We start from the raw sequence: 72,089 nt of genomic DNA on the forward strand, positions 1-72,089 counted from the left end.
AAGACACATTTGCATTTGAGTGGTCTTTTTCCCTTTGGAAGTTCAACCAGCTTGTACGTGCCATTTTTTTGCAGTGATTCCATCTCTTCTTGCATGACTTTCATCCACTTGTTCTTTTCTGGATGGGACAACACCTCCTTAAAACTTTTTGGCTCCCCTTCATCACTGGTGAGGACATACTCTGTGGAAGGGTACCTACATGACTCTACCCTTGGCCTCTCTGATCTCCTCAGAGGTTAAGGTTGTTTTTCTTCCTGAGTGGGGTGCTCCACTTGCTTGACACCATCATCAAGTTGCTCCCCCTGCTCAATAACCTCACCAGGTTGCTCCCACTGCTCGACAACCTCGTCGGTCCTACTTTCTGCACTTGTGGGATTGTTAGAAGTAGAAAGAATAGTAACAAGGTTAGGAATTATACCATTCTTGTCCTTCTCTGGCATATCATCAGCAGTTCCAACTTCACTTTCTCGGAAGACTACATCTCTGCTTCAGATGACCTTCGTCTTTATAGGATCCCACAATATGTATCCGAACACTTCATCTCCAAATCCTATGAATATGCAGGGAACAAATTTATCATCCAGCTTTGTTCTCTGCTCCTTTGGTACATGTGCAAAAGCTCTGCAACCGAACACCTTCAGATGCGAGTAGGACACCTCCTTGTTAGTCCAAACTCTCTCTGGGATGTCAAACGCCAACAGAACTGATGGACTCTTATTGATCAGGTAACATGCCGTCTGAACTGCTTCACCCTAGAATGAGTTAGGCAGTTTAGCCATTATGAGCATGCTTCTCACCTTCTCCACAATGGTGCGGTTCATTCTTTCGGCTACGCCATTATGTTGTGGAGTTCCAGGAACTGTCTTTTCATGTCTGATACCATGGCTCGAACAGTACTCTTCAAATTCCCTTGAAGTGTACTCACTTCCATTGTCACTTCAGAGACGCTTTAGCTTTTGGCATGTCTCCATTTCCACCATAGCATGAAACTTCCGGAAAACTTGAAACACCTGATCTTTGATTTTCAAAATATAAATTCATAATTTTCATGAAGCATCATCAATAAAAGTAACAAAATATTTGTTACCGCCCATCGATTCAATTTTCATTGGACCACAAACATCAGAATATACCAAATCAAGTATATTCAATTTTCTTTCAGCCGATATCTGAAATGAGACTCTATGCTACTTTTCAAATAAACAGTAGTCACAAGGTTTTACTGTTGTACCTTTGGCATAAGAAATAAGTGATTTATTGGCAAGAATCTACAATCCCTCCTCGCTCATATGGCCCATTCTTTTGTGCTACAAATCTATAAAAATCTCATCTTGCGCCGCGTTCAATTCACCTTGGCATATTTCTGCATTTGTCCTGTACAACATGCCACGAGCAACTCTCTTTACAATCACCAATAATCCCTTGGTGAGTCTCCACTTTTGATTTGCAAAATAGTTCTTGTATCTATCTCAGTCTAAAGCAATTCCCGAGAGCAAGTTCATCCGTAAATCAGGTACATGTCGCACGTCCTTCAGAACCAATGTGCATCCGACATTTGTCTTGATACAAATGTCACCAATCCCCGCAATCTTTGAGTAACTTGTGTTACCCATTCTCACAGTACCGAAATCACCTGCTACATATCTGCAAAAAAGATCTCTAACCGGTGTGGCATGGTAAGATGATGCTGTATCAACCACTCATTCTGACTATGGACCTAATAAGTGCATGCATTCCTCTTCCTCATTTATAAAGAGGACAACATTATCATTATTTTGCACCATGGCGGTTGTGTTGTCGTCATTCTTCTGGCCACTAGTTTCACCTTTTCCCTTCCTTGGATTTGAGCAATCTCTTTTGAAGTGACCTAGTTGATCATAATTGTAGCAATTTCTAGCTCTTGATTTGGATCGGTTCTTAGACTTCCTACGAGCTCCGGATCTACCATAGTTGCTCGAACTCTTTTGAAAACTACTGCCTCTACCTTCTGTGATGAGAGCATGTCCTTGATTTTCAGGCTTCTTTCTCATCTTCTCATTGAGTAGAAGAGCCGATGTGACGTCTTTTAACTCAATAGTAGTCTTACCGTACAGGATAGTTGTTGCCAAATTATCGTACGAAGATGGCAACGAGTTCAATAGCAAGATGGCTTTATCTTCTTCCTCGATTTTCACTCCGAAGTTGGCGAGCTATGTGATTAGTCCGTTAAACACATTTAAATGTAACAAAAAATTCGTACCTTCATTCATGTGTAGGGCATATAACTGCTTCTTCAAGTATAATTTATTTGTCAGCATTTTGGACATGTATAGTCTTTCCAACCTTGTCCAAACTCCACGTGCGGTGTCTTCATCAATGATATTATTTACCACATCATCTGATAAGTGCAACCTGATTGCACTAGCAGCCCTTTCATCCAAGTCAGCCCAATCCTCAGCTTTCATTGTATCAGGCTTTTTGTCATCAGCATCAAGTACCTTGTGTAATCCTTATTGAATGAGCAGATCCTTCATCCTTCTTTGTTATGTTGAGAAACCGTTATCTCCGTTGAATTTTTCTACCTCGTACTTTACTCCAGATATTTTTTTTCACCGAGTATAGTATTACCGATAGTGAATAGTGCTTCTGTGAACGAGCAGAACATGTGCTCTGATACCAGTTATTGAGAATAAACCCCCACATAAAATAATATTCACGGTAATAAAAGCGGAATAATAACGTAGCACTGAGATACAGTAATTAACAAGATTAAATAGTGACAACGATACCAAGATTTTTACGTGGAAAACCCTTTTGAATAAGGGAAAAAACCACGTCCCGAGACGAGCAACTGATATCACTATAGCAAGAAATTTTACTCTTTGTAGGTCCGAGTAAAATACTCCAAAGACCACTACAGCACTCAAAAAAATTATCATCTTTTGATATTCCCAACTTACTACAATATCGCTCGTTGTCTATTTTTCTCACAGACTATTTTCTTATACCCTGTCTGTGAAATATCACTCTTTCTTTCTCTCTTTGTTGGTGTGTAGAAATGAGAGCTGAAGGTCTCTTTTATAGCCGAAGTCTCACTCTCTAAAGCCTATACTATATTTGACAATTTGCACACTTTTCCTTCTTTTTTTTTTCAATGTTGACAATTCAACAAAGGTGGCTACCAAACCAAAGAAATTCAACAAAGTTGGCTACCAACCCAAAGAAATGTTTCTTAGGCACATGCCTATTACTTTGGCTTTTGAATGGGATGGACCCTATCATGGAGCTCTCCCATTTCCTCTTGAAAACCGCCGCATTATAACCAAAATTTCTCAAATATGCCATTACATTCCTCTGGAGTATCGATTTATTCGATTTTGCACATGAAAACACTTCCAATGCCTTAGCAATGCAAGACGCCAATACATTACGGTACAAATCGAGATCGCTTTGAAGTTATGGTCTTTCTAAGTGGGTGTAGCCAGTAGTTCTTTGTTCCCTATATATAATGACCTAAGTGTAATTTGTAGGAGAATAGGCCCACTATTATCTTGGTCTTGCATTGCTTCAAAAGGAACAGTATGCTGAAGGTGTGAGAGAATTGGAAAAGGTATAAACATCATCTCTTACAGATGTTTAAATACTGTCTTGCGACTGTCCATGCTTCACATTGTTACTTAACACTTCTTTGGCAGTGCCATTCTGAGGTGTCTACTCTGTATACAAACAGCCTCTGTTTGTTTGAAAGTTTAGGCTTCAGTCCTAATTGTTATGAAAATGTCAACGTGACAAAGTAGGTATATTTCTCCTTATAATTTTGTCATTTCTTATACATTCTTACTTTTGCTATTATTGTTTCCTTTTCATGCTCTTAGTATATTAATCCAAATGCAATTCTGTAATTAGGGATGTAGCGCGGTTGCTATTGTCACTGCTCATTCTCAATAGTTTTAACATATGAAAGTTAGCAGGCCTGATTGTCATAAATCAAGTTTTGTGAACCTTTTATCATTTCATTGGTTTATTTTCTGAGTCTCCATTTTCCATAAAACTGCCTTAAGTTCAAACTTAACTAAACTTGATCTAATTTCACCCTTATGCGTTTAGCTAAGTGATCTGATAGAAACCAGAAGTAGATAACAGAATAAATAGAACAAAGAAGTTAATATTATTGGCAATAGTTTGTGCAAGAATCTTAAATACAACTACACCAATAAAGTTGTCCGTATGGAAAGGACAATGTTCCAGAATAAAGTAGTTTTGGTTCTGATAATGATACCTACACATTACAGGATCTATTACTTATATAATAGGCTGATCATAACTACTACATAACCTATTAGGATAAAGATAAAATAACTTCTAATAACCATAATAAAACTGCTAAACAGATAATAACTGAAAGCTTTAGGAATTATTTTCTCCTAAATCTTTGCTTCTTCTGGAAGATACATGGCTTATCAGTACACCCCTCCTGGAAAGACGACTTGTCCTCAAGGCAAAATTCGAGAAATTGTGCCCACATCAGTAGGAAACATGTCATTTTTGTCTTATCCTTCACAATCAGTGTGTCATTCTCTTCTTGCATCAACTCCAGATGAGAAAAAGTCCCAGGTTTGCAGCAATGACTAGGGCTAAACCTTTCTCCACAACCATAGCAAAGGCCTTTGTCTCGTCGAATTTATTGTTCATGAGTTAACGGGCGAGTGTTGGGAAGTGATGGTGGTTGAAAAGGACGTGTAACTGGTTGGCGGGATGGCAGAAAAGCGAAGGATTCTCGGGCCACTAGAGATGATGTCCTAACCAAAGGAGGTCGTGATACAGAAGGCAAAGTGGGTGCCTTATTGGACCGATTAGGTCCCTGTTTTCCTTCATATTCTAAAGCCAGGCTCACTGTCTTGTACACAGATCGAGTTTTGTTAATCCTAACGTCCACGTAAAGGTCTTCTTTCAGCCCACTGAGGAAAACTCCAAGCAAACAGTGTTCTGGCCAATTTTGCACATGCGCTGCTCGTTTTGCAAATTCTTGCCTATACTCAAACATTGTTCCAGTTTGTTGGATATCACAGAGATGTTCATCAGGGTTTTAAAACTCAGTAGGTCCGTAATTTTCTTGCATTACTTTCACCAATTCGTCCCAATAGTAAATGGTTTGCTCGCTGTTGATCCAAGTGAAAAGATCCAATGCATCTCCTTCTAAGTACATCGAAGCCATATCGACCTTGCATTCCTCATAAGTTTGATAGTACTGGAAATACTTCTCTGCTTTTAAAATCCAGCCTCTAAGATCTTCTCCCTCATAATTTGAAAATTCCATCTTTGTCTGTGAGCACCACAAAATTTCTCATTGCCAAGTGCTATTAACCTCACCCTCTTCTGGTATGGCTTTAGCTTTCCTTTTATTATTGTGATCTCCACCGTGGTGTGCTTTTAATGTGGCCACATCAGCGGCTAAAGCATCTATGGCTTCCAATTTCGTTGTTATAGTCGTCAATTGTTGGGAAATCGGGTCAAGAGTAGGAATGGTGGGTTCACTTTGGGAAGCGTTGGTCTGTGTGTTCACCGTGGCAGATCTTACTGCTCTGATACCAAACTGATGGAAACCAGAAGTAGATAACAGAATAAATAGAATAAAAAAGTTAATATTATTGGCAATAGTTTGTACAAGAATCTTAAACACAACTACACCAATAAAGTTGTCCGTATTGAGAGGACAATGCTCCTAAATAAAGTAGTTTTGATTCTGATAATGATACCTACACATTACAGGATCTATTACTTATATAATAGGTTGACCGTAACTACTACATAACCTATTAAGATAAAGATAAAATAACTTCTAATAACCATAATAAAACTGCTAAACAGATAATAACTAATAAACGTCTAATAACTGAAAGCTTCAGGAATTATCATCTCCTAAATCTTTGCTTCTTCTGGAATATACGTGGCTTATCAGTACACCCCTCCTGGAAAGATGACTTGTCCTCAAGGTGAAGTTCGAGAAATTATGCCCACATCAGTAGGAAACTGATCTTGCCGAAATCACACCTCAGTTTGGGGTTGTGAAGCGGCCAATTGCAATAATAATATCCAACTAGGAGTCAGGATCGAATCCACAGGGAGCGTAGATGGGATTAGGTATATATTTGGACTAAGCACGTAAAGTGTCTAAGATGCACTTCCAAAAATTGTGTTTTGATTCTACTTCTAAATTAAGCTACGGTTTGCAAATGTAAAGCTAGAGAATAATATTTTTTGTGTTGTTTTTCAAGTATGTAAAAGATCTAGGGTTGTGACTTCCACTTAGGTATTTTCCTAACGGGTTGTGGGCTTTAGGGCAGGTTTGGTAGGCTGGGGTGTAATATAACAATCAACACGTAATTACCCACTCAATACCTTTCGGTAATAGAGTGGTTTTGACCCAATTTGGCTTTCTCAAGTCCAAATGGGTAATTCGCAAAATAGTTGATAGATGCTCAAGTCGGGTTTTACTATCTCTAGATTCAACCCTTTAATTGGGACTATCAATTTCTTGAGTTCACCCAAATTTCTTGTTAGCCAAGTTTTTCTAGACTCGGTCTCTCTTTCTCAAGTAGAGACTAAGTCAAATAGGCTCAAATCAATATTTGCAACCATTAATTCTATAATTAAAGCAAGAACTAGGCTAAATATTACACACCCAACCATAAACAAGCCCTCAATCAAACACCCATTAGGTACCCACACTAGGATTGGGTCACAATCTTAGCTAGAAATTTAGCTACTCATAGATGAAAATGAAGAAATTAAAGAAGAATAGAAGATTAAACTCATATTCAATGATAAAGAGATAAATATCCAATGTAAAATAGACAAACTATCATAAAATTTCCTAAAGCAGTAAATAAAAACGGCTCCCAACTTTCAGATGTTCAAACTTAACCTAAATTTGACATAAAGAATTATTTATACACATCTGAAATTATCGGACAAAATTACCCCTGCGGAGGTTCTGCAGCCGCACAATTCTATGTGCGGTCCACACTTTGAAGTTGGTCTTGACAGGATGGACTTCTGCGGCCGCACAATTCTGGGTTGCGGCCGCAGGTCTTCAGATTCTGCGGACCGCATATTTTTGAGTGTGGCCGCACTCTTGAATTTGAGCTTGACATGAGGGACTTCTATGGACTGCACATTTTTGAGTACAGCCACACTCTTGAATTCTGCAGCCACACAATAATAGTTTGGTCCGCATTTCTTCATGGACTCAGAACTCCATCTCTCTGAACCTCATCTTTTGCGGCCGCACAATAATTGTGCGGTCCGCACTTTGCAAAAGAATTCTGTCAGAGGTCCTTCATAGTCTGCGGCCGCACTCAATATTGTGCGGTCTGCACTTTGCTCTTTTTGCTTGGTTTTAGTCCTTGTCCAAAAATACTCCTTCTTGAGTTGAATTTCATCATTTTGGCTCTTTTTCCAATGCTCATGCAAGTAAGCACATTTTATCATTTTTTGGAAATACCTTTAAGCATTTTTGAGCTAAAACTAAAGTAAAAGAGTGCAAATAAGTAGTCAAAATCCCTACTTATCAACTCCCCCAAACTTAAGCTTTTTCTTGTCCTCAAGCAAATAAGGTAATTCTCACCTCCACAAGAAAAGATCTATTTCAGTTGGCCTAAGTTGTATCAAACACACATCAATTGGGACCAACAATTACCCACACACTCATGAATTATCAACAAGGCCATGTTTTGAATGTTAAAGCACAAATAGCTCTAATGTGACACTTGAGCATTAAGAGTTGACTTTACTCATCAAGGAAGTTTTCACTTTCATGTAGGTCATTGTGGATCCCAAACTCCTCCTCCTATACTCTCTGTAAGCTCATCTCACTCAAGAATGTAGCACTCAGTTCAATGATTCGTGAATGGTTCGCTCATCACTCTCAAAAGAATGTTACAAGTACGGCTCTAAGTACCATATGTTTGCCCCTCATGTAGATCACCACTAATGTAAGCTTACTCGGCTTGAAATCACGTAGGGCTTTTTCGGCATGTAATGAAGGCTTTTGGACTAAGGAGGTAAATGTTGGAATGGAACGGGTTCATCTTTCCATTAGAACTCCATTTTCTCTTTTTGGCTCATACTTTGCCGACTCTTTGAGTCATTTTCTTTTTCCTTAGGGGAACTAGAGAGAACATCACTCTTTCTTGGTCATGATATCCATATTCTCCTTCTTTGTTTTCTCCATGCTTTGCACTTTTGCTTTCTTTTGAATCCTTTCAACCCTTCAAATTATTCATTTTCTTTTTGTGTTTTTCTTTATTTCTTTTTCTTTGCCTTTCCTTTTCTTTATTTCTTTTCTCTTCTTGTTCCTTGATACCACTTTCAAACTATTCATCTCTCCCCCAAACTTATGTTTTCGTCATTTGTTTCTCATGAGTGCTAAGGAAAGCTCGGGTGCCAAGAAAGGGTCACTATAAAACGGGTAAAGGCTTGTAACATGGTTATCGAATGAAAAAGGCTTTAGGCTCAAAAGGGTTTACAAGGATAACATCATTGGTGGGCCATGAAAGTTTGAAAACGGGTCAAGGAGAGCCTACAATTACTTCTCAAGCTAAGCAAACTTAGAATTTCGCCTAGAAACACATTCGGGGCAAGTTCTAGACCATTCACATGGGTACTTGGACTTGTAACAAAATATCTCACTTCTCACACAACCGGATTGTTAAAGAGGATAGAGTCGAGGTCCCACAACAATCGTATTCAAGATTGAAGATCGCTAATGGTTCAACTAAACCACCCGATGATTGCCTAAGTCAACAGAAGAGTCACAAGGTCACTAACTAGAGCCATTTCTTTCCAAAAGCTTGTTTTTAACCATAAGCGTGTAGTTAAGTGTGTTGGTACCCAGTGAAGCATGCTTGACCCTTTTTTTTATTCATTAACACTATTGTTTCTACCTAAACATCAAAAATGGACTCAATCCCTTAAGAAGGTTGTCACGCCATCTGTCATTGGGAAGAGCCACCCGGTTCACACAAAACCCACCTTTGGAAAGAACTGTGGCATTAAGAAAAACCAAAGGCTTATTACTCACTTAAACATAAAAAGAAGCTACCGAATCAAAAAAAATCTATTAACATAAATAAGAAGCTAACCAACTAAGAAAATAAAATAAAGAAGCTATGAAATAAGCTACTGAAAGTAAGACAATTGAATATACAAACTGAGGGGAATAAAATATATACATCAAAAGAGAGGGAGGAATATATACATAATGAAAGAGAAAATAAAGATAAAAGAAAAATAGCATTAAAGTTATTACAGGCCAATGTCATCAAATCAAACCAACCAAAATAGACCACCCCCTGAATAAAAAAAGCATTATCCCCAATGCTTAGCAAAATCAAAATAAGAGAGGGTAGATACTAAAGAAAACTCCATACGTGGTCTCAGGGTGCATGGCAGCATCACCACCCTCGGGCTCCTCCAACTGGATCTCATCATCCTCTGCTCGGGGAACAACGGGGTTGGTGAACATCTGAAGCACCTCCTCGGTAGTATAAGCAGCAAGGTCTGGCTCGTCAGACTAGGCAGCTGGTGCCTCTGCTGATGGTGCTGCTGGGTCTGCTGGTACTGATGGATCTGTCTCCATCAGTAGGTCAAATGGTAAATCACAAGCTGCTGCAATCTTTGTCACCTCCTTTCTCAATCTCTCCACTGATTTCTTCGAGGCTTGGTATTTCCTCATCTTCTTCACCTGTTTGTCCAACTCCTCAATAGCTCCCTCATGTGCCACCAATGTATCCATAATGGTCTTCTGTATGTCCAGGATCTTATTCAATGTTTCCTCCACTAACGGAGGAACTTGTGGTGCTGCTGGTGTAGAATACTGTGCTGCAACAGCACTGGATATGTCAAACAGCTTTGAAGTAGCTGTCTGCATCCAGTTGTTGAGACTCGCCAATGTCTGAGAGACTTTCAGCGCAGTGAGTGGATATGTGGATGAAGTAGGCACTGGTACTGATGGTCTAAAAGATGAAGGTGGTGGCATGTCAGTTGTCTCTATGGAAGGACCGGTTGTTGTAGAAGGCATAGGAGTTGTAGAAGGCTCAGTAGCTAACTCTGTAACCACCACCGATGGCTCATCAAATTGACCAACGGTGGTAGTTTCCTTACCCCTGAACTTTGGGTTTTCCGTACCTTGCAAGGAGTACCATGGGAAGGGCTTCTTGGCCTGCACTTTTGTATCAAAACTCCTCGGCTCCACTTTTGCATCTGTGATATATTCTGTGAGGGTGTTGAGATATGGGTAGGAGCTTTCACCTTTTTGGACAACCACTGACATGTTGGCCGACATGATGGCACCCACATTGATTGGGTACCAGGCCATAATAGATGCCACCAAAACTGCTCGGGGGATTGAAAGATTGTTCTCATTCCGGCTTGGGTCAATATGGCTGCACACAAAGGTTTGCCACCCTTTTGCTTCAAAATTAAGGGTGGCCCGTGCAATAGGAACCCCTGTTGTGATCCACGGTGGTGGTGGTCCTGGAGGAGCCAAAATCTCTGCTAACCAAGGGCGAGCTGCATCACCCATAGCAAGCTTCTCCAAGTACTAGATTGCCTTTACCTCCTCGAATCCAGGTAAGTGTTCAGAGTGCTTGGGTCGAATCTGACTTTCAAATTTCTCACTTTGGTACCCTTCTTGATGTGTGCCACATTGGCATAAAACTCCCGTACCAAGTGCTCTTTGGCATCCATAACACTCTGGGTGAACCACATCCACCCCTTGCGCTCCCTGAACTGCTTAAGGATATTTGGATTGTATTTATCCAAATCCTTCAGCAAGAATTGTCGCTCAAGTGTGAGCGATCTCTAGGGCCACCACTCTCTAAACTTTGTGAAGGCAGTCAAACTCACGAATCTATCTTCCCATACTTCCTTCTTCTTCGACCTCTCTAGGTCGCCCACTCTAGTGTCACCTCCCCTACTATCATCAGGAACATCATCATCATCTACTGCGGTATCGGAACCCTGGCTCTGAACCCTGGCTACCGGTATCGGAACCATCAGAAGAACTTGATGTGGTGGAGGGTTCGTTGCGCAGTTGGTATCTCCCAGTGAATTGTGGTGGTTGGGACTGAGCCTCAGGTTGTACCTCCACTGAGTGACCCTCGGAGGCTTCCTAGACGGGACATATGAGCTTGATTATGAGGGATATATGGCCCTACCTCTCCCAGTGGTCGGGTTTTTGGCTATAGCTTTTGATTACACTCCCAGAGGTTGAGTGCCCTTTCCTCGGCCTCGAGAGGGTTTAACCCTCCCTTTAGATATATCACATCTGCCTCGTGATCGAACCATTGTATGCAATACGAAGCACATAAGTCAGTTAAAGTTGAGAAGCATGTTAACAGTTGCAGGAAATCAGTGTACAAAAGAGACAGTCCGGACCACATAATATTGAGTGCGGCCGCAGACTACATTGTGCGGTCGCACATGCTGAAGTGATGACCGCACAATTTTGAGTGCGGCCGTACAAAACCAGGTTCATACTACTGGTTCTCTGAAGTTCCAAAGTGTGGTCGCACACATTTTTCCGCGGACCGCACAATTTTTATGCGGACCACATAATTTTGAGTGAGGTTCGCACTTTTCCTGTATCACATTTAGCCCTAACTCAAGATCTGTGGACCGCACAATTTTGTGTGCAGCCGCACAATTCAAAAATAAAATGGCACTGACTTAGGTTTTGTAATTTTTGCACAATTTAAACATTGTATATGATTAAACATGATGAATGATCTACCCAGTCCCCAACGAGCACACATGAAATTACCCACACAATTTCAAGCACACATGAAGAACATTTGATATTTTAGGCCTAAAAATAACTATACTAATTAAGAACAAAAACTAAAAAATTGAAAAATCTAAACATGAATTGAACATACCAGTGATGAAGGATGCAAGTAAGAATCTACACTGATGAAATGAATGTGGAGTGTGAGGTACTTTGTGTGCATTGTGCTTGCTTAGGTCTCAAAGTTCAGAGTGTGTAAAGTTGTGAATAGTGCAATGAGGTCCTATTTAAAGGTTGACCAAAGTCGGTCAAAATTGAAGCTGAGTGCCGCCGCAGAATGGCCTTTTCTCTGCAATTCAAAACTTTAGAGAGTTGGATTTTTGGGTCTCCAGTTGTGTGGCCGCACAAAGAATTGTGCGGCCGCAGATTCTTCTCTGATGTGGCATACAAAATTGTGCGGTCCGCATAATAAATGTGCGGTCCATATTTTTTCAACACTTGGCCAATTTTTTTCGAACACAGTACCTGCAATGCACACTCATTCATGCAATTCAGTTCAAAACCAGTTAGCTTAATACAAAACCTATCTAAAAAAGAATAAAATAAAAAATAAAAAGAAACATGGGTTGCCTCCCAAGAAGCGTTTGATTTAACATCGAGGCACGACGCAGATTACCATCAATCACTTGAAATGAATTAACGCAATGACGTGGCCATCGTCAATTTTGCCAAGATAATGCTTTACCCGGTGACCATTGACTCTAAACACTTCATCATTTTTGTTCTTCAAGTCTAATGCACCAAAGGGTGTCACATTCACAAACTCAAATGGACTACTCCACTTAGACTTCAACTTTCCCGGAAACATTCGTAACCGATAATTGAATAATAACACAAGATCACCTTCTTTGAACTCCTTGTTCCGGATGTACTTGTCATGGAGGTACTTCATCTTGTACTTATATAAGGACGAACTTGTATAAGCATGGTACCGGAATTCATCAAGCTCATTCAATTGTGCCACCCTTAAGTTGGCGGCGACATCCCATTCAAGATTAAGGTTTTTCAATGCCCACATAGCCTTGTGCTCAAGTTCCACCGAAAGGTGACAAGCTTTCCCAAACACTAACCGGTATGGAGACATACCAATTGGTGTTTTGTAAGTCGTCCTATAAGCCCAAAGAGCATCATCAAGTTTCTTTGACCAATATGTCTGGTTGGCATTCACTGTCTTTGACAAAATACTCTTGATCTCCCGGTTGGAGACTTTCACTTGCCCGCTTGCTTGAGGATGATAGGGGGTCGAGACTTTGTGAGTGACACCATACTTGGTGAGTAAGATATCAAAAGCTTTGTTGCAAAAGTGCGATCCCCCATCACTAATAATGGCCCTTGGAGTACCGAATCTTGTGAAGATGTTCTTTTTCAAAAATACCACCACACTTTGAGCTTCATTGTTGGGTAAAGCCATGGCTTCAACCCACTTTGACACATAATCTACAGCTACTAAAATGTAATTGTTCCCACAAGAGCTCACGAACGGACCCATGAAATCAATGCCCCACACATCAAAAATGTCAATCTCCAAGATGGTGGTGAGGGGCATCTCATTTTTCTTAGAAATCCCACCGTCCCTTTGACATTCATCACAACGCTTAACGAGATCGCTAGCATCCTTATAAAGAGTAGGCCAATAGAATCCACAACTCAACACTTTTGTTGCCGTTCTAGCTCCACCATGGTGAGCACCATATGGTGAAGAGTGGAAAGCCTCAAGAATTTCCACTTGTTCTTCCTCCGGTACACATCGTCGAATCACATCATCGGTACAAATCCGAAAGAGATACGGCTCATCACAATAATAGTCAAGCCAATCCTGTTTGATCTTCTTCTTTTGGTTTGAAGAGAACTCATTCGGTACAATACCAATCACAAGATAATTTGCTAAGTCGGCAAACCATGGCATCCCGGTCATTGAAATGGCTAGAAGTTACTCGTCGGGGAAGGAATCATTTATCTCAAGGCCGTCACGTGGCCTCCCCTCCTCCTCCAAACGAGACAAGTGGTCCGCCACTTGGTTTTCACTACCCTTACGGTCTTGAATCTCTTGATCAAACTCTTGCAATAGAAGAACCCACCGCATTAACCTTGCCTTTGAATCCTTTTTGCTCATTAAGTACCGAAGCATCGCATGATCAGTGTGGACAATCAACTTTGTACCCATCAAGTACGGGCGAAACTTCTTCATAGCAAAGACAATAGCAAGTAGCTCTTTTTCGGTCACTATGTAGTTTATTTGGGCATCATTCATGGTCTTGCTAGCATAGTAGAGCGGATGGAAGATTTTGTTGATACGTTGCCCCAAAATCGCTCCAACCGCCACATCACTTGCATCACACATGAGCTCGAAAGGCAAGCTCTAATCTGGTGCGGTGATAATAGGAGTAGTAGTCAATTTGAACTTGAGCAATTCGAATGCCTTCATACATTCCTCGTTGAAATGGAACTTGGCATCCTTCTCCAACAGTTTACACAAGGGGTTCACCACTTTGGAAAAATCCTTGATGAATCAATGATAGAACCCAGCATGAACTAAGAAGCTCCTCACTCCCTTCACGGATGTAGGGGTGGGAGTTTAGAGATCATCTCTATTTTGGCCTTGTCGACCTCAATACCATGCTTTGAAATTTTGTTGCGGAGGATAATGCCTTCCTCGACCATGAAGTGACATTTCTCCCAATTCAAAACCAAGTTTGTCTCCTCACATCTTGCCAAGAACTTATCCAAGTTGTTCAAGCAATCATCAAAAGAATTTCCGACCACGAAAAAGTCATCCATGAAGACCTCAAGAAAATCTTCCACCATGTCGGTGAAGATGGCCATCATACACCGTTGAAAAGTCATTGGTGCATTGCATAACCCAAATGGAATTCGCGAGAATGCGAAAGTACTATAGGGACAAGTGAAAGTAGTCTTCTCTTGGTCCTCCGGAGCAATAAGAATTTCATTATAGCCGGAATATCCATCAAGGAAATAATATAAAGCTCAACCGGCCAACCTATCAAGAATTTGATCAACGAATGGGAGTGGGAAATGATCTTTCCAAGTGACTTTGTTGAGCTTTCGATAGTCCATACACACTCTCCACCTGGTCATCGTTCTTGTAGGGATCAACTCGTTCTTGTCATTTATTACCATAGTCATGCCCCCTTGCTTTGGGACACATTGCATCGGAGAGGTCCACGAGCTATCGGGAATGGAGTAAAAAACCCCAGCATCCAACCAATTTATGATCTCCTTCTTCACCACCTATTGCATTGCTTCATTTAATCTTCTTTGATGTTCAACGGAGGGTTTGGCATCCTCCTCCAAAATATTCTTGTGCATGCAAAAGGCGGGGCTTATACCCCGAATGTCCGCCAATGTCCATCCTACAGGTTTCTTCCTCTTTTGCAGCACCGCCAAAGTAGAGTCTATATGCACGTTTGTCAAACAAGAAAAAAGAATAACCGGTAAAGTAGAACATTTCCCAAGGAATTCATACCTGAGATGTGGCGGCAATGGCTTTAACTCCAAAGTGGGAGGCTCCTCGATTGAGGGCTTTGTTGGAGGAGTCTTCCGTTTCTCAAGATCTAAGGATAACTTTCGAGGTTCATAAGTGTACTACCACATTCCTTGCAATGCATTTACATATTCCACATAAGCTTCCTTCTCATTATCATCATGATTAAGCAATACGGCCTCCAAAGTATCGTCAACATTCATCATGGCACTAGCATCATCAACAATCACATTGGTCACTAAGTCCACAAACGAACAAACTTCATTGCTATTGGGTTACCTCATAGATTTGCATACATGGAAAACCACCTTTTCATCGCCCACCCGGAAGGTGAGCTCATCGGCTTCCACATCAACAAGAGCCTTCCCCGTAGCAAGGAAAGGTCTACCCAAGATAATAGACACCTCATAGTCCACTTCGCAATCAAGAATCAAAAAGTCTGTCGGGAAGATGAACTTATCAACACGAACCAACACATCATCAATAATACCCAATGGTCTCTGAGTACGATCTGCCATTTGTAACCCCGTAGATGTGGGTCTTGGTTGCCCAATTCCCGAAGGTTTGAACACCGAGTAGGGCATCAAGTTGATACTCACTCCTAGATCACATAGAGCTTTGGAAAAGTCGGCGCTCCCAATAGTACAAGGGATTGTGAAAGCGTCGGGATCTTCCAATTTCGGAGACATTGAGTGCATAATAGCACTCACTTGATGTGTCATCTTGATAGTCTCACAGTTCATTAATCTTTTCTTTGTCACCAAATCCTTCATGAACTTTTCATAGCCATGCATTTGTTCCAACGCCTCAACCAATGGCACATTAATGGATAATCTCTTCATCATGTCAATAAACTTCTTGAATTGGTTCTCTCTATTTTGCTTGGGGAGCCTTTGAGGGTATGGAGGGGGAGGCCTTGGCATTGGTGCCTTGGCCTTTGGCACTACCGGTTCTGGTATGTCAATCATGTGTTTCCTAGAAGGGTTCACTTCTTCTTGAGTCTCCTCCATATTTTCATCAATATCAATTCTCACTTCTTCATTAGCTTGAACCACATTGCTTGAAATTTCATCTTCTTGAATCACTGCATCATCATCCACAATTCTTCTTTGGTTTGAGTTTGTTGCCTCCCCACCTTTTCCACTCCTTGTGGTTACGGCCATGGTATGTCCGGTGTTATTCCCACCCTTCGGGTTCACCACCGTGTCACTAGGCAGTGCCCCCTTAGGATGAGTGTTTAAAGCTTGCGAGATTTGCCCTAATTGAACCTCCAAATTGCGGATTGAAGTGTTGTGAAAGGCTAGTTGAGCATCTGAGTCGGCATTTTTCTCCATCATTTGTTTGAACATATTTTCAATTCATCCCATCTCATTATTGGAAAATCTAGAACCATGAAACGGATAAGGAGGCAGGTTTCTTGGTTGTTGATACATCGGGGGCCTTTGAAAGCCCGACCCCCGATTCCCTTGGTTATTATTCCAACCCCTTTGGTTGTTGCCTCCCCAATATCATTGATTGTTTCCACCCCTATTGTCTTTGTTGCCTTGATTATTGTTATTTTTCCAATTACTGTGATTGTTGTTCCTACCACTCCAATTGCCTTGGTGGTTTTAATTGTTCCAATTTCCTTGATTTCCTTGAGATCGCCATTGTTGTTGATTCGGGCCTTGAGAGTTGTTTCTTTGACCTTGGTAGTTGTTCACATATTTCACTTCTTCCTCTTGCTCATTGTATGATTCGTCTTGGTCAAACCCACTATCATCTTGCACAAATTGTTTCACACGATTTTGCACTTGTTGACCCTTTTGCCTTCGCTTGTTCACCATCATGTTGACACCTTCCATTGCATTTACTTGCTTAGGACCTTGAACTTGTTGAAGTTGAGCTTTGGCTAATTGATTCATTGTTGTGGTCAACTCGCCAATTGCTTGCCCATGATCATGCAATTCTTTGTGTAGGTGAATCACATTTGGATCACCTTGAGGAACATTAGCTCTACTTTGCCATGCCGATGAAGTATCTGCCATTTCATCTAAGATCTCACAAGCTTCGGCATATGGTGTTGTCATGAAATTTCCACCGGTAAATTGGTTGACCACGCATTGATTGGTAGTATTGATCCCTCTATAGAAAGTTTGTTGAATCATAGCCTCAGTCATGTCATTGTCCAGGCACTCTTTCACCATAGTTCGGTACCTCTCCCATATCTCACGCAAAGTCTCATTGGATTCTTATTTAAATGCTAGAATCTCGTCTCTAAGAGTAGCCATATGCTTGGGAGAAAAGAACTTGGCAATGAATTTCTCCGCCAATTCATCTCATGTATGGACGGAATGGTTTGGCAACCTTTCTAACAAATCCAAGGCTTTCCCCCATAGTAAAAAAGGAAGTAGCCTCAACCTTAAAGCATCCTCGGAGACGTTTGTTTGTTTACTCCCCCAGCAAGTGTCCAAAAATCCTTTCAAGTGTTTGTATGCATTTTGATACGTACCTCCGGTGAAGAATCCTCATTGCTCTAGCAATGTGAGCATAACATTTGTGATTTGAAAGTTGCCCGCCCTAATGCGGAGTGGGACTATGGCACTTGCATACCCTTCATTCGGCAACACCCGGTGTGGATCCGCTCTTGGTGGATTTGGGGGTGGAACGGTAACGTTGTCTTGAGGCGGTCGGCCTCATCTATTTGCTTAAAGTTCAAGAGGAACCTCTTCAACTTGGTTATCTTCCACGTCCACATCCCTCAAAGGCATGTTTCCGAGAGGATCATTGTTGTTGAGAGCCATTGTTTCACCTACAATTGTTTCACCAAAAATATTAGTAACACGGAAGGAAAAGAAGACAATTCACACACAAAACCAAATATATAGCTAAATCCATTTTTAGCTCCCCGACAACGGCGCAAAAAATTGATCTCGCCGAAATCACACCTCAGTTTGGAGTTGTAAAGTGGTCGATTGCAATAATAATACCCAACTAGGAGTTGGGATCGAATTCACAGGGAGCGTATATGGGATTAGGTATATAATTGGACTAAGAACGTAAAGTGTCTAAGATGCACTTCCAAAAACTGTGTTTTGATTCTACTTCTAAATTATGCTACGGTTTGAAAATGTAAAGCAAGAGAATAATATTTTTGGTGTTGTTTTTCAAGTATGTAAAAGATCTAGGTTTGTGACTTCCACCTAGGTGTTTGCCTAACGGATTGTGGGTTTTAGGGAAGGTTTGGTAGGTCGGGGTGTAATATAACAATTAACACGCAATTACCCACTCAATACCTCTCGGTAATTGAGTGGTTTTTGCCCAATTTGGCTTTCTCAAGTCCAAATGGATAATTCACAAAATAGTTGATAGATGCTCAAGTCGGGTTTTACTATCTCTAGATTCAACCCTTTAATTGGGACTATCAATTTCTGGAGTTCACCCCAATTTCTTGTTAGCCAAGTTTTTCTAGACTCGGTCTCTCTTTCTCAAATAGAGACTAAGTAAAATAGGCTTGAATCAATATTTGCAACCATTAATTCTACAATTAACGCAAGAACTAGGCTAAATATTACACACCCAACCATAAACAAGCCCTAAATCAAACACCTATTAGGTACCCACACTAGGGTTGGGTCACAACCCTAGCTAGAAATTTAGCTACTCATAGATGAAAATGAAGAAATTAAAGAAGAATAGAAGATTAAACTCATATTCAATGACAAAGAAATAAATATCCAATGTCAAATAGACAAACTATCATAAAATTTCCTAAAGCAGTAAATAAAAATGGCTCCCAACTTTCAGATGTTCAAACTTAACCTAAATTTGAAAAAAAGAACTATTTATACACAGCTGAAATTATCGGACAAAATTGCCCCTGCGGAGGTTCTGCTGCCGTACAATTCTGTATGCGGTCCGTACTTTGAAGCTGGGCTTGACAGGATGGACTCTGCGGACCGCACATTTCTGAGTGCGGCCGCACTCTTGAATTTGAGCTTGACAGGAGGGACTTCTGCGGACCGCACTTTTCTGAGTGCAGCCGCACTCTTGAATTCTGCGGCTGCACAATAATAGTGCGGTCCGCATTTCTTCATGGACTCAGAACTACATCTCTATAAACCTCATCTTCTGCGGCCGCATAATAATTAATGTGCGGTCCGCACTTTGCAAAGGAATTCTGTCAGAGGTCCTTCATAGTCTGCGGCCGCACTCAATATTATGCGGTCCGCACTTTGCTATTTTTGCTTGGTTTTAGTCCTTGTCCAAAAATACTCCTTCTTTAGTTTAATTTCATCGTTTTGGCTCTTTTTCCAATGCTCCTGCAAGTAAGTACATTTTATCATTTTTCAGGAATACCTTTAAGCATTTTTTAGCTAAAACTAAAGTAAAAGAGTGCAAATAAGTAGTCAAAATCCCTACTTATCATAAACATGTTATTTTTGTTCTTATCCTTCAAAATCTATGTGTCGTTCTCTTCCATCAACTCTAGATGAGCAAATGTCCCAGGTTTGCAGCGATGACCAGGGCTAGACTTTTCTCCGCAACGATAGCAAAGGCCTTTGTCTCGCCGAATTTGTTGTTCAGGAGTCAACGGGCGAATGTTGGGAAGTGATGGTGGTTGAAAAGGATGTCCAACTGGTTGACGGGATGATAGAAAATCAAAGGATTCTCGAGCCACTAGAGATGATGTCCCAACTGAAGGAGGTCGTGATACAGAAGGCAAAGTGGGTGCCTTACTGGACCGATTAGGTCCCTATTTTCCTTCATGTTCTAAAGTTAGGGTCACTTCCTTGTACACATATCAAGGTTTGTGAATCATAATGTCCACGCAAAGGTCTTCTGTCAGCCCACTGAGGAAAACTCCAAGCAAACAGTGTTCTGGCCAATTTTGCACACGTGCTGCTCGTTTTGCAAATTCTTACCTATACTCAAACATTGTTCCAGTTTGTTGGATATCACAGAGATGTTCATCGGGGTTTTAAAACTCAGTAGGTCCGTAATTTTATTGCATTACTTTCACCAATTCGTCCCAATAGTAAATGGTTCGCTCACTGTTGATCCAAGCGAAAAGATCCAATGCATCTCCTTCCAAGTACATCGAAGCCACATCAACCTTGCATTCCTCATAAGTTTGATAGTACTGGAAATACTTCTCTGCTTTTAAAATCCAGCCTCTAGGATCTCCTCCCTCATACTTAGGAAATTTCATCTTTGCCTGTGAGCGCCGAAAAGTTTCTCGTTGCCAAGTGTTGTTAACCTCATCCTCTTCTGGTATGGCTTTAGCTTTCCCTTTATTGTTGTGATCTCCATTGTGTTGTGCTTTTAATGCAGCCACATCAGCGGCTAAAGCATTTATGGCTTCCAATTTCGCTGCTATAGTCGTCAATTGTTGGGAAATCGGGTCAATAGTAGGAATGGTGGGTTCACTGTGGAAAGCGTGGGTCCGTGTGTTCACCATGTAAGATCTTACTGCTCTGATACCAAACTGATGAAAACAAGAAGTAGATAACAGAATAAATAGAACAAAGAAGTTAATATTATTGGCAATAGTTTGTGCAAGAATCTTAAACACAACTACACTAATAAAGTTGTCGGTATGGAGAAGATAATGCTCCAGAATAAAGTAGTTTTGATTCTGATAATGATACCTACACATTACAGGATTTATTACTTATATAATAGGCTGACCATAACTACTACATAACCTATTAGGATAAAGATAAAATAACTTCCAATAACTATAATAAAATAGCTAAACAGATAACTTCTAATAAACATCTAATAACTGAAAGCTCCAGGAATCATCTTCTCCTAAATCTTTGTTTCTTATGGAAGGTACGTGGCTTATCATGATCACATAGGGTAACCTATGTTTCTCGGACTCTCTAAAAATATTTTCGGGTGCATGTTGGATCCCCCCAAAAGTAATGCATCTTTGGAGGATCCAGTAGAGGTGCGGATGCATTTTGGAGAGTCTGTATACTCCAGTGTGATATTTCTAGCTTGCTTGTAAAGAACATCTTGGACTTAACCATGTATTCTTCACCTTTGCTCTCAGTAAAATTTCTTTTTTAAACAAAGAAGAAGCTTAATGTAAACCTCGGGGATAAGTGCCAACAACAACAAAAAAAAACCAGTGTAATCCCACATGTAGGTTATGGGGAGGGTAGTGTGTACGTTGACCTTACCCCTACCTTGTGGAGGTAGAGAGGTTATTTTCGATAGATCCTCGACTAAAGGAACATTGAAAATAAAGTAACAAACAGTAGCAACAATAATATAATAGGAACAAATGGCACAACATGTACTATAATGAACCAGGAATAAGAAAAAATACAAAAATGGTACTAGCACTACTGATAAGACTAAGAGACTAACCACTAATGTCAACCTTCCACCCTAATTTTTGATCTCCACCCTATCCTATTGAGGCTCATGTCCTCTGTAAGTTAGAGCAATGACATATCCTTCCTAATCACCTCACCACAATACTTCTTTGGCCTACTCCCATTACTTCGGGGATAAGTATCGAAAACGTTTATTCTATACCAACCCTAGCTACCTTCATATGTGTTAGGATCATCATGGTGGTGAACTATTTTAAAAGTTGCTCTTTGAAGTTTTTGTAAAATAGCTGTCAAGTGAAGTGCAAAGATAAATGAGCAGCTAATTATGCTAGAAAAATCGGTTGTATGTTTTTCTTTTGTTTTGATAACGGTATTGTTCGGGCCAGCTTCTGCGCACCTTAACTATTCTATCGGATACTTGCTACCTCCACCAGCACAGGCACCGAGTAACTTTACCCACCAAATTTTAGGTAAATAAGAAGAAATTACCTAGTGATATTTTTCCGGGATTTGAGTTCACTCTCCGTACATTTCTAATTCACATATTATGAACCCATTGTCAAAGTAATGTTTTTAGTCCAATAGATGATAGGTGAGCTTGATGGGAAGATGTTCTACTTTGTTCAAAAATGGGAGGTGAGCTTGATGGGAAAATGGTTGACTTGGTTCGCATTTCTTTGTTAAGGATGAGATCATCGCAACTTAAAATAATGTTGATATTAAGGATGTTGTTTATGTTCCTAGTCAATGACAAGTGAAACTAGTGAATTATTTCATATTACCTACTCATAATGAATAAATTCCTCAAGAAACATTATCAGATAATTGTTTGTACATTATTGTAGCAAACCTATGTGCTCGTTGTTGGTTGCTCTTACTAGTAGTCACTGGAGTAGTTCACGTCAAGGGCAGGCCGGCAATAGGTTCGAATCCTGCCACCTTTCTTGTGGATCATCCTGTGGTTACCGGATGGGAATATCAAAGCAGAAGTTTGGAAATAAGCACGAAATGTCAATATATGAATTGTTTCATTATTCGTCAATGGTCTTTTCGTTGCATTCATATAATACCTGGAGAAATAAAAATAAAATTTCAAGACTAACATTGTGCTAAAGGGATTTTTTGTTCTCAATCCACCAAATGTAAACCAAACTACAACCTGAAGATTTCCAGTGAAACCTAAACCAGTGAAACAATTGAACTCATGCAAATTAATGCCTCCAGGCTTGGGGTTTTGCTTTGACTCCAGTAGTCAAACACTTCTCTACTTGAAGCTCAAGTTACAAGAATGTATGTTAGAACATGTTAATTAACATACTGCCATCAGTGACTTCAAATCTTGGCACAAGAAACCAACCATAATTCATGAACTATTCATGGTTGCTGTTGTAACGACCCGATCGGTCGTTTTGAGCTCTAGCACATTGTTCGGTGGTTTAAGGCCATGAGTAGCTTCACTTCAGGTATTATGACTTGCACGTATGGTCGAAATTGAATTTCGGAAAGTTCGGGGCTGACTTAGATGGAAAATTCTAATTTTGGAAACTTTAAGTTGGAAGAATTGACTAAAGTCTAGTTTTTTAGTAAACGAACTCGGAATCAGAATTTGAAAGTTCCAATAGGTTCGTATGATGATTTTGAACTTGGGCATTTATCCGGATCGGGTTTTGGATGACTCGGGAGCATTTCAGCGCTCATTGTGAAAAGTTAGCATTTTAGAAGTGTATTTTAATTTCATCGATGTCCGTTTGGAATTACGAGCCTGAGAATAGCTCTGTATGGCGATTCTGGTCTTAGAAGTGCGTCCGGATGTGGATTTGGAGGTCCATAGGTCATTTTGGGGTCATTTGGCGGAAGTTGGAAGTTGGAGGTTTTTGGAAGTTTGACCGGGGGAGGACCTTTTGATATCAGTATCGGATCTCGATTTCAGAAGTTGGAATAAGTCTGTAATGTCATTTAGGACTTGGGTGCAAAATGTGTGGTTAATTGAACGTGATTTGATAGGTTTCGGCATCGGATGTGGAAGTTAGAAGTTCCATAGTTCATTAGGCTTGAATCGATGCGCAATTCGTAGTTTCGATATTGTTTGGCGTGATTTGAGGCCTCGACTAAGTTTGTAATGTGTTTTGGGACGTGTTGGTATATTTGGTTGAGGTCCCGAGGGCCTCGAGTGGATTCCGGATGATCAACGGATTGAGTTTGGACTTGGAAGAAGAGCTGAAGCATCTGTCTTCTGGTGTAACCGCACCTGCGAGGTTTTGGCCGCAGGTGCGGAGCCACAGAAGCAGCCAAGAGGAGGCGCAGATGCGGATTTTTGTTGGGCAATGCTGAGACCGCAAATGCGGTCATCTTACCACAGAAGCGGGACCGCACCAGTAGAGTGGGCGGCGCAGAAGCGTGGGCGCAGATGCGCATGAGGGCCGCAGAAGCGGCCAGCGACCTTGGCTTGGTTTCTCGCAGGTGCGAGACTTAGAGTCGCAGAAGCGGCTGTCACAAAAGCGACCTTCTCACCGCAGAAGCGGAATTCGTGCTGGGCAGTGAGGCTTCTTTAAAACGGGGGTTTGGCCCATTTTCATCTCATTTTCGTCCATGGGAGCCGATTTTGGAGCACTTTTGGAGTGTCATCTTCATCAACTATAATGGGGTAAGTGATTTCTTCACATTATGAGTTAAATACATGATTTTTATATGGAATCAAGCATGAAAATTTATAGAAATTGTGAGATTTTGAAAGAAACCTAGAAATCGGTATTTTTTGGATTTTGACCACGAAATTGGACATGAAATTGAGAATAAATTATATATTTGAGTTCATAATGTTATGGGTAATGGTTATCTTCAAAAAATTTCGAAATTCGGGCACGTGGATCCGAGGGTTGCTTTATCGACTTTTCGAGCGGAGTGGGGATTTGTTTAAATTGATTTGTTATGAGTATTAGAGTATATGTTTATGGGTTTGCACATTGTTTAACTAGTTTTGGAGCGACGAGCATCAGATTGAGGTGTTAGAGAGGCTTTGGAGTCGGTTATGGAACTTCGGAGCGAGGTAAGTCTCTTGTCTAACTCTGTGAGGGGGAAACTACCCCTAGGTGATGGATTTGATATGTGTTACTTGTTGCGGGGGCTACATACGCACGAGATGATGAGAGTCTGTACGTAGTTAGATCCACGTTATTATCCGGGTAGACTTAGACTCACACCATGCTATAACTGTACTATTTGAGCAGTCCCTTGTCTATTAAATTCTTTTATTTTACATTACGGCTTGAGACTATACTTGTGTAGAGCGATAGACTCACTATTGTAGAGATTCGACGGGCTTCGTGATTTGCCGCGAAATAATTGTACTCCTCTTACGAATTTCTCCCGCGTTATGCATTCTCATCGAAAGGTTTTCCCCAAAGCTTCTTATAACTCACATGTCCCTTCGTGAGTAGGGTCAAGGACCTGTCAAAGCTTCTTATTCTAATGGGATCGGGTCGTTCGCCTCGGCAGGATAGATACATCTATGGTTCGTGTCGTTCGACCCTCGGCAGTGCGCACACCTTATGGGATCGGGCCGTTCGCCTCGGCTGGATTATGTACTACACTCTCATGGGAGCGGGTCGTTCGCCTTAGCAATATATATAATAGATGTATCTATGGCTATATACCAGATTATGATGGGATCGGGTCGTACGCCTCGGCATTTCTGAAAAATACTTCTATGAAACCGTGCGTATTATTTGTCAAAAGGGCCAGTGTATCTGGGAGTTTTCCTGATTTGAATTATGACGACCCATCTGGTGAGGTCCATTATAGATATATATATAGATAGATATATACTCCGGTGGAGGAGGTGACTGCTAATCGAGAGTTGAGCTTATTGTTGAGAGAAGGATTTTACCACATATTTATACTTGTTTGATTTGTTTACTTACTCTGTCCCATATTTGTTTACTTCTTATTGTATCTGTCTTATTGGACCACTTGTAAGTGTCGATGTCGACCCCTCGTCACTATTTCTCTGGGGTTAGGCTAGATACTTACTGGGTACGCATTGATTTACGTACTCATACTACACTTGCTGCATATTTTTGTGCATGTAAATATATGTCTTGTGATCTTTTGGGCGCAGAGGCGCGGATGATGCGGGGACTTACCGTAAGCTACATTTTATGTTACGATTCGCAGCCTGCAGAGTCTCCATCTGAGTTATTTATATTCACCTGTCTAAATTGTACTCCAGACAGATGTTGTAATGTATTATATTTCCTAGTTGACGTTCATGTACTTGTGACACCGGGTTTTGGGGTGCTTATGGGTGGTTTATTATTGTAGTCGTGAAAATATTATTAGTTACCCTGTAAAAATTATATTTCTTACTACTTAATTGATGAAATTATGATTTCAAAAATACTAAAATGAGTAATTAAGTTAATCATCCATTGTTGGCTTGTCTGATGGCGGTGTTAGGTGTCATCACGACCTTTAGCGGATTTTGGGTCGTGACAGCTGTTGTGCTAGCAAAATGATATCTTAATCTTTGTTCTTAAGATGCCAGGCGACGTGATATATTTTGCAAAAGAGTTTGGGATGAATCTTTTCCTTTTTTTCTTGTTAGTACATAGCAAACAAGTCTAGGATAAATCTATCAAAGTTCATTTGTTCTTATGATGAGCATAATTGAAACTATGATTTAGGGAAGTTCCTTTCGCTGAATTATGATGGTTGAAATGATGATTTTAGGGAAGTTTGCTTTGCTGAATTATGATACAGCTCTTCTTTATGTATCCTGTTAGGCGTTAGACCTTGGAAGAGGTGCGAATCCAGGAATTACATAGAAGAGATCTGGGAAGAGCTTGCGAAAGCAAAGTACTTGGAGTGGGAGCATGAATCTACAAGGCGCTCCTGGGAACTTCAGAACTTGAAGTAATAGCTCTTGCTTATGTCACTTATAAATTTCCGTTACTTTTGTTGGATTTTTATACCGATTACATAGGTCGTCTCCCCATCATTTTTATTGTGAAATGTGCCTCAGAGAATCCTATGAATTAGCTCTCAAGGAGAAACATGCACTTGATAGTTCTCGGATGGAAGGGCACGTAGATGAAAACTCAAAGTCTCTTTTGAAGCAACTGGAAGCTGTGCGCGAAGTTTTCGTGAAAGCTGCAGAAGATGATACTCCAACTGAGGTGAGCATTCAAGCATTATCATCTTAGTGATTTCTCCCTTTTGAAAGCAACTGCATTGTATTATCGTTTGACACCGAGTATTTCCAGGTTCCTGATCACGTGTGCTGTAAAATCACTCTTGATATTTTTCGTGACCCTGTCATCACTCCCAGTGGTGTTACATACGTGCGGGCAGTGATCCTTGACCATTTGCAGAAGGTAAAATTTGTTTCTCATCACCTTAGGCATCTCAGATTCTCTTCCATTTACATTTTATCGATATTCCTGAGTGTGCCAATTACAATCACACGAGAACCACTTTATCCGCCCCAGTTGGTGCCAAATCTAGCCATAAAGGAAGCTGTACGCGCATATTTGGATAGGCAAAGCTGGGCATACAGGATAGAGTGAAAAAAATTCATTGGTATGATCAAAAATATCATCTGATGCATGTCAACGGTGGTGCTAGTGAAACCAAGAACAGAGCCAGAGGGAAGGGAGGACACGGCTTTTTGTGAGAGTTATCTGGCTAACAGCTTCCAGTATGATTCAAATATTAACATGATTTCCCGTATAATTTATGTTAATCACAGTTGTATAGTGTAATGCTTTTGTTATGGCTCGTTGGTCTTAATTAATTGTACAGCAAAACACTGGGGCGGATCTACCACGGCATCCGCTTGCTTCGCTAAAATTCTTATTATGTACATAATATCTCTGTGAAGAAACGTATAAATGGATAGAGTGGCACTCAAAAGTCATAAAGTGGAAGCGGGTGCCATTGGTTCAACCTTCTCTTTGAAAGCTTTTCTTGGCCGCATTAATGCAAGTTCGATTCCCCATTGGAGCAGCTCTTTGATTTTTCCTTTTTTCTACTTATTAAGATTTCTTTTATTTTCAGTTGAACCCTAGGGCCCCACCTCTTTTCCTTCTTTTTCGGTTCTTTCCCTCCTTTTATTACTTGCTAAGTCACTCTTCTTCATTTTTTTAACTTTCAATCATTATTTTATTTCTATCATTATACCTTACTTTATAAACAATTATTTTCTATAGGTAATTTTAATTGATTTTAATTAGAATATAATTTTTGTATTTTTAATGAAACGATATTAATTTATATATTGGAATATAATTTGAGCAATATCTTCTATTAGGTTTTGAAAAAAAAAAATTTAAATGGCTTGATTGATAGTCATTTTGAGTTGAATATAGGGTTGGCAAGTGGGCCGGTCCCGGGCCTAAACGGGCCAAGTGGGCCGGCCCAAACGGTCCCGGACCGGTCCCAAATTAAACGGGCCAAACGGGACCGGGCCTAAACGGGCTTTTTGTAGGGACCGGTCCGGGACCGGGACCGTTTGGTCCCGGGCTAAACGGTCCCGGCCCGCGGGCTAAACGAGCTAAGTGGGCTAAGTGGGCCCAACATATTATTTTTTTTAAAAATAAAAAATAAATAGATATTAGAGACAAAAGGATGTTAAAAAAAATATCTAAGACAATGCTTTGTAAATTTTATTATAGAATTGTGACCTAAATTTTAATATTCAATATTTAATATCGAATATATATAGTATATAAGATGCATATATAGTATATCGATATAAGATGTATATATAGTATATATATATATAAGTAATAAGCTATATTCGATAAGCTATATATACATCTTATATACTATATATAAGATGTATATATAGTATAGTATAGTATAGTATAGTATAGTATATATATTAAATGTATAATATATATATATATATATATATATATATATATATATATATATATATATATATATATATATAAGATGTATATATAGTATACATCTTATATAAGATGTATATATAGCTTATCGAATATAGCTTATTACTTATATATATATATACTATATATACATCTTATATCGATATATATATATATACTATATATATATATATATATATATATATATATATATATATATATATATATATATATATATATATATAGTAATAAGCTATATTCGATAAGGTATATATACATCTTATATATAGTATAAGGAAGCCATCTTAATTAATAAAGTAATAGAAAATAAATAAAACAAACAAAATTATAATATTAAAATTTAAGAGTTAGAACGAGTTTACCGAATTGACGAACAACTTGTTGAAAATTGATTATCGTTGAAGATTTCAATTCACCAACTTCACAATTGTTCCACAAATTGTAACAATAAAGTAAGCAATAGTAGCAATTATAGAAGAAAATTAGAGAGAGATTGTGATAGATTGATGATTTTGTAAGAAAAAAATGAAAGAATGAAGGGGTATTTATAGTTAAAAATAAGGAAAAAGTGTAATTATAAAAAGTTTGGGATTAAAACAAAGTTGGGGGGTTAAATGGCTATTTTATAAATAGCCAACGGCTATTTTTGACAGCCCAACGGCTATATTTTTTTTAAAAGAAAATAGCCCTTGGGACCGTTTGGCCCGCTAAGGGACCGGTCCGGTCCCGGGCCCTGGCGGGCTAAATGGTCCCGGGCCTGGCGGGCCCAAATCATAGAACCAGCCCACAAGACCGGCTCTGGCCCACTAAAACCGGGCTAAACGGTCCTGGTCCATTTGTCCCGCGGTCCCGGACCGGTCCCGGGCCGCTCCCGGGCCTTGACCGGCCCACTTGCCACCCTTAGTTGAATATCATAGGTTGAATGTTGAAGGTTTTTCTTTGAAAATAATTGTCATATAACTCAACAATTAAGATGGAAAAATAAACAAAGAACAATACAAGTAAACTAATCTAGTCAAACAAAGAATATAGTGTAGTTAAGGTACTCTCTTTAAGCAAGTATTTATATTGGAGGCGCTCTTTTATGAAATGTTATTTTTTTTTTGTATTTTTATTTAGAATGTGTTTAAATTAAGAGTTAAAAATTTGAACTAAAATCGAACTTATTTGCTTTGTGAATGAAAGGCCTATTCAAATTAATCAAAAACTAACTGAACCGACCATTATTCCTAATTTGTTTTTTTAGCTAGTGGCATGTATATTGTATGCATAACATGGTGGCACGCACAACCTTCGAATCCTAGATCCGCCTCTGGCAAAACATCACCATCTTTTTGTGAGATGTTACAGTTACACTGTTGATCAAATGAAACAATAGTTTTTGATATACAATGTCTGCTGTTGTGTGAAGAGGTTGACAAACTTGAACTGGCTTCTCTTAATTGGATTTTTTCTATGCACCCAACGGTGTGGCCTATCGGTGGAGCACTATAAGGTCTCATGTTGAAATTCCAATAGAGGTAAAAATATTAGATGATTTCTTCTCATCTGTCCAAGTTTCGGTTGATAGAGATACTAGCGGTATCAGGTATTCGTGGAATCAGTTGTTGTTTATTAACTCAACTTCAGCAGTAGACCCCCCAATTTCGCATTTACTACTATATTCTACTGATTACAATTTACTCTGAAAACAACTGCTAGCTCCATCTACGAAGTATACGTCGATAGATATTAGGGGTGTCAAATTTAGTCCATGAAAACATAATCCGTCCAACCAATTCGGTCATTTTGCATGTACTTATTGGTAATTTAATCGGTGAATTCTCTGAAACTCTAGTCTTTGGACTTCTTTCTGGGGAAAGACGGAGTATAATTTCAAACAACATGTCTTGTAACCCTTTCACTTTGATTAAACAGAAAAGCAAATTTTGATCTGTAAGCATAGCTGATGCCACCAAAAAAGCAGAAGAAAAACTTTTAAAAATGAAGCGCAACAAAAAGACAAATGACACTTTTATTCTACTTTTGCCACATGCAAGGAAATAGCCATATCACAAACCTTTTCCATGTATTAAATACCACCAATAATTAAATAAATAAATAAACAATATTTATATCTTTGAACAGAACCAAATCAACCAATACAGCATATCAATCAAGTTTTTTACTCAAATAGGAAACTGCCACTTGTAAGAATCAAAACTTAAAGCGTCATAAAGTCACTGAATTTTGACCCTTTGGTGTAACTGTAACCCAATCCTCAAAAGAGGGGCTATCTAACTTTACTAAGGGCACTTTGAGCTTCTGGAAATACCCTAAACTCAAGCAGGAAGCCAACGAAAGAGCCAACTACTCTTGAAAGGCCAAAACTAATTAAATAAGATATATAGCCTTATCGGATCTCTTTAAAAAATACGTTATCCATTCAACTCCATTTTTTTCATTCCCTATTTGGGATTTAAATATTTCCTCCAGCTCAGTCTCGTTAAATACTGTTATTCACCACATGTCCACAGTCTTCTCTGTTTTTCTAGCTTTTTTTTATCATTCAATGTTCAAATTTGTTGACCAGATTAATTCAGATTTTTCGAGTTAAGGTTGGAGGAACTTAGGCTGCCATATAAACGTGAAATAATATGAGCGTCCAACCCAAAGCCTTAAAAAGTAACCAGTGGAGTGGTCCAAGACATTATAGATTACTTAAGAAATTCCTATAAAAGAATGAAAAACAAGTGCGTTTTTTCTAAAATAAAAAATGCTCTAACAAATACTTGCCTTGTCAACCCGTGGATATATTATTTGTTTGTGAAATGTGATCAGCCGCCCGATTATGAAACTGGATTTTCCATGTTGTCAAGTGTCAATGAAGCTGCTCTGACCACTGAATTAAAAATCTTAAAACTCCTACTTTCCCATATCTAATGGCACGTGAAACCTTAGCTAGACAATGCACACAAATCGCAATGTGCATTTGTCGCGTACATATTGTGGATAACAATCACACTAATATTAATTTATCCTAATTTGATAGACATAAAATGATGACTCTTAATATTCTGATTATTAAGTAATAGATTCACTTCTAACATGAAGGTTTAAAATGTAAGCTACATGACTACATGAGTAATATACTTCATTTGTTTTAATTTAGATGATACATTTCGTTTATCGAGAGTTAATTTAACTAAATTTTGAAGCTAAATTGGATTAGTTCAACTCATTATTTTAAAATTTAAATTTAGATATTCAAAAACTATATGAAAGGTACTATAATTGTAATTTTTTTCATGTCAATATGATAAAAAAAATATTTTAAAATTTTGATCAAAACTCATACAATTTTACTCTCGATAAGCTAAATTATGTCATTTAAATTGAAATGGATGGAGTAGATTTTCTCCAAAACATGCCGTTGTTCATGTACCAATTTGGCAATTATACCGCTTCTACTTCTTCAAAATGAAAATTCAAATTAAAAAGCTGCTCAGAATACTGCCAATATATCATTATTAAAAACATGCTCGATGCAAAATCACAGTCCTTGTTCTTGTAAATTAAGGGGTTAATCAGAATAATGTCAATATATAAATATTCTTGGTTTATCACTCAGGAGATTTAATTAATGTTAATAATTGAAACAATTTATTCATCAAACTATTGAATTTAAACTTGTAAATAATTCTTATCGAATGATTTTTCAGTTAGTGGTTTTACATTTTCATTCAGAACACTGTCAGTATAAAGTACAAAGTACAAATCAAATAATCTTCTTAATAAAATTTCCGTGTCTAATCAAATAATAAGTAAATATGAGAAATGAAACAGACAATAAGCGATACTATTAATTACGTCATTCAAAAAATTGATTAATTGCTGCTATCTCATCTTGTACAGGTTGTCGCGGGAAACAACAGACCGCCGTTCACGGCGGCAGCGTGAAACCCGACGGTTCTGCACTTTACTCCATTCGTATCCTTTGACGGTGATAGCCACGCCGTCGAGTTCGCCGACGGCATGATATTAGTTGTCCGTTTGTACGAACCGAGCCACTTGTTCTGCATAAACCGGTGTTTTCTCCACGGAGGAATGTGAAGGCCTCTGCTTTTCAACGACCGTCTCGCGGCGTCGCTCATTACTCTCAATATCTGCTTTAATTCTTCACTTTTGCCAACAAAAACCTTCGGCAATGACTGTTGTAATTTTTCATACTGATTCGTCGGCCTCGCGATTTCAAACTCAGCTGCGAAATCGAGATCGACGAAGTAACGAGTAACGATCCGATTGGCGGAATCTAATCTGAGAATGTCAATAAACTCGTAATTTCCGGCTGCAAGTCCACCGGAGCTTTCCCATTTCATCTTGCAAACCGCCGCATTGTAACCAAAATTTCTCAAATATGCCATTACATTCCTCTGGAGTATCGATTTATTCGATTTTGCACATGAAAACACTTCCCATGCCTTAGCAACGCAAGACGCCAATACATTACGGTACGAATCGAGATCGCTTTGGAAAATAGGCTTCGGAGTATCTTCAATCGTGTCAGTTGATTCATACATTGATACGTCGGTCTCAGAATCTGAATCATTTTCAGGTGACTCGTTTTGGCCATTGTTTTCAGGATAACCGAAAACGAGATCGGAAAAACTAGGAGAAGTGACATCATAATCGGCGTGAGCGCTGTGTTCGCTTCCGCTGCTGAAGTAACCGAGTTCATATTTATCACGGCCAATGATCTGAGCCTTCACCTTTTCGTCTAATGGGTCAGTAACTCGCTTCCTTCTGCTAAAACCAGAGTACATTTTTGTTCCTTCAATATTTAGCAGAACATAATTAGCTAATGCAGTTATTTTGAAAAAAGATGTTAGATGCTTGGGGATTAAAAGGGGAAATTGAATTATTGAAATGCGAATATTCTAATGAAAGTACTCGAATTAGAAACAGAAAAAAGGAAGAGTGAATAATGCTTGTAGTATCGGTTTTATATACTGTGTTTAAAAAAAGGGGAATGAGTCATGGAAAAGGAGGATGAAGAGCATATCCTCCAAGATTATTCACGTAGATGCTACTTTGATTGAACGCGTTTAAAGTTTCGTGAAGAATGGTTTAGCACGAGAATAGCACGTGATACAACTAGAGGTGGAATCGAGTACCTGGTTTATCTGAACCTATAACTTTCGTAACGGAATATAAACTTATTAAAATCTTAACAAATGAATTATTAGATATGAATCCATAATTTAACGAGTTCAGTGCAAATTTAAACCCATTAAATTTAAATTTTAGATCCGACAATCGATTACAACAGTCATCGGGAGGCTTATCAAATGCTTAGTTAGAGAGTTAGGGGTTATTGCCTTATTTGGGGTATGCCTCTTCAAGAAGTCGAAAAGGTGATGGGAGAGAGAGACAAAGGGGGTAAAGACTAAAGAATACGTAATTGATTGTTGCATGGATTAGATTTTGGAGAATGGATTTGGATTGAGATGGAAAAATGTTTAGTCTTTTACCTAGAAAACTGACAGATCAAGAATTGGGATAAGCATTTCTGGCGAATTGCATATGTCATTGCATGACTGGTTGATTTATGAACGGTAATAGTAACGGAGTCAAAATTTTAAGGTTGTGAGTACTCAATTATGCAAATATAAGATTGTTACTAATCAAAGGGCATATCAGGGTGGTTATGACTTGGGTTACAAGAAACCGATGTTCACGAGTTATAATCTCCAGTTTTTGTATATATCTGATATAAATGTACAATCTAATTTTTTTGAGCCAATCAGGAAATACAGTTGCTTTTCCTTTGAATATGAAATTACGAACTGATTTTGGATACACATTGATTATGCTTATACAATATATGGATTCGAAACTTAGGACCCGTTTGGCCATGAGTTTTGCCAAAATAAATTTGAGATTTATTTAGCAAACACATGTTTGGTCATAGATTTTGCCCACATTTTGGCAAAATCCCAATTCCAAAATTCCAAAATCACCTCAATTGCTGATTTTGGGCCAAAACATGACCGTTATATTTTTTAAAATTTTTATTACGACCAACTAAATATTTGATGAATATGCTCCCTTATCAGCTCAATCCTTTGTGCATCTTACTTTTGCTTCTGATTTGTAGGCTAAATGGCTTTCTGAACACTCATATCAGTTAACTTTTTCTTTTTAATTAGAAGCCGTAATTCTCTAATGGGATTTCACTGTAACTAATAATTTATATAGTTCATTATAAAAATGATAATTTTGTACCAAACTTATTTATGTTCAGGACTATGGTTTGTGATAATGGTACTATTGGGTATTTGTGATAGTTTTTAGAACTTGTTGGGGTATAAGTCATGTTTCATGTTTTTTCAAATAAAAAGTGAAATATGTTTTGAAAAATTATGTCCAAACATATTTTCATCTCCAAACCAAACTTCACCCAAATCAGATTTTTCAAAACAAATTTAGAAATCTATGATCAAACGCTAGCTTAAATTACAACTTTAAGCCCAAGCAACAAAGCAAAAATATTCAGTAGCCACATAAGCGTTAGGTCAAACGGAATTTTTTTTAAAACAAACAAACCATCCTTTATTCAACAGTGGAGAGAGAAACGTTACACTTTTTGGGAGGGGGGGAGGGGGAGGGGGGGAATATGACAGAAAAAGGCAAAGCAGAAAAGGACCTCTAAGCTAGGGTAGAAATGACATCAGATAGCCATTTTAGAGGGTTATTATTTAAATATTAGTCAATATGTCCTGAATTTCAATTATCAAATTTAATTTTTCAGGACACAGAGTCCTGAAGTTAAGATCTTTAATTTAAATTTTTAGGACAAATAAGTATTGTTAATCCCTAAATAGAAGCCTTAAAAATGGCTATTTGTGTACTTCCCCCTGCCTGCTAAATTCATCACTCAATCACTTCATAGTTCATACATGTATCGTAATCCCATTTGGACTGGGCCATAAAGCTAGATGGACCAAAGTCCAGCACTATGCTCACGTTCTGTCTCATTGGAAGCCCATTAGGAGGGTTGAATAATTCTGAAATCGACTCATCAACCTCATCAAATTGCCTATGGTGTTATTTCGACGATTTCATCTACAATTTTAAGTGGTTTGCATAGTGTGTTAGTAAACTGTATTTGTAAAATAATTTCGGAGAAAATAAAATAAAATAAAAATAGAAATGTAAAAGAAACATAATTTAATCCGAGCCCACTAAATTCACAATGTTTCCTTAAGGAATTTAATCCCCTCCTAGTACCCAAGGTTATGGATTATTTTCTCCCATGATAGAACGAATTACACACTGGTGTAGCGATACTTCAAACCCCAGTGTTTCAGCGAACACAAAGATCGGTAGCAAATCACACTTACTGTTGCTTTCTTTGTAGTTAAAATAATGCAGAAGAAAGGAGGAGAAGTCAGAAATTCGTATGGAAAATCTGAGAGAAAGGACTGGTATTTATAGCCAATGTTGAGCTCAAACTGAAGAGGTACAACTCTTCAGAAGGGCTGTTTGTGTAAAAAGGTCATAAGTTAAATGGCTTTTACAAAAAACAAAGAGCATATACTATTCCGTTGGATTTAATATTAATTTTTCGTTTTAAAAAAATGGATATTTAATAACATTTTGTTAATATTTACTATTAACAAATAAATTTGGTCCAAAAAATTATTCAATCAATCGATCACCAAATCCAAATTCGAAGCCGAAGCCGAAGCCGAAGCCGAAGCCGTAGCCGAGCGAGCGACGACGGCGCGAGGATTGCCTTCTTCTTAATTCTTTAAGAGCTAGAAGAAGTACAATTGTATATATACCAATAAAAACCTTTTCCTCTTCTAATATGGGACAATGTCCCTTTGTCAAGGAGGGGAACTCAAATATTTTCAATTTTCCGTTCACCCTTTTTTAAGCTACATTTAAGCTTAAAAACCCAACAATACCCCACATGAATGGGGAATGTCTATATCACGAAAATATGCATGAAAGATTGTGTGATTCGCAAGCAAGGATTAATTGCATCTGGATAAGTAGGTTTTCCTTTGAACTTTTCGTAGTGAACTTATGTCGGATATACTCGGTCAACGGTAGATTTGATATCTTTGAACCGTCGAACTTTGGTGTATACCTAGATAACCATAAGTCACACAACCAACCCTTAACTGTCTTTGGCTCTCATTGTTATGTTCGTTTCAGCCATGAACACCGCCTAGTTTCATAAGTGCGTAGAGAATTGGCCTTACAAAATTCTCCTTGAAGCGGCTAACACTTCACACTTACAAAGGTGATTCCTAAACGTGTCATACCGTAGATATACTATTTAATATACCCCGTATCAAATTTAAAAATTATTAAAAAGCCTCAATAGTTTATCCTTGGTACTGAACATTGTCCCATCACGAGAATGGACCAAACTTTTAGTTGACAATATTGAACCGTCATTAATGACTTTGTTTGATCTCCTTAAACCTAGATCTTGGGATCTCCAATCTTCTAGGTAGAGTTACCGCCACAAATGGCTTGTTCTCGGCCATAGTCACATTCCCCTCGATGATTTCTCAACCACCTCTCTAGTTAGGCCTTTTGTAAGTGGATCCGACACATTATCGCTTGACTTTACATAGTCAATCATGATAATTCCTCTAGAGAGTAATTGCCTAACGATTTTATGTCTTCGTCATATATGACGAGATTTACCGTTACACATCACGCTCCCAACCCTTCCAATTGCCGCTTGACTATCGCAATATATGCATATTGGTGCCAACGGTTTGGGCCAAAATGGAGTGTCTTCCAAGAAATTTCGGAGCCATTCAGCTTCTTCACTGGCTTTATCTAAGGCTATGAACTCAACCTCCATTGTAGAGCGGGCAGTATAAGTTTGCTTGGACGACTTCCAAGATACCGTTCCTCTACCAATAGTGAATACATATCCACTTGTGGACTTAGAATCAATTAAACCGGTGATCCAATTTGCATCACAGTATCCCTCAATCACCGCAAGGTATTTACTGTAGTGCAAAGCAAAGTCCTAGGTATGTTCTAAATATCCCAAAACTCATTTCATTGCCATCCAATAAGATTGACCTGGATTGCTCGTGTATCGACTCAATTTACTTATAGCATAAGCTAATCTGATCGTGTACAATTCATGGTATACATTAAGCATCCCAACACACGAGCATAATCCAATTGTGATATGCTTTGGCATTTATTCTTTTCTAATGCAAGATTCACGTCAATTGGAGTCTTTGCAACTTTAAACCCTAAGTGCTTGAATTTTCCAAGTACTGTCTTAATATAATGAGATTGTGACAATGCCAGACCTTGAGGAGTCTTATTGATCTTAATTCCTAGAATTAAATCAGCAACTCCCAAGTCCTTCATATCAAACTTACTAGCTAGCATACGCTTAGTCACATTTATGTTGGCAATGTCATTATTCATTATTAGCATATCATCCACATATAAACAAATAATGACTATGTGATTTGGAACATTTTTAATGTACACATATTTATCACATTCATTTATCTTAAAACCATTTGACAACATTGTTTGGTCAAATTTTGCATGTCATTGTTTGGGTGCTTGTTTTAGTCCGTAAAGGGACTTAACAAGTCTACATACCTTCTTTTCTTTACTTGGAACCACAAACCCTTTAGGTTATTCCATGTAGATTGTTTCCTCCAAATCTCCATTTAAGAAGGTCGTCTTAACGTCCATTTGATGAATTTCAAGATCATAAACTGCAGCTAATGCTACTAACATTCGTATGGACGTAATTCTTATAACTGGAGAGTATGTATCAAAATAATCAAGACATTCTCGCTGTCTATACCCTTTGACTGCAAGTCTTGCCTTATATTTATCAATAGTGCCATCATCTTTCATTTTCCTCTTAAAAATTCATTTAGAACCCAAAGGTTTATTTCCAAGAGGAAGATCAACCAACTCCCATGTATGGTTGTTCAATATGTATTCTATTTTACTATTGACTGCCTCTTTCCAAAACAATGATTCCGAAGAAGACATAGCTTCTTTAAATGTTCGAGGCTCATTTTCCAATAAGAAAGTTAAAAAATCTGGTCCAAATGAAGTAGACGTTCTTTGACGTTTACTACGTCTTGGATCCTCCTAATTAAATGTACTTTATTTTGTTTCTTCCCTAGGTCGTTTAGATCCTTCACCAATCGACTCACATTTCTTTTTATACGGGTATATATTTTCAAAGAACTCAGCATTATCTGATTCTATAACCGTATTATTATGAATATCGGAATTTTTTGATTTATGAACAGAAGTCGATATGCTTTACTATTGGTCGCATATCCTATGAAAATACAATCAACGGCTTTCGGTCCTATTTTTACTCTTTTGAGTTTAGGAACTTGCACTTTTGCCAAACACCCCCACACTTTAAAATAATTCAAGTTGGGCTTCCTTCCTTTCCATTTTTCATATGGAATGGATTGTGTTTTGCTATGGGGTACTTGATTTAGTATCCGGTTAGCCGTAAGAACGGCTTCCCCCCACAAGTTCTGTAGCAAACCAGAATTTATCAACAATGCGTTCATCATCTCCTTTAATGAACGATTCTTTCTTTCTGCAATTCCATTGGATTGAGGCGTGCAAGGGGCAGTTGTTTGATGAATTATTCCATATTCTAAACATATTTCTTCAAAAGGAGGTTCATATTCACCACCCCTATCACTTCTTATCATTTTGTTTTTCTTGTTAAGTTGCATTTCAACTTCATTTTTGTATTGCCTGAATGCATCTATTGCTTCATCTTTACTATTAAGTAAGTAAACATAGCAATATCGAGTACTGTCGTCAATAAAAGTTATGAAATACTTCTTTCCACCGCGAGATGGTATTGACTTCATGTCACAAATATCTGTGTGAATTAAGTCTAAAGGATTTGAATTTCTTTCAACTAACTTATAAGGATGTTTAACATACTTAGATTCCACACATATTTGACATTTTGATTTGTCGCATTCAAACATAGGCAATACTTCCAAATTAATCATTTTCCGCAAGGTTTTATAATTGACATGACCCAAACGTATATGCCATAATTCATTTGACTCAAGTAAGTAAGAAGAAGCTGAAATTTTATTACTATTCTCAACAACCATTACATTTATCTTGAAAAGGCCCTCAGTGAGGTAACCTTTTTTCTACAAACATCTCAGTTTTACTTATTACAATCTTATCGGATACAAAAATATACTTAAACCCGTTCTTAACAAGAAGTCCAGCAGAGACTAAGTTCTTTCTAATCTCGGAAATATGAAGGACGTTGTTCAAAGTCACCACCTTACCAGAAGTCATTTTCATAAATATCTTCCCATATCCTTCAATTTTGGCCGTTGCAGAATTTCCCATAGAAAGCGTATCTTCGGGTCCAACAAGAGCATATGTAGCAAACGCTTCTCTAATAACACAAACATGGCGAGTGGCTCCAGAATCAATCCACCACTCCTTAGGATTTCCCACCATGTTGCATTCAGAAAACATAGCACACAGGTCATCGATATCTTCGTGCTTTTCAACCATTTTGCTTGACCTTCTTCTTGTCTTTCTTTGGAGCACGACAATCTGTAGATCTGTGTCCAGTTTTTCCACAGTTGTAGCAATTTCCGTTGAACCGCTTCTTGCTTGGGTTGCTTTTCGGTCCATAAGCCTTCTTCCTCTTTCTATCCTCAACAATGTTTGCTCCCATTATTGTTGAGTTTCCACGGCCTTTTTTTCAGTAGCTTTGTTGTCCTCTTCGATTCTCAACCGAATAATGAGATCTTCAAGGGACATCTCCTTGCATTTGTGTTTCAAGTAGTTTTTGAAGTCCTTTCACAAAGAAGGCAACTTCTCAATCATTGCTGCAACTTGGAATGTTTCATTGATGACAAGACCTTCAATGAAAATTCTGTTAGTAGAAATAATATAATTAATACTTTCAATATTAGTATTAATTTGACTTATACCTTCAGCAAGGAGATCGTGAATAATCACTTACAATTTCTGGACTTGGGTAATAACAGACTTGCTATCTACCATTTTAATAGTCCAAAAATTTAGCGGCAACGAATTTCTTTAACCCGCCATCTTCCGTTTTGTATTTCCTTTCAAGCGCTATCCACGGTTGTTTTAACGTCTTCATATTACTATAGACGTTATACATATCGTCCTCTAGTCCGCTAAGAATTTAATTCTTGCATAGAAAATCAGAATGCTTCCACGACTCAGTCACGAGAAAGCATTCATTTTCTGGAATTTCATCGGGCAGAACAGGAATATCTTAAGCTTGTAAGTAAACTGTATTTGTAAAATAATTCTGGAGAAGATAAAATAACATATAAATAGAAATGTAAAAGAAACAGAATTTAATCCGAGCTCACTGAATTCACAGTGTTTTCTTAAGGAATTTAATCCCCTCTAGTACCCAAGGTTGTGGATTATTTCCTCCCAGGATAGAACGAATTACACACTGGTGTAGCGATACTTCAAACCTCAGTGTTTCAGCGAACACAAAGATCGGTAGCAAATCACGCTTACTGTTGCTTTTTTGTAGTTAAACAATGCAGAAGAAAGGAGGAGAAGTCAAAAATTCGTATGAAAAATCTGAGAGAATGGACCGGTATTTATAGCTAATGTTGAGCTCAAACTGAAGAGGTGCAACTCTTCAAAACTGAATGGATTTAATATTAATTTTTCGTTTTAAAAAAATGGATATTTAATAACATTCTCCGAAGCCGTAGCCGAAGCCGAGCGAGCGACGAATAAATTAACAAATAAATTTGGTAATCCGAAGCCGAAGCCGAAGCCGAGCGACCGACGACGACGACGGCGCGAGGATTGCTTTCTTCTTAACTTTTTAAGAGCTAGAAGAAGTGCAATTGTATATATATCCATCAAAATCTTTTCCTCTTCCAATATGGGACAATGTCCCTTTGTCAAGGAGGGAAACTCAAATATTTTCAATTTTCCCCATTTTTCATTTACCCTCTTTTAAGCTACATTTAAGCTTAAAAACCCAACATAGTGTACGTTTAATTACTTTATTATTTCTTAACAAATTCTCCGCTTGCTTTGATACAAGGTTGAGTCGCGTTATTATCTATTTCTTAACGTTATTATACCAAGTATATTCTTCGTAGTAGTCTTATTCATTTTCGCAAATGTATAATAGCTCCTGCCTCTTAGGTGTCACATATTGAGAGCACACAAAAAGTTAAAACAAAGCAAAGAAGGAAAAACAAAAAATGGAAAAAAACCCTCTCCACCAGCACAGCACTCAGTGCTTAAGTATTTAATTGGTAATCTGTTTCCTTCCAATCGGCGTTTTATTATTTTTAATTGTACAGTGATTCCTTTTGTCCAGGGTTTAACTGCTTATTAAGGTTACTAATCTTGTCATCATTGAAAAGCTTAAATTTCTTGCTTCTGTGCTGTACACGTACATGACAAGGCACAGACCAAACATTTTATTATAATGTACATATAATAATTATAAAAATTGTGTAGATTTTATCTGTCCCCACTCTCTCCCGTCTCTTTTTTTTTTTCTTTCCCGACTAGCACTTGAATGAAGAAATAAAGAAAAATAGAAGAGAGGGCAACTTTAGAGTTAGAGACTTATTAATGTTGTTCAATTATGTGGTCATATAAAGGAACATAATTAGAATAGTGTACGTATGTCACTGTACAAGCGATCAAGGAACAATTTCTAATATTTAATTTCTCTTTCTGCTTCTTTTGCTGGTTGGCAGTGGCTACACTTGATTTATTACGAGTCCAGAACCCATTTGTGGTTTTTTTTGACAAAAAGAACGAAAATGCGTGTAAAAAAAAAGATTACCTAACTATGTATGATGCTCTTTTAAAGAGCGCTATACCTTAGCGGACGTTTTGGACCTTAAGGTATATCGCTCTTTAAAAGAGCGTTATAAATATATAACGCCCTTATAAACAGTGTTATATAGTATATCGCAGTTATAAAGAGCGTTATACATGTTTTGTGGGCCCACCAATAAGTCTCATGCATTTAACTGACATAACAATAATTCAAATGGGTATAGCGCCCATTAAAAGAGCGCTATACCTAAATAAATTCAGCCCCCGAGCTAGCCTTATTTAAAGGAACATAATTAGAATAGTGTACGTATGTCACTGTACAAGCGATCAAGGAAAAATTTCTAATATTTAATTTCTCTTTCTGCTTCTTTTGCTGGTTGGCAGTGGCTACACTTAATTTATTACGAGTCCAGAATCCATTCGTGGTTCTTTTTGACAAAAAGAATGAAAATGCGTGTAAAAAAAAAGATTATCTAACTATGTATAATACTCTTTTAAAGAGCGCTATTCCTTAGCGGACGTTTTGGACCTTAAGATATATCGCTCTTTAAAAGAGCGTTATAAATATATAACGCCCTTATAAACAGCGTTATATAGTATATCGCCGTTATAAAGAGCGTTATACATGTTTTGTGGGCCCACCAATAAGTCTCATGCGTTTAACTGACATAATAATAATTCAAATGGATATAGCGCCCATTAAAAGAGCGCTATACCTAAATAAATTCAGCCCCCCGAGCTAGGCATTGCCTTATTTAAAGGCGTTAGGATTTTACAAAAATCCATTCACAAATATTCCTAACTCTCGTTTAAATTTTTCTTCTTGTTAAATTCTCAAGCATTTTTTCATAATGTCTGAAGAGCGAAAAGTAAGGGTTTCATTATATTTTGGGGGTGAGTTTGTGGTGGCGAGGGAGGGGGAGGTTGTGGTGGCGAATAACTCTGTGAGTTATAGTTTATCTACACAAGGTCATGTTAAGTTGCCACTTACAATGGAGTACGATAGATTGGTATCGTTGTTATGTAATAAAATAAGTGTGAGGAAACGTTCGGTGAACCTTAAAGTAACCGAAAAATATCTGTATTTCGTCACTCCGCAAGGGGTTACTTGTTACGTTGAATTTAACATCGACGATGATGAAACTTTGAGGGATTTTTTGAGGACTCCGGATGAATACCGGGAATTTCTTGTGATAAAAATGTTGGAAATGTACGTCAAGGTCGAAGACGTTCGCAATAATGAGGTTGTGCATAGTAGGGATAACCCTCAGTCATCGGGTGGTTATTCTGGAACAGTTTTTGCCGGACAGGTTCCGGATGAAAGAGTTTGCCCTGATTTAAACTTATCACCACCGGCGAATGAGGAGAGAGGAAATAATTTCTCTCCTACTTTAATTAATCCACAAGACGAGTGGTAAACTTTAATTTTCCTTTGTGTTACGATGTATATTTTTGTTGTATTGAATTTGTATTAACACTCATATATTCCACAGGGGGTACCGGCCAGATATGACTTTTACAAGTTATGAACCGACGGCCAGTTGGAATATGCGTAGTTCTGGTGTGTTGGATCATGGTGGGTCCATCCGGGAGTCATCACCAACAGGATAATGTCCATCAAGGAATGTCAACACATTACAACTTATAAGTGAAGTGATACAGCTATATGGAAAGTATTTATTAATTTCAGTAGCTTATTATTTTATTGTTTGTGCAGTGAAAACGAGCAAGTTGAACCACCTGTCCTGACTCAATTGCCCGAAGACGACATATTAAATCGGGATCTGGCAGATGCACAGAGTGAGGAAGAGAACAGTGATTATGACAACAATGCCGATGATTCCGGAGACGACACACCCTTCCCTCGTGAGGATGGTGATGAGGAGAAAGAGAATGAAGGACCTGATTTGACGAGGGAGTATGCTCCACTCCCCGTTAGACCAAGAGTGTACGAGTCCCAAGTGTCGTTTCATTCAAGGAAGATTGCCTACCTTGATCATTTTCCAAGTATGCCGGATGTGGATGCTCTGACAAGGTATTTTGATGAAATTCAGACAGCAATGTGGGATGATTCTAGACCAACGGTGCTGGCAAAGGGCATGCTTTTTCCTGATAAAGTGCGCCTAAGCAGGGCGGCGAAAATGTACAACGTAAAAGAGTGTCGTGAGATGACGGTATGGGAGTCAAGTCCGGATGTATACAAGGTTGTTTGCCGCAGATGGTTTACGGGTTGTCATTGGATGCTGCGTGCGAGCAAGAAGAACATAGGTCTATGGAAAATGGGTAAATATATTCCCACCCACAAATGTGAAATGGACACATTCAATGGGAATCACTACAACTTGGATATTGACTTGATTTCTCTTATCCTTATTCCACACCTTGAAGCGTCTATAAGATATAAAATCAAAGAGTGCATTACATCAGTCCACGAGGAATATAGCCATACCATTACCAAAAGAAAGGCATTTCTCAGGTGCAAACGTGCGTTTGAAATTATTTATGGTAACTGGGATAAGTCATTTGCAGCTCTACCCAGGTACATGGCCGCACTGCAACACTTTAGTAGACCTTCGAATTTCACGCTAAAATTATTATTAGAAAACTACACTGTCATAGGAGGAAGATTTTTGATAAATATGTGAATATATATAGCGCAGTTAAATACTACGTTATGTGTTAGCATAGCGCTTATGTGTGTTGTCTTGTCAAACTGAAAAGTTGCCCGCCTGCGAAAAAGCTATTTTGTATCCGAAAGAATCTTTAACACGCGAAGCATAGCGCGGTTAAATACTATATTATATGTGTTGTCTTGTCGAACTGAAAAGCTGCCCGCCTGCGAAAAAGCTATTTTGTATCCCAAAGAATCTTTAACACGCGAAATATAGCGCGGTTAAATACTACATTATATGTGTTGTCTTGCCTATAAATAACGGGCGCATTCTAGTTATTTTCTGCGCTTAACAATAACCAATAGCAAAACTCTCCATAAAAGCAAGGGGATTTTTCGCTTTAACAAATGTCTGAACGCCTTTATGTACCAAGGTGCCAGTGCGGAAAAAATGTATGATGGCCGGACTATTGGGATGATAGTGAAGTTGGGCGCCGATACTGGATGTATGTGAATAAGTTTTATAGGATTCCCGACGAACCTTTTTGCAATTTTGAGGTATGGATTGATGAACCCTATAAGCAGGAATGCTACAAACAAACTTTGTAGTATATTCATGATTTGAACAAAAGATACGAATGTGATGAGGTTATGTATAAACGAGAAATTGCGACGTTGAAGGAGAAACTAAAAGAGGTGGAAGAAGAAAAAAATAAGTTGTTGGATCAATTTGAGTGGTTGAAGAAGAGAATAGTTGACTAAACAAACCAATGTATGTGTTGAGTGTTGTATTTTATCTTTATGCTTTCTATGTCATGTATTTTCATTATGTGTGCCGAATTTAAATTATGTTAAGCTGTTGTGTTTGTGTTTGTGTTACAGTATTAAAATAATGAAGAACCCGGGAAATATATACATAATGCGCATATAACGGAAACAATAAAAATTATTGTTATTATTTACATAAAATAATATTTACATCAAATACAAAAAAAAATCAATGTGTTCCACAGCCTGTGTGCTTCAATGCAGCCGTTGGCCTGAGGTGCATCCCATTCCACCCGGCTACGCTATCAGGATCATCCTCATCACGTCGCCTCTTTATAGCAGGATGCGCTGCAACATGATCATCAATAGTGCTGGCAGGATCAGTAGAAGGGGTTGTCGGTCTAGTAGTAACCTACAGAAGAATAAGTCAGCTCAGTATAGGAAAATATATATTAAGTCACGACAATTTAAATTGTCTTACCACGATCTCGTCGGGCTCCTGCATATAATAGTCCGTCGCAGCTAGGTCAGCATCGCACAAAGCGGCCTCCGTGACGAGCGAGGATGAAGCCTTAATAAGAAAATTAATAAAGTTATTTATGAAAAATAAATGAGAAAAGAAAAAATAAATTTAAAGTAAATACTAATAAAAACATACCTGCACCTGTGAAAGCTCTCCAGCTACCCTCGATGATGAACCATAACTCAGCCGGCGCCCACTATCCACATCTCGGGTCGGCCAATCCTCAGCAGCGGTCGATGAGCATGGGAAGTATGCATTCCAATGCTCTCCGATAATGTCCGTGCCCGTGATCAATAATGGACCTGACGAGGTCACCTGCGAAGTCCATGGAGTGAGCTGCAGCCTAAGGCTGTATGACGGCATGCTGCTGGTATACTCGTCTGGCTCATGAAGGTCACCCGGCAAATCAGCATCAACATCATCAACAGGGGCTTCAACGCCCCCTTGCTGGGGACCACCTCCTCACCGCCCACCACGACCCCGTGGGGCAGCCCTGCCTCGTGGGGCACCCCTATTTCGTGGGGCACCCCTACCTCGTGGGACACCCCTATCTCGCTGGTACTGCTCTGGTGCGACATAAGCAGGGTCGTGTCCTAAGCGCTGATCCTCTCGGGCTCGCTGCAGTGTCTGGGCAGCCACCTCTGCAACCTGCCGGCCACAATCGTGCAAAGCGGTCGCTCCCTCGCCGGCATGCTGCTGCATCTGCAATCCCATCTGGTAGACTATATGTAGGCCAATAGCCTGCACAACGTATAAAATATAAACTACAGAACACTATGTTACAGTTATATAAGTAATAATACCAGAAAATATACCAGGGCCTCGTGCCGCCCGGAGAATGGAACATACCGACCGCCAGCTCGATGAATGGGATTCCCGATGAAAAGTCGGGTAACGCGGCGGTACCAGGGCATATACTCATGAATAGTATCCGTCTGGCTCTGTGAGGGGGGCTGAATCAGGTCAGCTCGCCGGTCCCAAGTATCGACATGCGCCTCTAGCCATGCCATATATTCGTCGTCCACCCTGGAACGATCATCCCGCTGGTAATGTGTGGGCTCCCATGTGGTCCCTCTCGGTACAAGCTGCGGACGGCCAAACTAGCGAAGTACCTGCTCCGTGGCATGATGCTCCACAATACCGAGGCACATCAGCGGGACGGAAGTGCTCCAAATCAGTCGGCCGACCGAGCAATAATCGGGCAGGCTACCTAACAAGTCATCGTTGTATGATGTCGAGATGAACTATTAAATAACAATAGAAAACGTGAGTATGCGCAACACATGTGAAGCTACACCAAGTAAGCTTAGGTATACATTTACTTGTGCGTCCTCTAGCATATCCAACAAATCCCTGCAAAGGGGTAGATTATGTCGAGCCTCGTAGATATGTACGTATCCCCGCCGGAGAACCCACCTCCTAGTTAGAGGGAGAAAAGGAGGTGGTACATCCGGAGGTAATGGTGGTAGAGGTGGCTGCAACTGCAGGAACCGCTCTCAGGCCCAAACCTAACATACAAAGTTGACGTAAAATTTAAGATAAATTTTTACTAGATATGTTATAATGAATAGAGTATTCGAATATGTTGTCACCTGTAGCAGCGGCAAAAATCCACATACGTTATGTTGGGTGCCCATGCTCGCCCGACACATCTGCATGTACAAGTAGTCAAGAACAGCAACACCCCAGCTGTACTGGGATAAATCATCTAGCCGCTGAAGATGATAAAGAAATCTCAAGCTGACTAGGTTCCCCGAAGTGTTCGGGAACAAGACCCCTCCAAACATAAGGAGCAGCAGCAACCTCATATACCGGTGAATATGCAAATCATCTGTCTCGCCAGTGATGTCGGGGTGCAATATCTCCAAATGTTGTCGAATAGCTGTCAAACTCATGCGACTGACCCCTGAGTGTGCAGTATCATCCTATGGCCTGAAACCAGTGAGCTGCTGCAGCATGTCCAAATACTGCCCATGCGTCATCTCTCTCATGGCCTGAGGTAGTGCAACGGGCAGTCCATCAACGGGCAGCCCATATAAAACCTCCACGTCCTGCAGTGTGATGGTGGCCTCGCCAATGGGCAGGTGGAATGTTTGCGTCTCCGGTCGCCACCGCTCTATCAGGGCCGTGACCAAAGACCAGTCGAGCTGCAGTCGCCCGATCTCCAAAATCCTGTAGAAGCCTGTAACCCGCAGGTGCTGGACTACATGGGGATGAAGATTTGTGTCCTTCATAAAATCTCACATGTCGTCCACTCTCCTGGCGCGGAGAGTCTGGGCCAGTAACTCTCCCTCCCATACGCGGGCGGACCTATGATCGCCCTGTAACACTAATAGCTCATCGCAGAAAGGTCCGGGATGCATAGGCGGCACGCCCATGTCGTCTACTGTAAATTAAAAAATATTAATTGTATGTTTGTTTTGTAAATTAAATAATTAATTTTTATAGTTATACATTATTTAATTAGACAAAGTATTCACATATGGGTTCCAGACTCGATATTTGAGGCCGAGTAGCACCAAGTTATCCTGAATTATTGTATGTGTCAATTTTATTATTTTACATGTTAGTTTCATAATTTTGTATGTTTGTTTTGTAAATTAAATAATTATTTTTATAGTTATACAATATTTAATTGGACAAAGTATTCACATATGGGTTCCAGGCTCGATATTTGAGGCCCAGTAGCACCAAGCTATCCTAAATTCTTGTAAATAATTATACAATATTTAATTGGACAAAGTATTCACATATGGGTTTCACGCTCGATATTTGAGGCCCAGTAGCACCAAGCTATCCTGAATTCTTGTATATGTCAATTTTATTATTTTACATGTTAGTTTCATAATTTTGTATATTTTGTTGTGTAAATTAAATAATTAATTTTTATAATTATACAATATTTAATTGGACAGAGTATTCACATATGGGTTTCAGACTCGATATTTGAGGCTCAATAGCACCAAGCTATCCTGAATTATTGTATGTGTCAATTTTATTATTTTACATTTTAGTTTCATAATTTTGTATGTTTGTTTTGTAAATTAAATAATTATTTTTTATAATTATACAATATTTAATTGGACAGAGTATTCACATATGGGTTTCAGGCTCGATATTTGAGGCCCAGTAGCACCAAGCTATCCAGAATTTTTGTATGTGTCAATTTTATTATTTTAGATGTTAGTTTCATAATTTTGTATGTTTGTTTTGTAAATTAAATAATTATTTTTTATAATTATACAATATTTAATTGGACAAAGTATTCACATATGGGTTCCAGGCTCGATATTTGAGGCCCAATAGCACCAAGTTATCCTGAATTCTTGTATGTGTCAATTTTATTATTTTACATGTTAGATACAATATTTAATTGGATAAAGTATTCACATATGGGTTTCAGGCTCGATATTTGAGGCCCAGTAGCACCAAACTATCCTAAATTCTTGTATGTGTCAATTTTATTATTTTACATGTTAGTTTCATAATTTTGTATGTTTATTTTGTAAATTAAATAATTAATTTTTGTATATTGGATAGAGTTTGTGTTTGATCTATCAGTATAAGATATACTTAAACAACAGGGATACTACGCTAAAAGGTTCTACATTTTACTAAGCTTAAAGGGCACTATATTACTAGTCTTTAAACAAATAAATAATCTAAACTAGATAAAATCAACAAATGCATTTTAATCACAAAACATTCACGAAAATACATATAAAACAGTAAAAGTAATTTATTAACATTTTTATTAACAAATAGTAATGATTTCTCAATTTTTACATATTTTTTTAGAACACTAATATCTTAGTCCGGATAAAAATAACATACCAATTTAAATGCAAAAAAAAAAATACAAAACAACATGGAACACATTCAAAACACCTAATATGCATTATTTATACGAGTTTCGACATAAATAAAATCGGAATACCTCGATTTATTTTTTCGAAAAGTTGAAGAATTGAATATTTGAGTCCGAAACAAGCAAACCACAACAATAAGAATGGATGGCTAGGATGTGGGACCAACAATCTTGTCTTTTTATGGGACGGGTGGGGTTCACTTGAATTTTTTATCGACAAAATGGGGGGGGGGGGGAAGGGGACTGGTTTTAATCGTGGGGAAGAAGGGAAGGGGACCGTTTTTATCTATGTATAACGCGGTATATAACAGTGCTATACATATAGTGCTTTTATATACCGCGCTATGTCAGCCCAGGCATAACGCGGTTTATAAGGGTATTATATATTTATACCGCCCTTTTAAAGAACGCTATACCTTAACGTCCAAAACGTCCGATAAGGTATAGCGCTCTTTAAAAGAACGTTATACATAGTTAGGTAACCCTCTTTTTTTTTTACACGTATTTCCATTCTTTTTGTCAAAAAGAACCACAAATGAGTTCTGGTTCAAACACACCTTTATTAATTTATTTATTTGTGTTCCTTTTCTTTTTGTTTATATTGGGGTAGCAATTGTTAGGTTCCTTAGAGAAGGCAATGAGTTAAATTTTAGGTTCCTTAGAGAAGGCAATGAGTTAAATACTTCGGTCTTTAAGCTGAAAACTATTTAAGGAATTATACGAGAACAATGTTATTCTAATTTAGTCTACTTTTTGAGAAAATATTTAAGGAGTTTTGTTTTTCTGAATTAATGATTTATATAGCTTAAATTCATTGTGGTATAGGTTTTTGCTTTGAACATCACATCAAATTGATAATAAATCTCCTCGTACTTTGCTGTAAAAACTTGAAAATGTACTGAAGGCAATGAGCTGATGCTGGTCAAAGACAATGAGTGAGCCTATATATGACAAATATATGAACAAGGAAAAGGCTGCGCAATAGTTTAGACTAGGGAGTCCAATGGACATAAATGCCTGTGGCAAAGTTGATAGTCAAATATTGCAAAAAGCAAATTAATGCCTGTGAGATACTACAATAATAACTCCATAATTGACCTGGAGCATCAAAAGACTAGCACAGTTCATAGTGGTAGATCCTCCTATTGCATAGCCATGGAAGTTGGTTGAATTTTGACCAGTTAAAAAGACCCCAAAAATAGGAAATTGCATTTATCCACGTTATCTAACTTATTTTCTCAACTACTACAATATTAATTTCTTTAGGTGTAATATGGACTTTTTTTTTATACGAACACCAAAGTCCAAACTCCCTGTGTGAGCAGATACGGAGCCATGATTTAAATTTTATGGGTTCAGAATTGCTATCATTTAGGTTATTGGGTTCTAAGTTAATAATTTGTATATATTTAGTGAATTTCTTAAAACAAAAATAGGGTTTGAACAAAAATTATTGGGTTCGACCGAACCTGCGTTCTACACTCGGGCTCCGCCCCAATATGACATAATATTAAGTGTTTTGTATATTAGGTGAAGTACTAAGTTGGTGTTCAAATTGGACTATCATCTTGGAGTATTTAAAATTCAATGGAGGTAATTCTCGGAGGGATTATTCTGGTGCTATAAATAACTATTAAACTATCAATATTGTTTAATCAGTTGTAACATGGTATTATCCTCTTTTATAGATTGTCAACCAGTACTTGTTACAGATCATGGAATAGGTTTTTAAAGTAATTGAAACTGTATAAATTCGTTACGGTATCATGTATATAAACATTAAACGTTTGGACGGTATCTGCCTTGCAATTTTATTACATTTCAATCTTTGCCACTGTCTGGTCAAAGTAGGGAGTTATTAGCCCCTGCCTACTGCATAAATGAAAGCTTTAAAAGAAATGTAGTCTTTAATTCAACAAGGAAAGATGATTAGAACTCAAAAAATGAATATGAAGCACCTGTTTTCTTAATTGATAAACACCTCTTTGCCTGAAAAGGATACCTAACCACATGCTCCAGTTGTAAAATCCCTTTCCCTTTCTAAGTTTTGCTTCTAATTTTATTTTTCCTCAAATTGTTTTCTTGCTAGGGTAGGTACCTCTTTGTTGTATGATTGGAAATGAATAGGAGTTATGAATATTTGATCAATTTGTTGTTAAAAAATCCTCTTACCTAGGGAAACTCTACTTAAAGACCTATTTATAGATCATAAAAAGTTTGGCATGTCATGTATTTGGGTTTCATAACATTTTCATTTTTATTTTATTTTGTTGGATTTTAACACATGATACTAAAAATATTGGCATGTGGTAGGCTCACTAAGAAATAAAACATTCCTACCTATATACATAAGATATTTAGATGCCAAATATCTTCACAAACTAAATGTACATCCCAAGAAGAAACCAGTGGTCCATTAAGCATTTGTATCACATTTTTCGCATTCGATAAAATGTGAACTTTCTTTGTTAAGGATTAAAAATTCCAACCATTTCTCCTGCATTTGTGGCCAGAACTTGACAACTATAGCTGACACTGCGGCTGCATTTTTTGAGTATAACAATGTTAATCTCCAATCCTCATTTCCACCGCCCAAATGAGAGAGGGAAATGGAGGTTTTACAAGTCATTTGTTTTGGACATATCTTTGCCTATATACTCGATGTTTCACCACGTTTTTTTAAGAAGAGATTCCTCGACAAGAATACAGATATATACATTAGTACCATGTACGGTGCTTATACTTTTCTCAGTCGAGTGTCTATCGGAAATAACATCTTTATCCTCACAAGGTAGGGGTAAAGTCTGCGTACATATTATCATCCTCAAATCCCACGGTGTGAGATAATATTGGGTATGTTGTTGTTGTTGTTGTACCATGTAACATCCTATTCACATAATTGCCTACGGGAGTTGGCTATAACATTATTTAGGGGTTCAAACGAACCTAACAATTTTACTTAGACTCTCTATTTATATATAAAAATTCAATATATTTAATTGCGAATCCAATAACTAAAATGAGGTATGAGTTCAATGGCAAATTTAAAACTCATTATCTTCAAATTTTGACTCCGGCTCTATTTGGCTACCCATCAAATATGCTTGCTAGTTAATACATTAGTTTTCCTTTGGTAATGGTAATTCATAATAGAAAAGGATAATAGATTTAGATCTGAATGTGCAGAGTTTTTGAGACATAATAATTTGTAAGTATTGCATGAATTAAAAAGATAGAAGATCCTGTTATCTTTAGATGCAGCATTCAATTGGTTCTTTAAACTATTTAATACATCTCTGATAGAATAGAATAGAACAGAACAGAATAAAACTGCAGATCCAATCATCTTTGCAGATTTTGATCATGTAATATTGCCTGAAGGTCTATTACTATATCGCTACTGCTCTGACTAGATTTACCGAGAAATATTGGAGCTTTGAAATGCAGTTACAATAAGTAAATGGTCAAAAGTAAAAATAAATCCAAAAAAATGATAAATCCTCTACATTCAGAATAGTAATTTATGATTAATATGACATGCTTAACCAGTTTGGAATTGACGTATAATTGATTGATTGACCCTTTAAAGATGATTAATATAAAATTTTAGGATAATTTTACATCCTATAGTATTTTGATTTACACCGTCACATAAAATTCACCACTTAACGAAATAATTACTCCATTAAATATGCTAGTTTGGACTTTGCTCTCAACCTTTAAACCAGCAATCTACTTAATTAATTCTGCTTGGTGCCTATGGGAAGAGAGGTGAGAAATACATGAGTTTATGTTTGTCATTGCATTTCTAAGAAATGAAGTTGAGTGATTAGTAATTATCATTATTATATTACTACTACTATTATTATTATTATTATTATTATGAGTATGAAAATCCAACAGTATCCGATTTAATCGGTTAAGTTGGAATAATACAGTGATTGACCTGCCAAAAACACGTTAAACTGTTTCATTTGAAAAAACGATTTTCGCATAATAAATTATGTAGAACTAGTTCATGACATAAACGAAGAGTAATGTAGGGGAAATTTGTTGCATGAATCGATGAAAGCTTTTACGAAGGCATAGATAAAGGGATAATTGGTAATTTTCAACTTTCAACAGGGAGATTGGACTTTCGTGTTAGCTTTACGACTCATTATAAATATCAATGTAGTTACTATATGATATCATTTTTCGTGATTCGCCCAAAAATAAAAAAGATTAATATATAAAAAACATAACAGATCTTTATAAAGTCAAATTTTCTTTTATTTAAATTGTAATTTATTATAGGAGAATTTTTTATGTAACTGCAGTTTGAGGCAAATTTACAATTTAAAATGATAAACAACAAACAATAACAACAACATACTCAATGTAATTTCACAAGGGAAAAGGGTCAAATATACCCCATATACTTTCGAAAAATGTTTAAATATACCCTTCGTTATACTATGAGTCCAAATATACCCTTGCCGCTATACTTTGGGTTCAAATATACCCCTCATTTAAATGGAGGGACACGCGTCATCGTCTTGTTGGCCAATTCTAAATATCTTCAAATTAATAAAAAAGACTCATTACCCATACCCGAAAAGTAATTTTTTTTGTAAAAACTGGAAAAAAAAAAAAAAATTACTAAAAACTGAAAAAAACGAAAATATTTTTTTTTCCTTGTTGTACAAAAATATTGCTTAAAAAAAAACTGAAAAATATTTTCTAAAGCAATGTTTTTGTAAAAACTGAAAAGTAATTTTCAAAAGTAATGTTTTTGTAAAAATTGAAAAAAACTGATTTTTTTTTAATAAAAACTGGCAAAATCGAAAATATTTTTTTTTCAGTTTTTAGAAAAATATTGCTTTAAAACAAACTGAAAAATAATTTCTAAAGCAATTCTTTTTGTAAAAACTGGAAAACAAAAACTGAAAAATAATTTTCTAAAGCAATGATTTTGTAAAAACTGAAAAAAAATAAATATTTTCATTTTTTTCAGTTTTTAGTTTTAAAAAATTCAGTTTTTTCCAGTTTTTACACGCTTTAGAAGATTGCAAAATATTTTTGTTTTTTTTCAGTTTTTAGTAAAAAAAATTCAGTTTTTTTCAGTTTTTACAAAAAAAAAATTACTTTTCGGGTATGGGTAATGAGTCTTTTTAATTAATTAGGAGATATTTAGAATTGACCAAGAGGACGATGACACGTGTCACTCCGTTTAAATGAGGGGTATATTTGAACTCAAAGTATAGCGGTAGGGGTATATTTGGACTCATATTACATTTAAATATTTTTCGAAAGTACAGGGGTATATTTGGATCTATAGTGGTAGGGTCTGCGAAAGGTTGTGTGTACGTAAACCTTACTCCTACCTTGTGATGACGGATAGACTGTTTTCGATAGAATCTCAGCTCAATAAATGCATTCCAAAGCAGTTTTAAAAAAGAAAATTAGTAATGAAGAAGCCATGAAAAAATAATAAGGAAAGCATTACAAAGCATTTGAAAATAAGGGACATTAACAACAACAAAATAATAAAATAACTGAAGCACAAGAAATAACAGGTAATAATAAAAAAATCAAAGAATAAGACAATATCAGAATAGTACTAATAGTAATACTACTGGCATGACAGAAGAAGCAGATAATGAGCTCCAAACGACCACCAAACCTCTCCCACCGGAAGCGAGACAATACTCAACTACGTGCTGACCTTCTATCTTAATCCACACATTATATCCTTTCTAATTATTTTTTCCCAATACTTCTTAGACATATAGTTCACGTTACTGGTTCAATACTTCATAGTATAGTTCACATTACTGGTTCAATTATTCTCATATACATAAACTACTGGATAAACAAAAATGTCAAAACAAAAACTTTTCCTTTCCGCCTATTTAATCTCAGTCTCTCCCATTTTATTATCCTTCCTCCTCTTTCTTTCTCTCCTCATCTTCTTTCTCCTTCTACTACCAACATTAACCAAACTCCTTCTTTCTCTCTTTTTCTCTAGCTATAAGTCCACATTTACAGAATAAGTAGGAGAAAATTAGCCATAACTCAATCTCATTCTTGTCAAAATTTGAGTTAATTTCTAGTTTCAATGGATAAAGACTACTTCTCTAATGGTGGAATTCCACCGCTCCTCCAATTTGAACCCAGAATTCCATTAAATTCCATTTCAGGGCAATCTTCAGACTGTTTTCTAAACACCCATTTGGACAATAAATCTATAGATCAATACACCAATTTCGATTCAGCTTTGAGTTCCATGGTCTCATCTCCTGTTGCCTCCAATTCTGTAAATTCCAACGATAATTTCGCACTCCGCGAATTAATTGGAAAATTAGGCACAATTTGTAGCTCTCCTCCACCTCAATTCACTGATTATGCTGTGAATTATGATCATATTAATAATATTAATAACAGTGATTCCACTATGACTTCATGTTATAGTACACCTTTAAACTCTCCTCCAAAATTACGAAATAATATACCAAATTTTGATATTTCAGTTCCAGTAAATCCTCCTCAATTTCCTACAGTGTCACCTAATCCAGAGTTTTCACATAGAACTGCTAAATTTTCTTGTTTTGGTAGCAGTAGTTTTAATGGCAGAACGAGTCAATTTGGGCTAAACAATACAGAATTGAGTCATAGATCTAGGAATGAGCCTATGGGAAGTGGAAAATTATCTAGAATATCGAGTAGCCCTTCTCTTGTACTACAGAACAAAAATTCAGGCCAAACCCAGGTGGAAATGATGTGTGAAAATTTGGATTTGGGCAAATTTTCAGGTCCTAATAATGCCAATTCCAATGAAGAATGTTCTGTTTCTGAACAAATCCCAAGTGGTGAAATTGGGTCAAAAACACCAAAGGAATTGAATTCTAGGAAAAGAAAAGCAGTTTCAAAAGGAAAAGGAAAGAAGTATAATGAGGCTGAAGCTGAAGATGGTACAAAGGAAAAGAGATCTAAATCAACAGAAGGTAATGGGAAGAAAAATGGAACAGTTAAAATGGAGGAAACAAATGGTAGTGAAGGTGATGAAGCTGAGAAAGAAGCAAAGGAAGAGCAAAAGCCAGCAAAGGATTGGATTCATGTTAGAGCAAGAAGAGGTCAAGCCACTGATAGTCATAGTCTAGCTGAAAGAGTAAGCCTCTTAAATTCTTGATTTCTTTTTTGTTTTTTTGTTGAACCGTGTGATCAGCTATCCTTTAGATAGGATACATTTTAATTTAACTTAAATATTTTTTAACATATATTGTTATGACAGTATGAATTATGTGACCAACTTGTCTAAATACTTAGCTCCAATTTGATCATAGATTTTGGTTCTTTTTTTCAAAAAGAATTTAAAAACACAGTTTGTTCATGGAATATGATTCCTATTTGGAAAAAAAAATTTCGGAGAAATTTTCTTCCACTCATAATATTTTAATTTTTTTCAAATAAAATGTATGTATAAACTTAACTTCTAACTTCCAAAAATTATTTTTTAATACAACTTCAATTTATTTTTTCAAGTTTCAACCAAATTTATATTCAAACGCTAGCTTAAACTGTTAGGAGGGATACACTTTTATTTACTCAATTATATTTTTAACAGTTTGGAGGCGAAATTTTCATCTGTAGTATTATCTAATGATCGCTTTGTTTGCCATTTGCTTAGGTCCGTCGAGAGAAGATCAGTCAAAGAATGAAGTTTTTGCAAGATCTTGTACCAGGCTGTAATAAGGTTTGTCCCAAATGCTTCAGTAATTTCTTTGTTTCTGATTCTCTTTACTCTGTTTATGATCAGATGAAGATTTAACTTCCATTTTAAGTCCAATTTTAACCTGCATAAACAATTTTTACTAGGTGACTGGAAAAGCACTAATGCTTGATGAAATTATAAATTATGTACAGTCTCTCCAACGCCAAGTTGAGGTAATTCAAGATTTTGATAAAGCATGTTATGAAAATGGCACATGCAATTTCTTTTGGTTCATTATCTAATTAATCAATTATCATTAATGCAACATTTTGTAGTTCCTATCCATGAAGTTGGCTTCAGTGAACCCAAGAATGGATTTTCACATAGATAATTTCATCTCAAAAGATGTAAGTTTTTGACAAATTAGCTATGTTGCGCGAACTCTCCAAAATACTGCTGTACCCATGTCGGATCCTTCAAAAATGTATACTTTTGAAGGATCTAAACACGCACCCAGTACATTTTTCGAGAGTGCGAGCAACATAACAAACCAATGAATGGCTTCCTTGTAACATTTATATTACATTCTAATTGAATTTATGGGTTTTTTTCTTTTCAGATATGCCAATCAAATGGCTCTTTACAACAACATATGTTCCCATTAGATAGATCTTGTGAAAATCTTAATCAGGTAATTAACCGGGCAAAATTACTATTCATATTATATGTCCTTGGCAGTAAAAATATTTGCATTTTCTTATTTGGTTGTGTCAACTTTCTTGATCCAGCTTCACACAATCTGTGAGGATGAACTGCAAACAATTGTTCAGATGGGATTTAGCCAAAATTCTTACCAGGACCTAACATTGCAGTCACAAGCTTTTCCTGGTAAGAAAAGGGGACGTAAAATTTTATTTTATTTTATTTTTGGGGGCGGAGGAAGTAATGATGGGAAAGTGCAGCATTCAGTATTTCGGGGTTGACATGTGTGAAAAATAAGTATAAATAGTACGAGAAGCAAGTATAAATAGAGTTAGACATACATTTCAGAGTCCGAGATGTCTAAATTCTGAATTTGTCACTAGGAAGTGCGCTGCTTATACTATGAATTTCAGCTAATAATGAGAGAGAAATTAACTTGTGATTAATACATTTGTTTCTTTTGATGCAGTGCCTAATTCGACGTCTAACATGAAACTTGATATGTAATCACAATTCATTTATCCACAGGACCACAATTTACCCCCACAGGAGAAAGAGACTGCTTGTATATAAGCAGAGATTTTTAGTTTAATCTGCTTCATAAATTGCTAATTGACAAGATTAGGTGAAGTTTTAAGAGATTTATTTTCCTACTTACTGTAATCTATAATTGGTCTGAGCATTCTAATTTTTACTTTGGATGAGCTGTAGTATCTACTGTATAATGTTAGGAAATAAGAGTTTAATTTGGGTGCATAATCTTAACAGCATCTCATGTAAGATACATTTCTCTGTAAAGCAATAAAAATAGAGATATTATTACGAGCTTTTATATTCCAAATCATTGTCGATTAGTGTTCTTTTACGTAAATCATATCAATTGACAAGATATATCCCAAATCTTCAAAAGATTTGCTTATGGTTGGTGTCAAATTATACAGTGATTAAATCAGAAGTTTTCCAACCATTTATGATTATTTAGTTATGTTGTAACCAGCTGTGTTATTGTCCTTCTTTGCTTAAAAGTCTCATATAAAATGATTAATTTGTTAGAACCCTAAGTTAGTTTGAGATGGGAGTCAAGTAGTCAACCATGATAAACAATGACAAAAATATACAAAGTGAAATTTTACGATGGGAATCTGGAAAGGGTAGTGTGTACGCAAATCTTACCCTTACCTTATTAAGGTAGAGAGACAGTTTCCGATATACGCTCGACTGAAAAGAAATATAATAATGGCGAAGTCATGGAAAAGAAGCAGTAGCAAAGCAAGAAAAATTGGATAACTGAAGCCAACAACATGTATTACTAGAAATCTAGAAATAAGAGAAAGCGGGAGAAATATTAATACTACTAATATGAAAAGGAAAACGTGTGGCTACCTACTAACCCTCTACCATACTTCTTGACTTTTACATTCTCCCATCAAGCGTATCTTTTTTTAATAACATTAGTGGTTGGATCATCTTGCGTGAATCTCGACTTTATTAATTGAGTACTTGCTATATTTTGCGTAACTAAAACTTAGATAGATTATAAGAAATCACCATAAGTTTTTCTTGTGTCCATTGAAATTTGAATTATAGTACATAATTTTCACCCTTAGATGCCACGATAGCACATTTTCTTTGGGGATAATCTTCAATAGATTAACCAGAAAGAGAAGCTTCTGTTCTTCTGTTTTACAGAGCTGAAAAGTCTAATTAAATAAAAAATAAAGTCGTAAATCTACTTACTTTCTTTCTTAATGAAAAAATGATTATCTTAAGAGGGGACATCAAAAAAATCCCAGGTTGTCAATTGGTGAGATTCTGACTAGACCCAATGAATCAGAGGACTTTAATAATTTTTCAACTAATCCAAAATAGTTAAATGAACAGGGAAAAGGTTAAGTGGAGTAGTGGAGTTCAGATATGTAAAGATACCTTAGAAAAAGATAGATTAATAATTTGATGGAACTTGGAAGAAGGTTAGTAAAAATCAAGTTTATGGGGTTTAACAATATATATTTCTGCTTTGCAGCCATATCTTGTTTTAATAAGAAAGATTCTTTCAAAAATGATTTCTTTTGTTTTTTAATAATATTTTTTAAATGATGATGTTTAAATCAGCTTACGTGCATGTAAACTATTTCATCGAATATTTGCTTGTACAATATTTCTTATATCTGTCCATCAAAGTTTAAATAGAAGAAAAAAATAGCTTTATTTTTGTGTCGCGTTAGAATTTGGATTCTGATCTTTAATATTTGCACCCACTTTATTTACCACGAGGCTACGTCCGAATTAACAATCACACAACATTTTGCTAATAATACTTCAAAATAAAAGGCCGACAGATTTGTTCCCAGCCATAAAAAGAATTTTTTTAAAAAAAGAAGAAAACAACAATCATGTAATGAGATGCGTTTGGAAGTTAAATTTCAATCTAATCCCCTATTATTGGGGTCATTTAGATCTGTGTTCACACTTAATTATACTATCAAATAATTCCAATATTAGTTTCCATTTTCCAAGGTTAGATTACGATTTTTAAAGGTAATTTTCACGACGATTTCCTCTCAGGATTTTGATGTCTTGTTCTTGGCCTAATGTAACTCTCCTTGTCTGAATAAGACAAATAATTGTGTGCATTTTAATTCTACTTTTCTTTTTCCAATCTAAAATTCAAAGACTTCAGTTTCTTTTTGAATGCAGCAGTAAGGATTAATTAGGAATGAATTGAATTGGCCAGTAAAAAGACAATTGAGACATTTGCAAAATAATTCTGGAATATTATAAATCAGCAATAATAGTTTGCATCAATTGGTTTAAAATCTTGAATCTGTATCTGTCTATATATTTCATAGTAGTTGATAACTATCTTGAAAATTATGTCTACATTCACGGTGGTAGATTCGAATTTAGACGTTGTAAGTTTTAAAATATATATTTAATTCTATTTATATTTATTTTTTCACACATATATAGTTCGACGCCAAAACACTAAATTCACAAAGCTCAAAAAGCAAAAAGAGCAAAGGTAAGTGGTTTCTTTACTTCGAGTCATTTTTTTTACTTTATTACCGAATTACTCAGCTGACATAAAGAAAGTCTTTGGTAATATTTGATGTACATTTCTCTGCGAGGAACTTTCTTTCTTGGTGCCTATTGACAAAGTATACCATTAATATTTAAAAAATTAACTTAATTGGCAAACTTAAAAAGTAAATTGAACCTAGATAAGTTTGTGCTTTTATATGCAGATGAGTTAGATTAATGAAAAAGAACAGAGATTAACAGCTTGTTTGGATCACACATCGTTTCATAATGTATCGTATCATATTGTATTGTATTGTATCATTTGATGAATACAATGTTTGGATAGATTGTATCGTTTGTTGTTGTTTCATGATATCACACACCAGCAATATGGAGAATAAACTTGCAATATTATAAAGAAAAATTATGATACAGGATAAATTTATTATATAAAAAGGTAGGGTACATGATAAAATAAAATTATTTAATAATAATGAAGGGTGAGATGAGAGAAAAAGACAAGATAACGATGCAACCATACCAAATTGGTCATTACATAAAGTGGCACATTTCGTCGTTACGTAACGACGGATTTAACGATACGATACAATAAAATTTAAGTAATAATCAAAACAAACATCATATTTAAAGTAACAATACGATACAATACAATAGGTAACAACCATCCAAACAAGATGTAACGGGAAAGAAAGATGTTTTTAGAAAGAGAAATTCTATCCTTGCACGTTTCAAACATTATACCAATTTGGTAATTGACTTTGTTGGTAACTCAAAATGGGCACACCTATTACAGAGCAAATGTTCAAGCAATTATTTGGTAAATGAACATGTTGCCTACATCTACAAATGTGGACTTAAGATTTTAAGTTGAAAGATGGGAGTATTATTATTATTATTATTATTATTATTATTATTATTATTATTATTATTATTATTATTATTATTATTATTTTGTAACAAGAGGTGCGACTTTGTATAATTATATTTTTTAGAAAAAAGTTTCAGCTTCGCATTAGTCCTACAAAATCAAACACACAAATGTTTTTGAAAGATAGATAAACATATAAAATAACTATTCAACATATGCTTCAAAGCGATCAAAACACGAGTGTTCTTTTCACCAGGACAAACAACATATATATGATCAGATCTTTAGGTTGACACAAAGTTTAAATACAACAATTGAAATAAATAGTCCGTATTGGTATCGGATCTGTTTTCATATTCCAATGTTTTTACAGTATAAATCAACAACAAAAAAAAAAAAAAAACTGGTTGTCTACGGGGGCGGAGTTAGATCTTCGGCTACGGGTTAAGCTGAACTCAGTAATTTTAGTCCAAACCCAATATTTATCTTAAAAAATCTATTGAATATGTATCAACTATTAATTTAGAACCTATTAAATCAAATAAACAATAATCTCGATTCCATAAGTTTTAAATTCTAGTTCCGCTTTTGGTAGTGTGATAGTGTTTGTACAGTGCTAGTAAAGTCTCAAATGATGTACATCAGACATACATGTGAATAACTTCTTGTACATTTATTTAGTTCTTAAAAAGACGTTTTGTTTCATGGTCATAATCATGTGCCAAACTCTGATAATGGTTTCATACAAGGAGAAAAGCTTAGAGCCTCCGCAAATTGGACACGAGATTAAAGTGAAATATGACAAGCCAAAAAGAAGTGAAGTCTTTATCAAGAAAAGAACGTTTAGACTTTAGACAGATAGAGGTGAATAGACACTGACGCAAATTTGATGTCTTTTTGTAGGACACAAAGTTGGGACTTAAAAACAAATTACAACTGAATGACCAAATGGTTGGTCTCCTCAACACCCATTTTGCATCCTTTCTAGTTACGATGAAATTTTATGTTACATTAAGTGCATCAGAGGAGAAAAAGAACCCTATATTTTTCACTCTTTGTGAAGTACATTTAGCTAGCGTTTGGCCATAAATTCTCAAATTTATTCTGAAAAATCTGATTTGGATGAAGTTTGGTTTGAAGATGAAAATGTGTTTGGACATCTGTTTTGGGTGAAGTTTGGTTTGGAAAAACATGAAACATGACTTATACCCACAAGTTCTAAAAACTATCACAAATACCCAACAGTACCATTATCAATAACATTCATTATATTATCACAAACCATAATCCTGAACATAAATAAATTTGATATAAAATTATCATTTTTATAATGAACTACATGATACACTATCAGATGACCGAGAAGACGAAGCAACATCGTTATAAAATAATAAATGGTGGGTTCTTTTATAAAATACAAAAGTTTGGGGCAATTTTTAAAAAATATAATAGTGATATTTTGGCCTGGTTTGTGATTTGGCCAAAATGTAGGCAAAATCTATGGCAAAACATGTGTTTTTCAAATAAAACCCAAGTTTATTTTGGCAAAATATATGGCCAAACGGATCCTTAGACTCAACCAATCTTGAAAGTGAGCAGAGGCGGAGTCCGGATCTGAAATTACTGGGTTCGGAATTTTAGCCCTTTTAAATTACTGGGTTCTAAATTAATGATTTGAACATATTAAATATATTTTTTTTTAGATAAATATAGAGTTTGAACCAAATTTACTGAGTTCGGCAGAACCCGCACCTCAGTCTCCAGCTCCGCCCCTGCCCCTGAAAGTGAGTGAGCGGCTAAACTCAGTTTTAGGACCCCTTAACATAAAAAAGCCGCGGAGTCCATAAAGCTCCTTTAAAGATAGGGGACTTCCTGTTATAGTAACAAAAAAATGCGCAAGTAAAGGTCGACGGCGTGTATTTTATTGAATATTGATCTAGAATCAACAAATTATATAGAAAAATATACTTGAACCTAAAAATCGTTAAAATGTTGGATGAGAAGAGATAGCAGCAAATGCTGTCTAATCGACCACATTTCATACACATACATAATATGTATATTATTATAGTGTTACTCAGAGGCGGATGTAGCGTATTAGCTACGGGTTTAACTGAATCCATAACTTTCGACGCGGAATAAAAATTTGTATGTAAAAATTCATTAAAATTGCAAAAATAGTAGATATGAACTCATAACTTTAAAAATATAATGAGTTCAATGTTAAAAATCTTAAAATTAAACCCACATAATTTAAATCCCGGATCCGCCTATGGTGTTACTTCACACTCATTAATTTTAAATTTTGGATCCTGTTGTTGTTGTTGTTCGTACAAGTTTGATACGTAAATGTAAAAAGACATTCTCAAATTTAGAATATGGCAAGCCTAAGAGGGGGGGGGGGGGGGAATGGTGTGGGGTGTGGACGATCAAAATTCAAAGTTAGGATTACTTGATTTACCAACCAGATAATAAAGAGCAATAATGGTGTGCAACTAGTAAGATAGGGTAGTTGGAACTTGGATGTGATATTTGATCAGTTGATTTCTGTGTCATTCCATCTTTTCCAAAGTTAAAGTGGTTGTTAGCATTCACTCATGGTCGTGTTTCCTCGTTTGATGTAGGACAAGTTATATTACATACAAGTTTGGCAAACAGGAATTTGTATCAAAGCTGATATTTTGGACATCTTGAATTCGACTAATACAAAGGCAAAAGAATTATTATTAGTCCAAGGCCAAAAGCCACACTTACTTCTAGCACTAATTTGATCTTTGCGTAGTTGGCAAAAAGCATCTGAAGGCCTAGCAGTATTTGTAACACATGAAATGCACTAAAAAAAGTTTGAAAGTCTGAAGATTTATGAGTGACTTTCAGTATTTGCAACTAAAATTACTGTAGATATGAGAATCATACCTACCTGATGTCCAAACTGGCTATAAAAAAGATGCTGGAAAACACAATTTCTATAATTTTTTGTTAAAAATGTGGCAAAAGATTTTCAGAAGAAACTGAAACAACTAATCAACGCCAACAATAACAGATGAAGTCCAGGCATCAACGTCAACTCATGGTAAGATTAAAGAATACTGCATATAGAAAAATATCCTCACAAACCAAGTTGATTAACGGGTAAAAAGGAAAAACATATAAATTAGTCTCAAAAATCTAAGAGCATCAATTAAGCAGCTCCACCAGCTCCAGTCTTGCCCTTCTTCTTCTGTAATTTCTTAATATAGAACTCAAGTTCTTTGCCTTCCAAGATATACCTGTCAATAGCAATAAAATATCATAGTTTGAGTGGAACAGATGCAAAAACATTCTCATGAAGCAGGGTTGTTAAGGCGGAACTTACCCATCAGCTCTGCCACACTGACCGGGCCGAGATGAGATGCAAGCCAAGAGTCTACCAGCACCAAATTGTTCTTCAAGGTGAGCGTCAAGTTTGCGATCCTTCTGGCGCTTCTCAAGTTTCCGGGCTACATGGTTGCTCTTCTTAGTTTCCTCTGCAGCAGCAGCAGCACCCTCTCCCTCCTGCCGTGTGTCAACCAAAAATAAATTAGCAATATATATGGGAAAGAAGGAAAGTGTTACTACTTGGTCATCAATTTGGACATTCAGATTCTCAACATAAGTGCGAGGATACATTTATAAAAGTTGAATAAATTAGTTGCTGGAGTTGAATAGTTGTAGGTAAAGTGAGTTAGCAGGTAGTTGGTAAATTAGGAAAAATGGCTTCATTTAGACAACTCATGTTCTTAGTGGGTCTGTCTACGCAAAAGAGGGTGGTTATCCCTTTTGCTATTTAACATTTCAGGTATAAGTGGGACTATTTCGGACTATTTCCACCAAGGATACAGCAGAATGCAACAGAGCAGGAATCAAGCTATTAGATTACTGCATCATTCGAGGTCAAGAAGACCTATTTTTTCCCCTCACTTATACATTGCCTATCTCTTCTTTCTCAATCTTGGGCAAGTTATTTCTGATCATAACAGGAAATCATGTCCAAACAACAAACAATGTCAAAAGTCAAAACACAATTACAGATCATGGTCACCACTCACCAGTAATAATTCGCATGGCATGATGAACTACGATTGGATAGTAAAATGAAAGAGCTTTGGAGGCCAGATAGCAAGGAATCAACAGCTACTAGACAAATGATGATATTCAAGTATGGAAATAAGATAGCAAAGGTTGGGTACCTCGGCAGTTTCTTTCTTAGCAGCCCCCTTCTTCTTCCTACCAATGTCAACACCGTAGTGCTGGAGGTACCACTGTTTAAAAGGTGCTGCATCAACCTGAACGATTGCACTCTTGACTAGAGTCTGCGTGCGAACAAGTTCATTGTTCGAGGCATTGTAGACCACATCAAGGATACGAGTCTTACGGGTGGTTGCCTCACTACCCCATGAATAGTTTCCTGTATCCAATCTCAGTGCCCTCCATTTCACATTGCCACCACGAACACGAATTCGTCTAACTGTCTTGTTACCTGAGATCTTAGTATTAGCAGGTTGACGGCCAAGCTCGTACCTTTAACAATAAGAAAAGCAGATTCTCACAAAATTAGCAGTCTGCCCAAATTGTTGAGTCTTTCCTCTACAACATCATACTGCAAAACCATAGTTTATCAGATTCTTTTTTTTCCGCATCAGCTATGCTAACGATATATTTTCATAGCAGTCATTTTGTTATAACTATTTTATGTCCTTTATTTTGCTTCACCATAGATATCAGTTATCACGCTTCTTTGTTTTATTATATCAAATCAACCAAAAGACCATTGAAGCAATTTCTTTTACTGCACTAATTAATTTTGACAAGGATTTACAAATCAATTTTGTTCTGTTATCTTACTTTATCTAATAATTGTTCCTATGGTCGACCCCAACTAAATTTGGATGACACATGGTTGTTTGATTGATATGGATCTCCCAAAAGATAGTTCTTGAGAAGTAAATAAACAGAACTACTATTGCTATGCAGTAGACACATAAATCATGAGCAGCAAAGCATATTATTCCTTACCCTGGTAAAATTACCAATAAAATCACTAATTCCATGAGGAGAGTGCAAGTGTTAGAAACAGCAACTACTACTATAATTACTTACTACTTCTACCTTAGAAACAACAAATACGAATAGCAAGGAATATGACTCGTTGCCGGAAATGAAGTCATTTTCTGTTGTTGGTATATTTTCCCACCAAAATGGAAATATGACTTACTTATGCATGGAAGTCTTTCTCTTTACTACTATCCAAACATTTACTCTCTTCCTGTCTACCATTTGATCCAACTAACACTCAAACATCATTATCAATCTTTATAACTCAAAAAATCCATCAAAACACTATCCTATTTTGCTGACATTAATATCAATATCTAACGAATACTCTTCTGAGTAATATTTTCCACTCACCAACCTCACACGGGAGAAAACCACTTATTTCACTGAAATAACTATTACCTTCATGCCAAACACATCCTAAACAGATAGACCTACATTAATAGGACTAGTTTACGCGTTGTGTTTATATAACAGTACGGTTAAATGCAGCTTTTTTGCTAAATATACGAACTTAGAACCGAAAATGAAAAATCCGTGTAACATAGATAGAGACAGATATTTAGGAAAAAGAAAAAGGCAGCAGAACTAACTTTCGCTTCTTCCTCCAAGCTTTCTTCTTGCCACCAGTGGCACGTCTTTTGTGCATAGAATCTCGTGATATACCTTCAAATCCATAAACAAATAACGTAAAATTAATAAAATCGTCTTCTTTTTAAAGCAAATTGTACATGAAATTACAGTAGAGAAGGAAGGAGCAGGTTCAGATTCATACCCATGGTTGCTGAGAGCTAAGCAGCTAAGATACACACCCTCACAACTCTCTTCTACTTCGAACGAGCGCACTAAAACCCTAACCTTTTGAATGGACAAGTGTAGGCCATAATATTTGGGCTGGGCTGGGCTGAACTTCTATCATTCTTGGGCTTTTCAATATTGCTCATGTATCTTGCATCTCTATACCAGACAAAAGTTTGTTAACCATATCATGGATCAGTCATGTAGGCCCAATAGGGGATAGGCCCAGTTATATATTCTCCTTTATAAATTCGGTAGCTTTGTAGCTGTAAGAAAAAGATGTATAAGTGAGTCCAAATGTACAATACCCGGGTCCAACAATAAGAAATGGGACACTCTATAATGTAAAGGAACTCAATTCATTTTTAGCTCTTAGCTTTTCATGAAATAAAAAAACAGATTGTTTCTCTCTCTCTCAAGCTAGGTTTTGTTCATTTCATTTCACAAATAGATTCGGACATACGAATCTAACATGGTATCAGAGCAATGGAATAGATCCATCTCGTCACCAGCTATCGTCCGATTGTACCCTTCGCCGAAGTTTTTAAAGTTTTATGTTCCAAGGTTTCTTCTCAGATGGTGAAATTTTTGGGGATTTTTCGTGTTTTCTCTCCTTCAACACTCAGAGGTCCTTTCTCTTTCACTATTTGACAAAAAAATCTGGTAAAAATTCTTCATTTTTCATTTGTATGCTCAAATTTGATAAAAGTTTGGTCTTCTTCCCCAAATTACTAGGGGTTTGTGGTAATTTGTTGTACTAGTTATAGTTCATTGTCGTATTTGTGAATTCTCGTTTGCTTCAACATGAGTACCACTAGTTCTACGTACTCCGGGGGCTTCGTCGAATTTACAGTAGATCCCTCCCACCCTTTCTATGTTCACCCGTCTGACAGTCCTGGTAGTCAATTAGTGACCATTCCTTTCAATGGTACTGGTTTCGTTCATTGGTGCAATAGTATGCTGACCTCTCTCTCCGCTAAGAATAAATTGGGATTAATCAAGGGTAAAATAGCCCAACCACATACTGATTCTCCTTATTATCCTTTCTGGTAGCGTTGCAATGATATGGTAAAGGCCCTGATTATCAACTCCTTAACCAGAGAACTTGCAATCAGTGTTATGTGTTTTCCTACTGCCAAAGAGGTTTGGCAGGACATTAATGATAGATATGGTCAATCGAATGGGTCCAGATATATACAAATTCAAAGAGAAATTAGTGCATCTTCTCAGGGTGCTTCTGACATAGCTAGTTATTTCACCAAAATGAGAAGCTTATGGGATGAACTCACATATGCCTATGTTGGACCAACCCGTTCTTGTGGTGCACTTCCAAAATTCATAGAACACCAACACATGTTTCAGTTTATCAGTGGGTTGAATGATTCATACTCTACTGTCAAGAGTAGTATTTTACTGATGAGCCCCCTTCCCTCCATTAGTAAGGCATACTCCCTCCTACAACAAGATGAAAGTCAGAAGGAAGTAAAATCTACACCTCCTGAGTTCTGTGGTGATTCTGCAGCATCTTTCTCTGTTTCTTCCAGCATCCCTCAACCCCCTAATAAATTCTACAACCAGAAGGTCAGTTTTGACTCTAAATGGCAATCTTCTTCTGTCTCTTGCAAGTACTGCAAGAAGCATGGGCATACTGTGGACAAGTATTATAGGCTACATGGTTTTCCAGCTGAATTTAAGTTTACTAAGAATAAAAGAGTTGTTGCATGTGCCCAAGTTGAGGAACCTAATGCTGGCATACTTGCTAGTCCTACAAATTCTTCTGATTCTGCAGCTTTTGGCCTTAGCAAGGAGCAATACCAACACCTTGTGATACTTCTTCAACAAGCACAAGTTTCACCCAACTGTATTCAATCTTCCTCTTCTGCAGAACAATTTGGTTTTGCCAATTTTGCATGTGTGTGCCATCTTTCTGAAGTACAATATGTTATTCATTGTTTGTTTGCTCAGTTAGTAGAAGTCCTTGGATTGTCGATTCAGGTGCCACTAATCATATGACCCCACACAAATATTTTTTACCCAATATTCAACCTCTAACCTCTCCCTATTTGATAACATTACCAAATTAGTATAAAGTGAAAGTAATTTCTACTGGGTCTTTACATCTTAGACAAGATATAATTTTACATAATGTACTTTTAGTTTCATCTTTTTAATTCAGTCTTATTTCTATTCATCAACTTCTTTCTCAGTGAAAATGCATTGCTATATTTACCAGTTTCTGTTGCTTCTTACATGGCCCTTCTCTGAAGAGGCCACTGGAAATTGGTAAGGCAGCACGCGGACTCTACTTTCTTCTTCCCAACATGCCTACACATTCAACTTTTGTTTCTAGCTGTTCCATTTGTCCCTGTAGTTCCACCTGTTTCTACTATTTCTTCTAGTATTGTATGTAGTTATGATTCTCCCACATCCCCTAGTCCCTCTTGTAATCCATCTTATGTTGTTAATAAAATGGATTGGTTTTGGCATCAAAGACTTGGTCACGTGCCTTATCACAAAATGAAATCTATCCCTTGGTTATCTCATTTGATTTCTCATAAACAATCTTTCATTTGCTCAATTTGTCCTATGGCCAGACAACAAAGGTTGTCCTTCCCTAAAAGTCACATTCATTTAACTACCCCATTTCAATTGATTCATATAGATATATGGGGCCCTTACCATACTATAACATATCATGGTTTTAGATATTTTATCACTCTAGTGGATGACTTCACTAGGGTTACATGGACAAATTTGCTTTCTTGCAAAAGCAATGCCCTGACTATTATAAAGGCATTTACCTCCATGGTCAAAGTCCACTTTAATTCCTCTGTCCAAACTTTCAGCTATGATAATGCTTTTGAACTAGGGGGCAGTTCTGAAGCTTCAGTTTTCTTCACTGAAAATGGGATATTACATCAAACTACTATTCCACACACACCACAACAAAATGGAGTGGTAGAGCGAAAACATAAACACCTCCTAGAAATATCCAGGGCCTTACTTTTTCAATCCAAGCTTCCAACAAAATATTGGGGTGATTGTGTTTTGATAACCACATATATAATTAACAGATTGCCTTCCTTTATTCTAAATAACTCCTTACCCTATGAAAAATTGCATGGTGTATCTCCCACATATGACCATATGAAATCTTTTGGATGCCTTTGATTTGCCACCACTCCCAAAACTAGGAGAGACAAATTTCAGTCCAGAGCTAATGCTTATGTTTTCTTAGGTTATTCTTGTGGTAAGAAAGGATATAGGCTTCTAAACCTCTCCAATCATTCTATTTTCTTTTCTAGAGATGATGTGCTTCATGAACATATTTTTCCCTATTTCTCTTCCTTTTCTCCATCTACTTTTCCTTATTCCCCCATTGATCATGTCACTCCTTCTCCACCTGTTCTTTTCCCTTCTACTTCAACATCAACTTATTCTCTTTTTCTCTCTCTACGCTCTGCTCCTGCTCCTATGTCTCCTTTCTCACCCTCTGCTCATCCTTGCCCTTCTCCTTCTACACCTTCACCTCCATGTCTTTCTTATCCTGTTTTCAGTACGTCTGCACCACCTATTAGAAAGTCTACTAGAGTGTCTCACCAGCCTACTTATTTGAAAGATTATATCTGCTCTTCTGCCTCTTTTCCTTCTGTTTCTGACAACTCCAAGGTTTCAACTGCTACGCTACACTTGCACGAACCTCAG

The 72,089-nt window shown here is 37.1% G+C and overlaps 4 protein-coding genes, 1 long non-coding RNA gene and 1 pseudogene across 6 annotated transcripts in view; 3 read left to right on the forward strand and 3 right to left on the reverse strand.

Annotated features, from left to right (window-relative positions):
• Positions 1 to 15,430: 15,430 nt before the first annotated feature.
• LOC138894880 (uncharacterized) lies at positions 15,431 to 16,492 on the reverse strand. Its single transcript, XM_070179614.1, has 2 exons — positions 16,017 to 16,492; positions 15,431 to 15,539 (listed from the first exon to the last, which is right to left on the reverse strand). Exons 1-2 carry the CDS (start codon positions 16,490 to 16,492, stop codon positions 15,431 to 15,433), a joined length of 585 nt encoding a protein of 194 aa, XP_070035715.1.
• Positions 16,493 to 22,243: 5,751 nt separating this feature from the next.
• LOC104114674 (E3 ubiquitin-protein ligase CHIP-like) lies at positions 22,244 to 27,222 on the forward strand (annotated as a pseudogene).
• A 5,102-nt stretch (positions 27,223 to 32,324) lies between these two features.
• LOC104087688 (uncharacterized) lies at positions 32,325 to 33,619 on the reverse strand. The gene has a single exon (XM_009592230.4). The coding sequence runs from the start codon at positions 33,369 to 33,371 to the stop codon at positions 32,451 to 32,453; it is 921 nt and encodes a 306-aa protein (XP_009590525.1). The 5' UTR covers positions 33,372 to 33,619; the 3' UTR covers positions 32,325 to 32,450.
• Positions 33,620 to 56,139: 22,520 nt separating this feature from the next.
• LOC104092981 (transcription factor bHLH62-like) lies at positions 56,140 to 59,428 on the forward strand. Of its 2 annotated transcripts, XM_009598677.4 has the most exons (7): positions 56,140 to 57,358; positions 57,878 to 57,943; positions 58,066 to 58,134; positions 58,237 to 58,308; positions 58,521 to 58,592; positions 58,690 to 58,789; positions 59,073 to 59,428. In XM_009598677.4, the coding sequence occupies exons 1-7, from the start codon at positions 56,309 to 56,311 to the stop codon at positions 59,108 to 59,110; spliced, it is 1,467 nt and encodes a 488-aa protein (XP_009596972.1). In that variant the 5' UTR covers positions 56,140 to 56,308; the 3' UTR covers positions 59,111 to 59,428. The 2 variants fall into 2 exon arrangements, with proteins under 2 accessions (XP_009596972.1, XP_033511208.1); XM_033655317.2 differs by lacking the exon at positions 58,237 to 58,308.
• Positions 59,429 to 65,570: 6,142 nt separating this feature from the next.
• LOC104097662 (small ribosomal subunit protein eS8-like) lies at positions 65,571 to 68,480 on the reverse strand. The gene is made up of 5 exons (XM_009604266.4): positions 68,362 to 68,480; positions 68,180 to 68,252; positions 66,722 to 67,052; positions 65,869 to 66,047; positions 65,571 to 65,782 (listed from the first exon to the last, which is right to left on the reverse strand). The coding sequence occupies exons 1-5, from the start codon at positions 68,363 to 68,365 to the stop codon at positions 65,695 to 65,697; spliced, it is 675 nt and encodes a 224-aa protein (XP_009602561.1). The 5' UTR covers positions 68,366 to 68,480; the 3' UTR covers positions 65,571 to 65,694.
• A 278-nt stretch (positions 68,481 to 68,758) lies between these two features.
• The window catches only part of LOC138893432 (uncharacterized), a 5,085-nt gene continuing 1,754 nt past the window's right edge, over positions 68,759 to 72,089 (forward strand). Inside the window, exon 1 of the long non-coding RNA XR_011408968.1 lies at positions 68,759 to 69,047. This is a non-coding gene — a long non-coding RNA (uncharacterized lncRNA). The remainder of the gene's footprint in view (positions 69,048 to 72,089) is intronic.

Source organism: Nicotiana tomentosiformis, chromosome 6 (assembly GCF_000390325.3).
Source record: "Nicotiana tomentosiformis chromosome 6, ASM39032v3, whole genome shotgun sequence".
In the NCBI taxonomy this organism is placed as follows: Eukaryota; Viridiplantae; Streptophyta; class Magnoliopsida; order Solanales; family Solanaceae; genus Nicotiana; species Nicotiana tomentosiformis.

Excerpts from the sequence above, each read along its gene's own strand:
- LOC104087688 (XM_009592230.4), bottom strand. The coding sequence starts at position 33,371 with ATGTACTCTGGTTTTAGCAGAAGGAAGCGAGTTACTGACCCATTAGAC.
- LOC104097662 (XM_009604266.4), bottom strand. Across the intron at positions 67,053-68,179 it reads GCTTGGAGGAAGAAGCGAAA|GTACGAGCTTGGCCGTCAAC; the intron begins GTTAGTTCTGCT and ends TTATTGTTAAAG. Across the intron at positions 66,048-66,721 it reads CTAAGAAAGAAACTGCCGAG|GAGGGAGAGGGTGCTGCTGC; the intron begins GTACCCAACCTT and ends GACACACGGCAG.
- LOC138894880 (XM_070179614.1), bottom strand. The coding sequence starts at position 16,492 with ATGGCCGTAACCACAAGGAGTGGAAAAGGTGGGGAGGCAACAAACTCA. Across the intron at positions 15,540-16,016 it reads AGTGCTATTATGCACTCAAT|TGCCATGATGAATGTTGACG; the intron begins GTCTCCGAAATT and ends TGATGATGCTAG.
- LOC104092981 (XM_009598677.4), top strand. The coding sequence starts at position 56,309 with ATGGATAAAGACTACTTCTCTAATGGTGGAATTCCACCGCTCCTCCAA. Across the intron at positions 57,359-57,877 it reads GTCATAGTCTAGCTGAAAGA|GTCCGTCGAGAGAAGATCAG; the intron begins GTAAGCCTCTTA and ends CCATTTGCTTAG. Across the intron at positions 58,790-59,072 it reads GCAGTCACAAGCTTTTCCTG|TGCCTAATTCGACGTCTAAC; the intron begins GTAAGAAAAGGG and ends CTTTTGATGCAG.